Genomic DNA, 71,794 nt, shown 5'->3' with positions numbered 1-71,794 from the left:
CTGCTCTGAAGACTCCATGCCTATGGCGGAAGGAGCTCATCAACCTTCCGAACTGGACGCCTCCGCCTCCTCCTCCTCCTCCGGCGAGTCAGGGCACTCCGCCTCCTCCACCGCCTCCTCCTCCTTCGGCGAGTCAGTGCACTCTGCCTCCTCCACCGCCTCCTCCTCCGGCGAGTGACGATCAGGGCACTGGGCCTCCTTCTCCGGCGCGTGGCGTCACTCTGCCTCCTTCTCTGCCTGCGTCGGCGCGCCCGAGCAGCCAGCAGCCTCCTCCTTCTCTGCCTCGCCAGCAAGGGCGGAAGAGACCCGCCACCGCCCCGGCTGCTCCGGCGCGTCGTAGTCCTTCTCCTCCGCCTCGTAAGCAAGCATGAAAGAAGATAGATGCCACAACCGCTCCATCTGGTCCGGCGTCTAGCAGCACAACCAGAGGCGGGAGGCAATACAGATACGGTCCACCTCTCAAGCCTCTAGAGAAGTTACCGTACGAGAGGACCGAGGAGGAAAACGCGACGATCGTGCAGACCCACGTGAAGGAGTTCTTTGAAGGGGTGAAAGCAAAGAGACATCCACCTCCGGAGGAGAAGGTAGATCCGGTGAAAGCAAAGCGCACTCTCGATGCCCTGAGGAAACCGGCAAAGTCTCGGCCGAGAACCAACTATGAGCGCATTACTGAACAGACATATCTCCAAGCGGAGCGGTCGGGAAGTACTGTCAGACATCAAAGGTCAAGAGAATGAGCAGCTGCGAAAAAAAATTGACCAGCTCGGCGAACAAGCAAACCAATCATGCCCCCCGCTCAATGTGTCTAGCGGCAACATCGTCGCTAATGCTCCGGGGATGGTGGCCGGTCATGGCAATCTACAAGATTACCTGCCTGACGATCAACTTCCTGATTTCATGGAGGTGGACGAACACAAATACGAGTACGGGAAGCCTCTCGTCAAAGATGAAAAATCTCTAACAACGATGATGCGAAGATTCCATAATTGGTACATGAAAACCTGCAGAGAGTCTGGGGGGACGAATAGTTTGTATCTGAACATTAAATAGGAGCACGACCTCGTTGCAGGTGATCTATTGTGTGTTCCATTTGAGGAGTTCTTCGCGTTCTTCAATCAAAAGGCCCTCGATAAATTAACGGTCTTTTGCTACTGCTTGTAAGTACTATTTCTGTCATTAAGTCTCTATATATAGCTCGGCTCTTTCATTGCATGTATTTATAATTAATTATCCTCAATATATTATGCAGATTGAAGATCGTCGAGTGCAAAAAACAAGAAATTTATGATATTGGGTTCATTAACACAAATATCATGGATGAATTTCTGGTTAAAAAGCACGTCAAAGAGGCTGAGGACAACTTGCTACAATCGTTGATCAAAAATCAAAACAAAGATACCATACTCTTTCCTTACAACGGCGAGTGAGTGTTACTGTCGTGTGCATATTCGGTTTCCCTTATTACTCGAGCGAGGTTATAGTAATGTAATTGATGAGTTATGCATGTGTGCGCAGGTACCACTATGTTCTTCTGGAGATTAAGCTTGAGCGGGGACTAGTAACCGTCTTAGACTCGAGACGAAAAGATCCCGAAACCTTTGCGGAAATCACTGAATTGCTCAACAAGTAAGTTCAATCGATCATTGTCGCACCATATCGGCAACTTTTTGTTCGTTTGCTGATATCTCAAGTAATAATAATTATTTTCTTTGTCTTACAGGGTTTGGAAACAGTTCACCGCAGAAGCTCTGGGACTGCTGAAGGAGCTGCGATATACATACCCGAAAGTAAGTACTACTGGCTAGCTAGTTGCGCGCATCTCTCGTTAATTCTATAGCTATACTTTCATCAATGCCATTTATAATGCTTCATTATCAGTTTGTTGACCTCTATTTCTCGTAAAGTGCTTGTGGCAGGAACAAGGGAATGATTTCTGTGGATACTACATGTGCGAGTTCATCCACAACGTGACTTTGAAAAACAAGCGGGGCTACTCTAAAAGACAATTTGAAGTGCGTAAGAAATAATATTCACAATTTTATTTTATTACACCATCATTTCTGTTGAGTTTCATTCATGTATATGTATTAATTAACCTCCTTCAAATTAGACGTGGCAGATGCGGAATGAACTCCTAGAACCAGATCGCATGAAAGCAATTCAAGATCAATTGGCGGGATTCTTTCTTGACCACGTCATCAATAAAGCCGGAGAATATCATGTGCAAGTTGATTTCAATTGCTAGGGGATTGTAATTAAGAGATCTTACATATTGTACATGTATGTAGCCAGTAGCGTCAGATACATGATACGAAAACTTGTTGTTCGACCAATCTCTCGGAGAAGGAGAGGTCGATCGATCACTTCTCTCGGTATGCATGACGAACTTCTGTACTCAATGGTTCCCTTCATTTTCTTACTAGCTAGCGTGTCGAGGGCCTCTCTATGTATATAGTACGTAGCGTCGACCAAGCACGGACATAAGATAGGACACTTCTCTCTATTAATTAGCTAGCTAACACAATATATGAAACACCTAAATTAACCCCCCAAAACCTCCAACCCCCCCCCCCCCTTCAAAAAAAACAAAAACTCCAGCCACTGGAATGTTGACGCGTGGAGGCCTTTTGGTCCCGGTTGATGCCTCCAACCTGGACCAAAGGGCCCCCTGCCTAGGCTCGGCGCACCGGCCACGTGGAGGCACATTTGTGCCGGTTCTTGTTTGAACCGGGACTAAAGGGGGAGGTATTAGTAACGACCCATTAGTCCCGATTCATGAACCGGGACTAAAGGCCTTTACGAACCGGGACAAATGCTCCCTTTTCTACTAGTGCCCAATGTCACTCCAAGTCTTAGGCTGGCCATAGTGGCGGTTTGCTTTATTTATAAAGCGGGGCGAAAGCCTTTTTCGGTAGCGGTGGTATCTTAGCCAGTATCATGCACTCGGGAATAGCAAACAAGTTGATGTGGTAGAGAATTAAAAAAAGAGGGTTAAAATAACATAGGTAGATACCGTATTATATTAAATATTATGCTACTTTGTGTCTTGCATGACAATAAATAAAATCATCTGTGACAATAAATAACATAGGTAGAGAGAGAGTATGATACTATGCACTAGTATCATATGTATGATACTAGTATATGATACTCCCCACTATGAGTAGCCTTATATGTTTTGTATATTGTGTGCATGATAAATGCCTTAATCGCACATCTAGATATGCTATAGTTATTGCATATCCAAGTGACTCAATCAAACTTGAAAGAAAAAGTGAAAGGACAAAAGAAAATGCTTGCACAAGTCTTCATGTAAAATCAATGGCATTTAATTTAGATGTGCAATAATTAAGACATATCTATATGTGCTTTGTATAGCAAAACAGAATAAATAAATGCATTAATGACAGTGTGTTGCAAGGATATCTCTAAGGCAAACCAAATACAACAATAAGTAGCCAGCCAGCCAGCCAGCCAGCGCTAGTCTCATCTTCCGCAAACAGAACAGCTTTGAGGCGCTAGCTAGCTGAAAATGGCACGGGGAAGCAGCAGCAGAAAGCTGGCTGAGCACGGCCTCCTCTTGGTTTTCCTGATGCTGCTGCAGGGTGGCGTGGAGCAGGCGGCGGCGAAGCCACGGGAGTGGTACGTCGGCGACCAGAAGGGCTGGACCTTCGGCGTCGAGGGCTGGCCTAACTTGCCTACCTTCAAGCCCTTCAGGGAAGGCGACGTGCTGGGTACGTACGGCCAGGCCCTTCGACTCGTATAGTTTCTGTTGGTCCGGATGTTTTTCACTCTGTCGACTCGTATAGTACAATCGAAAACGTACGCGTGGTTCCTTCGTCCCGGCTGCAGTTTTCAAGTACGACCGTGCGGCGCAGAACGTGATGCAGGTGGACGACTTCGGGTTCGGCACCTGCACCAGGCACCCCGCCAACGCCACGGTGTACGACTCCGGCAACGACCGCATCAGGCTCTCTCGCGGCCTCATCAACTTCATCAGCGGCGTCTCGGATAACTGCTACAAGGGCGGCGTCAAGATCTCACTCACCGTCAGGCCGTGACCAACCAAGTCGATGGACTGTGTCCATGTCGTGCATCGATTGATCCCGGTGGACCGCGTACGCCCCATTTTGTCATGTTTTTTCCTCGGGAATAAAAGGAATGGAATGATTGATGCGCGTGGTCTCCCATCGCTCCATCAGCTTTTTTTTCCAGAAAAAGATCCACACATCTATTATAAAAGTTCGTCCAAAGTACAAAACACCTCAAACATAATAAAAAATACATCAAGATCTCTAGATTACATGACAACCACTACTACCGTCAGAACGAGTCGCTACCGTCATCACTCTTCTACTAGAGCCGGCTTGATCTTGTCAATGATAGTTAGAAAGTCTTTATGCACGTGCACCAAGGACAAGTGCCCTGGAGCCGCAATCGTCGTCGTTGAACCCTTGAATAGATCTGGAGCAATTGACATCAAATCTCGTCGTCGCACACGCGGGGCGAGAAACCCTTGCCTTGCCGCCCCAAAGAGACGACATGAATCTACACCGAAACACCGTTGACTACGACAAGTTAGACGAATTTGAGAAGGATCAAAACCCGGCCGGAAAACAAACCCAAAGAAGAAAAATGCCACCATCTGCCGGAGCAACGCACATGCAAGGACTAAAAAAAACTAACCTAAATTACCAGCCGTCGGAGCGAAGGCACCGGGATTCCCCTCCCCGCCATCAGCCGCCGGAGCGAAGGCATCGGGATTCCCCTTCCCGCCATCAGCCGCCGGAGCGACATGCAGAGGGATGGAGAATCCAATAAGTCATATTCTTCTTGTGAATCATCGATTCTTATATAACATCCTAACAATATGTTGTCGAAATTCTCTAGCATTGACTACTAGTAAAATTATCATTAATGCTGGGCCAAGCTAATGCTGTTATAGTTTCATCAAACATATTTCATGATTATGTCTTCTTATGGTTTTTTACAAAATTGGTAGTATGCAGAATAACAATAAAAATGCATTATTTTAGTCTTCTTAGACAACATTCGAGTATGTGGGAATGATTTTATTGTAAAATACTACTCTCTCTGATCCATTGAACTAAACCGCAACATTTATTTTGGATCGGAGGGAGTATTGTATTGGAGAGGTTTACGTGAGAAGAACATGATTGCTTCTGATCATTTCTCATTTCCGTGTGTGCTTAGGAAATTCATCTTGGACCCAGTGAATCATATTCTTATTGTGAATGCCTTGGCACCATTAATCAGGCATTCTCACTCTTCTATATAACTACCTTTGTAGCAGCTAGAAAAGTATGCAAGTGTTGCAACGACATCTTTAGTTGATTTAAGTTTTTGGACATAAACTTGAAGTCTGCGTAGACCGTAGATAGGTGTTGTGCTTCAACAATGTTAGAACAAACTAAATAAAATGGTAAGAGACAAATGTGTTTTCATTGTTAGCGCCGTCACTCCAGTATAGTAGTCAAAATAGAACTCTAGGACAATAACTTCTCATAAACCAAAACAAATGTTTGGAATCTCCTTCAAGTTTATGGGGCGCCAACTCTGACTTGCCAAGTTTGTTTCTCTGTCAAGCAGGCCTTGCGCTTGGTCTCTGGAATTAGAAAAACAATTCTCTAGTGGGTGTTGGTTGTCGCCTGTTACTTACTCCTTACGATAACAAATATAAAATATTCTAAAAAAATCTAAATCGAATGTATATAGATAAATTGTAATATGTTTGTTCACTCATTTCAGACCGTTTGTAGTCTATATTGAAATATCTAAAACATCTAATATTTGTGAACGGCGAAAGTACTACTGCTTCATTGCTTTGTGAACGGTTGTGTTTCATCTGAATTTTGTTCTTTGAAAGCATTGTGATTTGGCATTTGTCTGGAATCTAGTGGAACATCTTCAGTTGTCTGTACGAGTAGCAGACATAAGGTTCAGAACGAATGATCAATGAAGTCTGAGGAGGTGTTTGTTTCTGCGAGAAACGTCCGTCACCTGTTTACAGGGTAAACGAAAAATGTTACAGGTGTTTGGTATCTGCACGATGTAATTGGTTGCCTCCGTAAACGATTGCAGGTCAGCTTTAGATCGATACCAGCCACACCCCTCCGTACACGATTGGTTACCACATCTCTCCTCCCATAATCTGCTCCTCCTCGACCGGCGTCGCCGCCTTCCTGATAACCTTCGACTTCGGCGCTGGTGCCGGCGCCTTCCCGGTCCCCTTCCAGCCCCCTCTCCGTTTCTCCTCGATCCTCGTCGTCCAGCGCCACCGTCGCCTGGTAGACATCGCCGCCGCCCCAGCAACTCGCCCTCGTCGCCGGAGCGTTCGCTGCAAGGTACAAGCTCCGTCCTTCCTCCTCCTTTCCTCGGTCCTCCGTCCTCCTCCTTGTCTGCTCTCAAACCCATCCCTTGTCTGCTCTTCTTCTTTTCAGCCACCGTCCATGACGACGCCGAAGCACACATGCGTAACTCGATTCCTTTACAAGTATGAACCAAACAAAACAGAGTTTTTTTCATTACATCCCTGTTACCAGCGTGATCTAATTCCCTTACCATTTACGTTACCAGTCTCTAATCCAAACACCTCCCGAGTGTCATGTTGAATCTGTACATCCAGAAGTTGCAGCTCGTTTTTTTAGACAAAGTTGCAGTTCCGTGGTTGACCATTCCGCGAGCGAGCCATCTTTTTCTTTTTGAGCTTTTTTTAGCAATCTGTTCTATGGGCCTATTTCTGTAGGTTAGCTCTCGGCGTTGGGCCTTTTCCGTGACAGCCACAAGGCAGGCCTAAGGCCCCTTGCTCATCCACGATCCGACCCCGATCAGCAAACGGTGAGCACCCCTAAAAAAAAAGAGCAAACGGTGAGCATTTCGGCCGAAATCACTATTTTGACCTTATCAACAATTTTTGTCACAAACTGAACTTGACATGAAAGTATTTTATGATCTGACCTTTTCGGAAACGCCAGAGACCGTGGCGTTTCTCCTCCATATAAAAACGCCGAGCTAGCTTGCGTTGCTGCCCCACGGGTAAACGCAACGCCGAGCTAGCTCGCGTTGCTGCCCGGGCCGAGCTGGCGTCGCTCGCTGACATGGCAATCTGGAAACGCCGAGACAAGTTGCGTTTCTACCTTCTCTGGAAACGCCAGAGACAATGGCGTTTGTTGCCTTGATACTTAAAGTGGCCTCTGACGCTCCAAGAGCAGGAGCAGTGAGTACGTACGCTCCGTCTCCGCGTGCCTTGGTTGCGTGTGCGCTCGCTTAAATATGACTTGCATCTCTGCATGCCCACAACGCTGCCATATTTGTTCTGTCAAATCACTACTTGTAGGGTGGCAGCCACTGCGCTGCTGCTTCCCTCTCACGATTGCTTCCTTCACCACAGTGGCCAACATACAAACAGCCCAGCTGGCCATGCATTTGCTGTAGTGGAGTAACTCCTCTAGTAAGCTAGCTGCAGTAGTGGCCGTACGGACGCATGTCCGCTGCCTCTACCAAAACAGTGGCCAACATGCATGAACACAACATACGCGCATACATGAGTCATATCTGGGCTGTAGTACCTACCACTTGACTGGAGCATAGCAATTGCACGTATTGGCATTGGCCATTTGGTTGGGTTTGCTTTGGCGTCACCCATTGATTGGCGAGATCCAGGAAAATATGGCATCGCTGTGGGCATGCATCGATGCAGGTCATATTTAAGCGAGCCAACATCTACTGCACCCGCAATCAAGGCACGCGGAGACGAAACGTACGTACTCACTGCTCCTGCTCTCGCAGCGTCAGAGGCCACTTTAAGTCAAGGCAACAAACGCCATTGTCTCTGGCGTTTCCAGAGAAGGTAGAAACGCAACTTGGCTCGGCGTTTTCAGATTGCAATGTCAGCGAGCGACACCAGCTCGGCCTGGGCAGCAACGCGAGCTAGCTTGGCGTTTGCACGTGGGGTAGCAACGCAAGCTAGCTCGGCGTTTTTATGTGGAGGAGAAATGCCACGGTCTCTGGCGTTTTCAAAAAGGTCAGATCGTGAAATACTTTCATGTCGAGTTTAGTTTGTGATAAAGATTGTTGATAAGGTCAAAATAGTGATTTCGGCCGAGCATTTCGGGGATGGCTCCGTTCTCCCAGTGCCCCACACGGCGAGTCGGCGGCAGCCTCGGTGGATCGAGCTCGTTCCCCGCAGCGCAGGCTGCAGCCTATCCCTCGGTAAAGGTAATCATTTTTCAGATTAGCCTTACTAGTAGTCTCTAGTTATTTGAGCCTAAATTTCTGGTAGATACAGTCCCAAGCCTCAAGAAGGTTCTTGTTCAAGAAAATTTGGTAGGGCAGTTCTGAAACGGAAGTAGTACTACCACGGATGTCTGAATCTGAAGATTTCAGAGTCCGCGCGTTTGGGACGGTAATCGAGCCCACCTGTTGTAGTTTACTAGTTTCAGATTGCTTTACTTCCCTGAAGATTGAATGCGAGGCTTTGAGTCCTGGACCGAGGGTGTCTTCTCTGAAGATTCGACCACATTGCTTTACTTCTACTTCTATGAAGATTGAATGCGAGGCTTTGAGTCACTGAGCTGATTACCCCGGACCCGGAGGCCTGGGCCTGGAGTTTGTGTAATAATAGATGACGGACCCATTCTAGTTGTTTGAATTGTTCTGCTAAGATGGGTTTTGATCAATGCAATTTTTTTTGAAATTTCAAAGGACGTCAGGAGTTTTTGAAAGAACCGGTGTATCGCCGGCATTCATATATTAAGAAGAGAGATGGCGGAAAATATGTTCGTGATCGAGTGATCATGGTGGTTTACAAGACTTTGGCATATGGTACCCCCCGTGAAAACTATGAGGATTGGTGGCTCTAGCCTGGATCGCCCGGGGGGTCGCAAGGCATTTAGCTCCTGCTAGCTTCCAGCCTTCTGCATCTCTCCTAATCGCAGCGACCACATTGCATGCCGGGCTTTCCTGATGCCGGAAAGTGCGATTGTTTCTTTCCTTCCAAATGTGCCAAGCAGCTAGGAAGATCATCGTTTTGAGCTTCTCTCTGAGCCTCGACCTTGTCTGTTGGAGGATGTTTCGCAGCCGTGGGGCGGAGGCGGAGGTGTCATCTATGCTCTCTGAAATGAGCGCAAGCTTGTCACAGTCAGCCCGGGTCGCTATTCGTCTCCAAATTTCCCTGGAGACCGGGCAGTCCCAGAATAGGTGAGTTGAGGTCTCCAAGTTTCTTCTGCATAGAGAACAGAAGTAATCGTTTTCCCATCCTCTGCGTTGCAACCTGTCATTGCACCATAGGCGATCGCGGAGAAGCAACCAAAAGAAGATTTTGATGTTTCCCAGGGCCCAGGTTTTCCATATGAGCGGTTCGTCATCTGTCTTGGGGCATTCTCTGAACTGCAGCTTGTACGCTGATTTGGCGCTGTAGTTTCTGGTGTTCTGGATGTGCCAAGTGATCTTGTCCTCCACCTGAGGTTGCAGCACCGGGTTTGCTGCCCATAGCGCCCTCCAAAGGATCAGGAAACTGTGAACAAGAGCATCATTTGAGCGGAGGCTGATATCTTGAACCCAAGAGTCGGCTGTCAGAGCATCGGCCACACACTTGTTCTTCCCTTTTGAGCGCTTGAACAAGCCTGGGAACAAAGTGGCCAGGTTGGGGGAGGTGATCCTTGGAGATAGCCAGAACAGAGCTAACTTCCCGTTGCCGAGGGTGACCATGGTCGCAGTATCAAACAGTGCTCTGTCAGTTTTGTCGCATGGAAGTTCAGATCCCTTCCATGGTTTGTCCTCACTTTGCCACGATAGCCGTAGCCATCACTGTCGCAAGGCACTGGAGAACTCTGCAGATCAAGGATGCCGAGGCCTCCATTCTCCATCGGGGTGCAAACCTTCTTCCAGGCAACCTTGCATTTACCTCCACTTAGTTCCTCATCCTGAGACCACAGAAACTTTCGTCGAGCTTTGTCAATTTCCTTGAACAGAAGCTTGGGAGGTCGGAGAACGGAGAGGGCAAACGTAGGGATTGCTGAGAGAACAGAGCGGACAAGCACCCTCCTTCCAGCTATGGACATGAGCTGTCCCTTCCAACCGGCCAGGCGGGCACGGATACGGTCCAGAATGAACTGAAACAAAACCATCTTTGGTCTTTCAAGGTTTATCGGCAGACCCAGGTATTTGATCAGGAATTGAGCTATTTGGCCACCAAAGTTGTGAAGAACTTCCTGGAGGTTGATCTGCTCACATCTTATGGGCGTGACCGAGCATTTGTTGATGTTGAGGTGCAGGCCAGATGCGTTGCCGAAGTGGGATATGATCTGAAACAGCTTGTCCAGTTCTGCCCGGTTAGGGTTGGCGAAAATGACAGCGTCGTCCGCATACAGGCTAGTGCGCAGCTTCAGCTCTCTTCCTGGTAAAGGTGCTAGGATACCATCCTCAGCCGCTTTTGCAATCAGGCGGTGGAGGACATCCATTGCGAGGATGAACAGCAGGGGCGACAGGGGATCGCCTTGCCGCAGACCTCGACGGTGGATCAGGGGAGGACCCGGGTCACCATTGAGCAGGAAGGAGGACGATGAGGAACGAAGCAACAGAGTGATCCAGTACCTCTAGCGGGAGCTAAAACCCAATTGCTGGAGCAGCTCAAGAATGAATTCCCATGACACGGAATCAAACGCTCGAGCAATATCCAATTTGATGAGCAGCGCCGGTTTCTTCTTGTGGTGCAGAGAGCGAACTGAATTTCTAACATATAAGTAGTTGTCTTGTAGGCATCTGGATTTTATGAACGCACTCTGGGCAGGTGAGATTATTTCAGATATCTTGTCAGCTAATCAGAGTGACAGCACCTTGGTTATCAGCTTGGCAAGGGAGTTGATGAGGCTGATTGGCCTGAAGTCGCCTACTGTATCCGCTCCGTCCTTTTTTGGAAGTAGTGCCACAAAAGTAGAATTGATCTTGGCAAAATTAGCTCCTGATAAGGCGTGGAATTGGTTGAAGACAGGCAGCACCTCGTCTTTTATGATATCCCAGCAAGTTCTGAAAACTGTCCGTTAAAGCCATCCGGACCCGGAGCCTTCTCCGCAGGCGACGCCAGAATTGCAGCCCAGATTTCAGCTTCAGAGACAAGGGCGTCCAGGCCATCGGTTTGAATGGTAGGCAACTGAATCTCTGCCCAATTGATGGTGCAACTTCTAGTCTCTGTGGATCCCATGATTTTGCTGAAATGCTCGTATATGGTGTTGGCCTTGTCATCATGCTCGATCGCCACCTGACCGTCGACACGCAAGGAGTGTATGAATTTTTTTCTCTTTCTAGAGCAGATCTTAGCATTGAAGAACGCAGTTTTGGCGTCTCCAGCTTTCAGCCAGGTAATTTGAGAGGCCTGACGCCGCCGAGCGCGCTCCACCGCAGCCAGCCTGACCACTCTCTGCTTGAGAAGTTTTCTGAAACTGAATTCAGCCGGGGTTAGCTGCCCCTTCTCCATTGCCATATCAAATCTCAGAATGATTTCTGATGCGATATGGAATTGCAGCTTGAAGTCACTGAACAGATTTCCACTCCAAATCTTGAGGTCTCTGGCCACCCTATCAAGCCTCGTTCTGATCCTGCTGAAAGCACAAGATTGGGTGACAGGGCGTTGCCAAGCCCTCTGCACCGTCTCACTGAAGTGAGGGAACTTGACACAGAAGCTCTCGAAGCGAAAACGCGCTCGTCGAGGAGGAGCGGTGGTGTTGGCCAGGATCAAAGGGCAGTGATCAGAGCATGATGTGGAGGCAGCTACGAGCATGAAGGAAGGGAAGAGGTCCTCCCACTCAAGGTTGACAAAGAATTTGTCGATGCTAACTAGCGTTGGCGATTCCCTCTCGTTGCTCCAGGTAAATCTTCTGTTCTTACACTTGATTTCTTTCAGCGCCGCCGAGTCTAGTGCAGCTCCAAATCTACTCATCATTCTTCTGTTTAGATTGAGGTTATTCTTATCTCTAGCTTCGTATATGACATTGAAGTCTCTGTTTATGAGCCATGGAATTCCTAAGGGCGGGGCTGATCGAGCTAATTCGGCGAAGAAAGCCTCCTTGTTTGTGCTGTCTGATGGGCCATAGACCGTGGTTAGCACAAAACTTGTTGTCGAGCTCACAAGAGAGACGACAACCGTGATCGAAAACTGGCCTACGACTTGTGAAGAGATGGATACAATATCTCTGTTCTAGAAGATCGCAATGCCACCTCTAGATCCTATCGCCAGGAGAACTACGGTGTTTTTCATCCAACTGCCTCCTATGTCATTAACCATGGCTTGAGACCAAATATCTATTTTTGTTTCTTGCAAGCATAGAATGGCTAGTCTCTGTGCCGCGCTTACTTCTCTAACAGTTTCTCGTTTTGCCGCCGAATTGAGGCCTCTAACGTTCCAAGACATGATAGCACAGTTGATGTCATTCATGGGGACACAAGAGGTTTCTCCAGAGACTAATACTATTTTGAAGGAAAGACGCATCAACTACAACCGTGGCATGTTGACGGCCACCAATAGGCCCCAACTTCCATCGACATGGAAGCTTCTCCTCTAACCAAATACTAAACATTTGCCCTAACTCAAGCCAGTCGGAGACTGACCGCCTCTGGAGATTACATCTAAGTTGCAGCAACATAACTAAGCTTCCTCCCCGAGGGGAGCTCCATCCGGGCTGGCAAGGCCGGCGACAACGCGAAGGGCAGCTGGATCTTGGCGTGTGAGCTTCGCCAAGTCGATGATGTCGCCCTCCGTGAGTGGCTCGTCGAACTTCTTGATCAGGGCTTTGGCCGCCTGAGGTGTCATCTTGTCTTTTGGTCCCAGTAGCCCGAGGTCGCGGATGATGCGGAGAGTAGCATGGTACGCCACCGGCACCTCCGTGCAGTTGCTTGCCTGGCGTGCGCTCTGTCGCACCGGAGCTGAAGCAGTCCTCGTCTTCTTTGGTGCTGACGGGCGTGGAGGTGGAAGCAGGGCGGGCGGAACGTCAGCGAAGAGACGACATGGCATAGCTGCAGCGTCTTGGTCCTGGATGCCGAGCTGCTGCACTCTCTGTGTGACTGCGCCCAGCTGCAGCCCTACCGAGATGGCTGGAGCGGGAGCACAACAGGTTTGAGCTGAGAGAGCAGCAGCTGGCAAGTTGTTGCTGCTGGATGCGTTGTCGGGGAAGCAAAGCGGCTCCGCCTTCGCCGCCTCGGCTTCCAGGTCGATGTCGTTTGCCGCAGTGGGAGGGGGCGGTGGAGGGGCCAGGGCCGTGGCGCCGTCGAAGAAATCAGCCACAGGGTCAGAGGCAGGGTACTTCTGGGCAGGGGAACGAGCTGACTGCGCCTGCTTGCCCTTGGAGGAGTTGCGACGATGCTGATGCTCGCGACGGCTGGAGGGCGTGCGGCTGCGCTGACGCTGCTGGGGTTGCTCCGTTGTCGCAGTGTCACGGGAGGAGCGCCCGCGCCCCAGAAGGGTGTCCTTCCACGAGCGTCGGCCTCCTCCATCGTCACCGTCGTGGTTGCACCTGGAGACTCCAAAAGGCATGCCGTGGTAGCCTGTGCTCACCACGACCGGCCTGGAGCGCTGAGCCCGGCCTTGGTCACCAGGGGCTTGGCCATCTTCAATCTTGATCTGCCAGGTGCCGGGGTAGACTGCTGGGAACGGCCTGGTGTCGGCCTCGGACTCGGAGGAAGGGAGGCCGCTCTGAGGGGAGGAGGAGCGCGGGGACAGCGGCGTCCAGTCCTCGATGCGGTCGACGTGGATGAGCAGGTCACGACGCCGAACCCATGGAGGAGGGGCCACATCGCGGCTTGGCGGGGAGAAGTCGTACATCTCTTTGGTCCTGTCGGCCCGCGCTTGATGAACTAGAGGGCGCGCTTGGTCGGGATGTGGGAAACGTCCCACACCCAGACCCACACCCCGAAAGTCTTCGTGTGATCTTGCTCGTAGGTTCTGGAGTCAAGCCGATCCACCCTGCACCGGTCGCCGAGGGCCTCCTCGGCACCCTCGAGTGACCAGAGCTGCATCGGCAGGTCTTTGATGACCAGCCGCACGTGAAGCTTGAAGTTGTCGTGAGTCATGTGGTCATCTTCGTGCCAGGGCCTGATCCGGAGCGCGCGTCCGTCGACAATCACCGTGCCCTGGCGGACGGCCAGGTCGTGGTGCGCAGGGAGGTTGAAACGAACGAGGAAGTCCTCCGGGTGGTGGTATGTGACCCTCAACAGGTGCGGGGGGATGCGCAGCTGCGCCTCAAGCGCCTTGCCGATGGCCATGGGGTTTGTGGGGCGCGACTTGTCGACGGCAGACAGCAGCACAGCGTGGTGGCGCAGGATGGATTCCTAACGCTCCATGGCTTGGGTGGAGGTGATGGTCTTGTGGCTCTCATGGGGCGGCGCAACGGGTCAGTGTGGAAGTGACGGCTAGTTGACATGGCGGCTGGCGGGGCAGGAGGGTGGGGCGGCGGAGGGAAATGGAGACGCTGGTGCACCGGCACCTTGGGGGGCGCCGGGCCGCCGACGGGGCGGTTGCGGCTACACTCTCTACCAAGATGGCCGGTTTTATTATAGTAGATGCAGCGGAGAGGGTCTCTACAATCGATCCGGCGGTGCTCTGTGATGAGATAGCGGAAGCAGAGACCATTGAAACGCCTTAAGAAGGCAGCTCGACCAGCGGAAGCATTGAAGACGGGGCACTGGGGCGGCGCCGGCGCGCTGGGGGCGGTGGGGATTGAAGGGCACGCCGGGATTTCCACGAGCAATACATGCTCCATCCCTCCTCGTCTCCCGAAGAGGAATGGTCGGCGGCCGGCGATGGGACAACCACAATGGATCTAAGCTGGGGTCGCCCAGAGAGGGGATGCGCAGCAATATCCACTTGCGAAACGGGAGGGGCGGCGTGGGAGCACTCACCCCGGAGAAGTAGGCGCGGCGGATCCGGTGATGGGATGCGCGGCGACAGCTGCGAATCTGGAACCTCGGACGGACCGGAGGGCGCAGGGGTGACATCCCCAGATCCAGGAGACGGCCATGCCGAATGGTCCGATGGCGGGCCGACACGCGTTGAAGGCAGCGGAGGGGACGGGGCCATGGCTGTTGAGGAGGCACAGCTGCCCACGCGGGCAGCCACAGAGGCTGGTGGCCGCCGCGGCCGGAGTGGCCCGCGGCGTGGAGGCGAAGCGGAGGAGCGGAGGAGCGGAGCTCAGCTCAGTTGTGAAATGTTGTTTGTGTTGTCAGTGTTGGGGAACATAGTAATTTCAAAATTTTCCTACGCACACGCAAGATCATGGTGATGCATAGCAACGAGAGGGGAGAGTGTTGTCCACGTACCCTCATAGACCGTAAGCGGAAGCGTTACGACAACGCAGTTGATGTAGTCGTACGTCTTCACGATCCGACCGATCCAAGCACCGAACATACGGTACCTACGAGTTCAGCACACGTTCAGCTCGATGACGATCCCCGAACTCCGATCCAGCAAAGTGTCGGGGATGAGTTCCGTCAGCACGACGGCGTGGTGACGATGATGATGTTCTACCGACGCAGGGCTTCGCCTAAGCACCGCAACGATATGACCGAGGTGGAATATGGTGGAGGGGGCACCGCACACGGCTAAGGAACGATCACGAAGATCAACTTGTGTGTCTATGGGGTGCTCCCTGCCCCCGTATATAAAGGAGTGGAGGAGGGGGAGTGAGGGAGTCCTGGATTAGGGGGTGTCCGGATAGCCGGACTACCATCATCAGCCGGACTGTCATCGGCCGGACTATCATCATCGACCGGACTCCAAGACTATGAAGATACAAGATTGAAGACTTCGCCCCGTGTCCGGATGGGACTTTCCTTGGCGTGGAAGGCAAGCTTGGCGATACGGATGTGTAGATCTCCTACCATTGTAACCGACTCTATGTAACCCTAGCCCTCTCCGGTGTCTATATAAACCGGATGGCTCTAGTCCGTAGGACACAACAACAACCATTACAATCATACCATAGGCTAGCTTCTAGGGTTTAGCCTCCTTGATCTCGTGGTAGATCCACTCTTGTAAACATCCACAATATCAATATCAATCAAGCAGGACGTAGGGTTTTACCTCCATCAAGAGGGCCCGAACCTGGGTAAAACATCGTGTCCCTTGTCTCCTGTTACCATCCGCCTAGACGCACAGTTCGGGACCCCCTACCCGAGATCCGCCGGTTTTGACACCGACATTGGTGCTTTCATTGAGAGTTCCTCTGTGTCGTCACCGATAGGCTTGATGGCCTCTTCAATCGACAACGACGCAGTCCTGGGTGAGACTTTTCTCCCCGGACAGATCTTCGTATTCGGCGGCTTCGCACTGCGGGCCAACTCACTTGGCCATCTGGAGCAGATCGAAAGCTACGCCCCTGGCCGTCAGGTCAGGTTTGGAAGCCTAAACTTCACGGCCGATATCCGCGGGGACTTGATCTTCGATGGATCTGAGCCACAGCCGAGCGTGCCGCGCTGTCACGATGGGCACGACCTAACTCTGCCGCCGGACAGCACCTTGGAGGCCGCACACGAATCCGCTCCGACCCATAGTCCGGAGCCGATCGCTCAGATCGAGGACGGATGGCTGGACACCGCCTCGGGAGCTGCAACTTCTACGGCGATGGAGCCGAACACTTACCTTGTCCCGCATAAAGCTCATGACTCCGAGGTGCCGGACTCTCTGCCGGACTCCGAACCTCCTGCGCCCCTGCCAGTCGAATCCGACTGGGCGCCGATCATGGAATTCACCGCTGCGGACATCTTTCAGCACTCACCCTTCGGCGATATCTTAAATTCGCTGAAGCATCTCTCGCTATCCGGAGAGCCCTGGCCGAACTACGGCCAGGATGGTTGGGACGCGGACGACGAAGAAATTCAGAGCCCACCCACCACCCACTTCGTAGCCACCGTCGACGATCTAACCGACGTACTCGACTACGACTCCGAAGACATCGACGGTATGGACGACGATGCCGGAGACTATCAAGAACCAGTGCCTACAGGACACTGGAAGACCACCTCGTCATACGACATATACATGGTGGACACCCCAAAAGATGGGGACGGCGAAGAAGCAACGGAGGCCGATTCCTTAAAGAAACAGCCCAAGCGCCGACGTCAGCGGCGCCGCTCTAAATCCCGCCACAGCAAGAATGGAGATTCCGGCACAGGAGATAATAACACCCCAGAAAGTGCCGAAGACAACCCCCTCCAGCACGATCCAGCGCAGGAGGAGGCAGAAGCAAGCCCTCACGAGAGGGCGGCAGACGAAGAGGTCGAGGATGATAATTACTTACCTCCCTCCGGAGACGAGGCAAGCCTCGACGACGACGAATTCGTCGTGCCTGAGGATCCCGTCGAACAAGAGCGTTTCAGACGCAGGCTAATGGCCACGGCAAACAGCCTAAAGAAAAAGCAGCAACAGCTTCAAGCTGATCAAGACCTACTGGCCGACAGATGGACCGAGGTCCTCGCGGCCGAAGAGTATGAACTCGAACGCCCCTCCAAAAGTTACCCAAAACGCAAGTTGCTCCCCCGACTAGAGGAGGAAGCGTACAAACCTGCATCACCAGCGCACAATACGGCAGACCGACCACCTCGTGGCCGCGACAGAGAGGCATGCAAGCCCTCCACCAAAACCGTACCCCGGCATCGCTCAAAAAGCATGAAGCCACGGGGGAACGCGCCGGACTTGCGGGATATATTGGAGGACAAGGCAAGACAATCCAGATCTATCTATGGATCACGTGGGCGCCCCAAGACCCACGACGAATACCGTCGCGCCGGATACAACTACTCCGGCCGGGCCGAACACAGCAGACAACGCTCTCTCGAGCTACGTCGCGATATTGCTCAATACAGAGGCGCCGCACACCCACTATGCTTCACTGACGAAGTAATGGATCATCAAATCCCTGAAGGGTTTAAACCCGTTAATATCGAATCCTACGATGGCACAACAGACCCCGCGGTTTGGATTGAGGATTATCTCCTCCATATACATATGGCCCGCGGCGACGATCTTCACGCCATCAAATATCTCCCGCTCAAGCTTAAAGGACCAGCTCGGCATTGGCTTAACAGCCTGCCCGCAGAGTCAATTGGATGCTGGGAAGACCTGGAAGCCGCATTCCTCGACAACTTCCAGGGCACGTATGTGCGACCACCGGACGCAGATGACCTAAGCCACATAATCCAGCAGCCAGACGAATCGGCCAGGCAATTCTGGACACGGTTCTTAACAAAGAAAAATCAAATCGTCGACTGTCCGGATGCAGAGGCCCTCGCTGCCTTCAAACATAACATCCGCGACGAGTGGCTGGCCCGGCACCTAGGACAGGAAAAGCCGAAATCCATGGCAGCCCTCACATCACTCATGACCCGCTTCTGTGCGGGAGAGGATAGCTGGCTAGCTCGCAGCAACAACCTCAGCAAAAACGCTGGCAGTCCGGATACCAAGGACCGCAATGGCAGGTCGCGTCGAAACAAAAACAAACGCCGCATTAACGGCGACAGCAATGAGGATACGGCAGTCAACGCCGGATTCCGAGGCTCCAAGCCCGGTCAACGGAAGAAGCCATTCAAAAGAACCACTCCGGGCCCGTCCAATTTGGACCGAATACTCGACCGCTCCTGTCAAATACATGGAACCCCCGAAAAGCCAGCTAACCACACCAACAGAGATTGTTGGGTATTCAAGCAGGCAGGCAAATTAATCGCCGAAAACAATGACAAGGGGCTACACAGCGATGACGAGGAAGAGACCCGGCCGCCGAACAACAGAGGACAAAAGGGATTCCCCCCTCAAGTTCGGACGGTAAACATGATATACGCAACGCATATACCCAAGAGGGAGCGGAAGCGTGCACTAAGGGACGTATACGCGATGGAGCCAGTCGCCCCAAAATTCAACCCATGGTCCTCTTGCCCGATCACTTTCGATCGAAGAGACCATCCGACCAGTATCCGCCATGGCGGATTCGCCGCATTGGTTTTAGACCCAATCGTCGATGGATTTCACCTCACGAGAGTCCTGATGGACGGCGGCAGTAGCCTGAACCTGCTTTATCAGGATACAGTGCGCAAGATGGGCATAGACCCTTCAAGGATTAAACCTACAAAGACAACCTTCAAAGGCGTCATACCAGGTGTCGAGGCCAGTTGTACAGGCTCAGTCACACTGGAAGTGGTCTTCGGATCCCCGGATAATTTCCGAAGCGAGGAGTTAATCTTCGACATAGTCCCGTTCCGCAGTGGCTATCACGCTCTGCTCGGACGAACCGCGTTCGCAAAATTCAACGCGGTGCCGCATTATGCATACCTTAAGCTCAAGATGCCAGGCCCTCGTGGAGTCATCACGGTCAATGGAAACACGGAACGCTCCCTCCGAACGGAGGAACATACAGCGGCTCTCGCGGCAGAAGTACAGAGCAGCCTTTTAAGGCAATTTTCGAGTCCGGCCGTTAAACGACCGGACACGGCCAAACGCGCCCGGAGCAACATCAACCAAGACCACCTGGCACGTTCCGAGCACGCGTAGCAATGCGGCCTCAACCCCAGCCCTCGCACAATTGTAAGACAAACTCTCCGCGTACATAATTACGCCCTGGAGATACCATGGGCATAGGGGGAGAGGCACAACCACAACAGACCCAGAGTGCGGTTCGACCACACCAGGGGCTCCCAAGTGTGTCGCTCTTTTTATCTTTTATTTCTCTCTTTTTTATACAGAACTCTGTCCGGCGGCGAACCTGCCGAACTCATGATGCAACAGCCAGGGAGGGACAAAGGCCGCGACGAACACTCAGGTGGTCTCCATTACGAGCATTAAATTTGTTAAATACACCATTCCGCGGCCTACCCCTGGAGGGAGACGCCTTTAATTCGTCCAATCCCTTGCTTTCCGCACTATTTGTATCATTCCGCACTCATAGCAGATCTTCTCGAATAAAATGCAGCACTTTTTGCCCATAATTGCATTACCTTATATATATATGTTCATTTACGACATGTTGCATCCGTACATTTTGGTACGGCCAAATACACCAGGGGCTTATGTTCCCCGCATTATGGTGTGATAAAGTCCGAACACTTTCACAAGTGCGGCACCCCGAACTTATAGCATTATATGAATCGGCTCCGAATCATGTCTTGGGTCAATAGTTGGGTTTGCCCGGCTCCCATGTTTGGCACCTTACGTTCCGTTCTATCGGCTAAGGTAGCACTGGGAGAACCACTGCGATTGCGCCCCGGTTGAGCCGGGTTAACGCCTCAGTGGAGAAAGCTAAAACTGACTGTCATGATAAGGCGAGAGACTGGTCGCTGTTCGAGAGGTCCTTTTCGGGTCCTTAAAGACCTACGCCGCTTCGAGCGAAGTTCCGGATAATGTCCGACGAAGGCGTGGATAGCGCCCCTAATTCGGTCTTCCGAATACTAGGGGCTTCGCCGAAATTTAAAATTATAGAATTCTATGGCTAAGTGAGAGTGTTCAAGCACTATAAGTCCGGTTGCCTTGTTCGTTGTGTTGAGCGCCTCCCTAGATGGACCCAAAAATGGGAACAAGAGTGCTCAAGTTTATCCCGAACACCCCAGCACTCGTGGCATGGGGGCTGAAGCCGACGACTTGCCATCTCTCAGATTTAATAAACGGCCGCACAGAAGGTAATATTTTAAATTAACAAGCGTTGCTTAGCGCATATGAACAAAGTTTTCAGCGCACAGGATAACACATTGCGAATTTACTCAATAATTACATCCCTGGGGCACTCATCCGCAATCTTGCGGGCACCCTTCAGGACAGTCTTATAGTACATTTCGGGCGTACGATATTCCTTGCCCGCTGGTGGCGCGTCAGTGATTAGCTTCTCCGCATCCAGCTTGCCCCAATGCACCTTTGCGCGGGCAAGGGCCCGACGAGCACCTTCAATACAGGCGGAGCGCTTGATAACCTCCACCCAGGGGCACGCATCCACCAACCGTCGCACGAGGCCGAAGTAGCTCCCAGGCATGGCCTCTCCAGGCCACAGCCGGACTATGAGGCCCTTCATGGCCTGCTCGGCCACCTTGTGGAGCTCGACCAGCTGCTTCAGCTGGTCGCTAGGGGGCACCGGATGGCCGGCCTCAGCATACTGAGACCAGAAGACCTTCTCCGTTGAGCTCCCCTCCTCGGCTCGGTAGAATGCGGCGGCATCAGACACGCTGCGAGGCAGATCTGCAAACGCCCCTGGAGAGCTCCGAATTCGGGTAAGTAACACGTAATTTACATTCACATGCTTGCTTTGCATGAAAAATGCCTTACCCGCCGCTATCTTCCTCACCAACTCAATCTCCTGAAGGGACTTATGGGCATCGGCCTTGGCAGTCTTGGCACTTTCGAGAGCCGAGGCAAGCTCGGACTCTCGAGTCTTTGAGTCACGCTCCAAACTCTCATGCTTTTCCATGAGAGCCTGGAGCTCTTGCTGAACCACCGCCACCCGCGCCTCCTGCTTTTCTCGCTCTGCCCGTTCCGCGGCCGCATTGCGTTCGGCCGCAGACACGGCCTCCTTCAGGGTCGCCACCTCGTTCGTGGCCCCTGCAGTACCCATGTTATCCTTGTTATTTTTTGTTGCAACCTAAATCCTTTTCTGTAAGGTACAAGTTCAAAGTGGTGTTACTCACCTTCTTTGTCCTGGAGCTGCTTCTTGGCGCGGCCGAGCTCTTGCTCGGACCGCTCGAGCTCCTGCTTCAAAGCACCGACCTCCGCAGTCAGTGCGGCAGAGGTCAGCAGCGCAGCCTGCAACCCATATTGACATAATTTTTTAGCAACCCTGCGTATATCTTCTTTTTTTCAGATCCTCAGTCCGGCTTTTCTTTCCGAACACCGAACCGAGCATCAGGGGCTACTGTCTATGCGGTATTACATTGCATATTTTTAACTTCTTACCTCAAAGCCTGATAGAAGGCTACTGCAGGCTTCGGTCAGCCCGCTCTTGGCAAGCTGTACCTTCTGAATCACCGCACTCATAATAGTGCGGTGTTCTTCCTCGATGGAAGCGCTCTGGCAGCGCCTCCAACAAATTGTCCGGCGCCTCCGGTTGGACGGAAGCCGCCGGCGTCACGGTCTTGCCCTTCGTGCGAAGGGGCCGCCGGCCGGACTCCGGAACCACTGCGGGTTCTGATATGGAGTCCGGCGCAAAGTCCGGGAGGCCGCCTTGTGGCGCCTCCGGAGCCTCCCCCTGATGGGTCCCTTCTTGGGATCCCACCTCGGCGTCCTCGGTGTCGCGAGGGGTGGAGGCGGTCGGGATGGAGTCTACATCCGACGGAGCCAACGACCCGCTCGATGAAGCGGGGAGATCATCATTGGCCGGACTACAGGCAGCATGCGGCATCAGAATGACACTATGTGACACAGAAAAAGAAATTATAAATCATTCAGGAATCCGGATACTTACGATCTCGCTGGAGGCCTGGCCCTTGAAGGCCATTCTTCCTCGCCAACGTTGATGTTGGCGGAGCTGTCCGGGGGAATAGTCCTTCCCCTCTTGGACCCTTCGGCCTCCCCTGTTGGGGAAGCCTTCCTCTTCCTCTCTCCCTCCTCTGGGAGAGAGTCCTCTTTCTCCTCCTCGTTTTCGGGGGAGGAGTCCGCCCCGGAGTCGTCGGACACCTGAAAACGGGAACTCTTTCGAGCACCCGTGGCCTCCTTCTTGGCCTTCTTCTCCGGCACCACGTGCGGTGCCGGAACCAGCAGCCTCGCTAGACGGGCGTCTACTGGGTTTTCTGGCATAGGAGCCGGGCAGATAATCTGCTCCGCCTTCCTCATCCAGTCCTGTCAAAGGAAAAGGGGAAATTAAAACCCGCATAGAGTCAAACTATGAAAAGCAAGTGTCCCGTAAAGGGGTAGAATCACTTACCTCGTCGGCTTGGCGCTGCGAGCGAAATCCGCGATCTTCAGTCGCGGATGCGGGGGCTTCGGCGCCCTTAAACAGCACCCTCCAGGCGCCTTCGTACGTCGTGTCGAAGAGCCCGCTCAGCGCCTGGTGCTGTTCCGGATTGAACTCCCACAGATTGAATGCCCGCTCTTGGCATGGGAGAATCCGGCGGACGAGCATGACTTGGACCACGTTAACCAGCCTGAGCTTCTTCACCAGCTTCTGGATACAGGCTTGGAGTCCCGTCAGCTCCTCCGAACTACCCCACAGCAAGCCCTTCTCTTTCCAGGAGGTGAGCTGCGTGGGGATACCAGATCTGAACTCGGGGGCCGCCGCCCACTTAGGGTCGCGCGGCTCGGTGATATAGAACCACCCCGATTGCCACCCCTTGACGGATTCCACGAAGGCCCCTTCGAACCAAAGGACATTGGGCATCTTGCCCAACATGGCGCCTCCGCACTCCGCTTGAGTGCCCTTCACTACCTTCGGCTTGACATTGAAGGTCTTGAGCCACAAGCCGAAGTGGGGCTGGATGCAGAGGAAGGCCTCGCACACGACGATAAACGCCGAGATGTTGAGGATGAAGTTCGGCGCCAGATCATGGAAATCCAGGCCGTAGTAGAACATGAGCCCCCGGACAAAGGGGTGAAGTGGAAAGCCCAGTCCGCGGAGGAAGTGGGGAAGAAAAACGACCCTCTCATGGGGCCTGGGGGTGGGGATGAGCTGCCCCTCGTCGGGCAGCCGGTGCGCGATGTCGCCGGACAGGTAGCCGGCGCTGCGCAGTCTTTCGATGTGCTCCTCCGTAACGGAGGAGGTCATCCACTTGCCTCCCGCTCCGGACATAACTGGGGAAGGTTGAGACGAGATGTGCGGGCTTGGGCGCTGGAGCTCGAGTGCGCGGAGATGGATAAGCAAAGGAGGAAGAAGGCGTAGGTGAAAAGGTGAATCCTTATCCCTTATATGGGCGGGCGAAGTCTACGCGTCCCCCACCGGCCTGGTAAAACTCGCTTATCCCCCAAGCGTCACCATCAATGGCGCGGTTGGGTTACCCACGTCCGTATTGATGAGAATCCCGGATTAAGGGGGAACACGATCTCTGCTTCGACAAGACGTGCCAAGGAAACCGCTTCGCTAAATGCGCTGAGGTGGTAGAGTAAAAAACGATTCAAGTAATGGCTTGCTAGTGGCGTGACGTCATGCCGCAAAAAAGTCAGCAGATTGAACTTGTGTATATATTATTCTCTCTACGGTGGAATGTGGAATTTATTTTGCAGAGCCGGACACTATCCTTGTGTTCACAATCTTCTATCATTCGGAGGAGGAACCCGCCTTGCAATGCCAAGCAATATACACGCCGGACTTATCGTCATTGAAGCCTGGTTCAGGGGCTACTGAGGGAGTCCTGGATTAGGGGGTGTCCGGATAGCCGGACTACCATCATCAGCCGGACTGTCATCGGCCAGACTATCATCATCGACCGGACTCCAAGACTATGAAGATACAAGATTGAAGACTTCGCCCCGTGTCCGGATGGGACTTTCCTTGGCGTGAAAGGTAAGCTTGGTGATACGGATATGTAGATCTCCTACCATTGTAACCGACTCTATGGAACCCTAGCCCTCTCCGGTGTCTATATAAACCGGATGGCTCTAGTCCGTAGGACACAACAACAACCATTACAATCATACCATAGGCTAGCTTCTAGGGTTTAGCCTCCTTGATCTCGTGGTAGATCCACTCTTGTAAACATCCACAATATCAATATCAATCAAGCAGGACGTAGGGTTTTACCTCCATCAAGAGGGCCCGAACCAGGGTAAAACATCGTGTCCCTTGTCTCCTGTTACCATCCACCTAGACGCACAGTTCGGGACCCCCTACCCGAGATCCGCCGGTTTTAACACCGACAGGGAGGCCGGCCAAGGAGGGCGCGCCAAGGGGAGTCCTACTCCCACCGGGAGTAGGACTCCTTCTTTCCTAGTCAAACTAGGAGAAGGGGGGAAAGAAGGGAAGTGGAGAAGGAAGGGAAAGGGGGGCCATGCCCCAAACCCTTTGTCCAATTCGGACTGGGGTTGGGAGGGGCGCGCGCCACCTCCTAGCTCCTTCCCACTAAGGCCCATTAAGGCCAAATACTCTTCCCCGTATTCCCGTAACTCCCCGGTACTCCAAAAATACCCGAATCACTCGGAACCTTTCCGATGTCCGAATATAGTCATCCAATATATCGATCTTTACGTCTCGACCATTTCGAGACCCCTCGTCATGTCCCCGATCTCATCCGGGACTCCGAACTCCTTCGGTACATCAAAACTCATAAACTCATAATAAAGCTGTCATCGAAACCTTAAGCGTGCGGACCCTACGGGTTCGAGAACTATGTAGACATGACCGAGACACGTTTCCGGTCAATAACCAATAGCGGAACCTGGATGCTCATATTGGCTCCTACATATTCTACGAAGATCTTTATCGGTCAAACCGCATAACAACATACGTTGTTCCCTTTGTCATCGGTATGTTACTTGTCCGAGATTCGATCGTCGGTATCTCAATACCTAGTTCAATCTCGTTACCGGCAAGTCTCTTTACTCGTTCCGTAATACATCATCTCACAACTAACTCATTAGTTGCAATGCTTGCAAGGCTTAAGTGATGTGCATTACCGTGAGGGCCCACAGATACCTCTCCGACAATCGAAGTGACAAATCCTAATCTCGAAATACGCCAACCCAACATGTACCTTTGGAGACACCTGTAGAGCTCCTTTATAATCAACCAGTTACGTTGTGACGTTTGGTAGCACACAAAGTGTTCCTCCGGTAAACGGGAGTTGCATAATCTCATAGTCATAAGAATATGTATAAGTCATGAAGAAAGCAATAGCAACATACTAAACGATCAAGTGCTAAGCTAACAGAATGGGTCAAGTCAATCACATCATTCTCCTAATGATGTGATCCCTTTAATCAAATGACAACTCTTTGTCCATGGCTAGGAAACATAACCATCTTTGAAAAACGAGTTAGTCAAGTAGAGGCATACTAGTGACACTTAGTTTGTCTATGTATTCACACATGTATCATGTTTCCGGTTAATACAATTCTAGCATGAATAATAAACATTCATCATGATATAAGGAAATAAATAATAACTTTATTATTGCCTCTAGGGCATATTTCCTTCAGTCTCCCACTTGCACTAGAGTCAATAAACTAGTTCACATCGCCATGTGATTTAACACCAATATTCACATCTGTATGTGATTAATACCCGAAGGGTTTACTAGAGTCAATAGTCTAGCTCACATCGCTATGTGATTAACACCCAAAGAGTACAAAGGTATGATCATGTTTTGTTCGTGAGAGAAATTTAGTCAACGGGTCTGTCACATACATAGCCGTATGTATTTTGCAAATATTCTATGTCTTCAATGCTCTGCATGGACCTACTCTAGCTAATTGCTCCCACTTTCAATATGTATCCAGATTGAGACTTAGAGTCATCTGGTTCACTGTAAAAGTTTGCACCGATGTAACTTTTACAATGAACTCTTTTATCACCTCCATAATCGAGAAACATCTCCTTAGTCCTCACTAAGGATATTCTTGACCGTTGTCCAGTGATCTACTATTAGATCAAAATTGTATTCCTTTGTCAAACTCAGAACAAGGTATACAATAGGTCTGGTTCACAGCATAGCACACTTGATAGAACCTATGACTGAGGCATAGGGAATGACTTTTCATTCTCTTTCTATTTTCTGCCATGGTCAGGGTTTTTGAGTCTTACTCAACTTCACACCTTGCAACACAGGCAAGAACTCCTTCTTTGACTGTTCCATTTTGAACTACTTAAAAATCTTATCAAGGTATGTACTCATTGAAAAATCTTATCAAGTGTCTTGATCTATCTCTATAGATCTTGATGCTTAATGTGTAAGCAGCTTCACTGAGGTCTTTCTTTGAAAAACTCCTTTCAAACACTCCTTTATGCTTTCCAAAAAATTCTACATCATTTCCGATCAATAATATGTCATTCACATATACTTATAAGAAAGGTTGTAGTGCTCCCACTCACTTTTTTGTAAATACAGGCCTTTCCAAAAGTCTGTATAAAACCATATGCTTTGATCAACTCATCAAAGCATATATTCCAACTCCGAGATGCTTGCACCAGTCCATTGATGGATCGTTGGAGCTTGCACATTTTGTTAGCACATTTAGGATTGACAAAACCTTCTGGTTGCATCATATACAACTCTTCTTTAATAAATCATTAAGGAATGTTGTTTTGACATCCATTTGCCAGATTTCATAAAATGTGGCAATTGCTAACATGATTCAGACAGACTTAAGCATCGATACGAGTGAGAAAATCTCATCGTATTCAACACCTTGAACTTGTCGAAAACCTTTCGCAACAAGTCGAGCTTAGTAGATAGTAACACTACTATCAGTGTTCGTCTTCCTCTTGAAGATACATTTATTTAACATGGCTTGCTGATCATCGAGAAAGTCAATCAAAGTCCATACTTTGTTCTCATACATGGATCATATCTCAGATTTTATGGCCTCAAGCCATTTTGCGGAATCTGGGCTCATCATCACTTCCTCATAGTTAGTAGGTTCATCATGGTCTAGTAACATGACTTCCAGAACATGATTATCGTACCACTCTGGTGCGGATCTTATTCTGGTTGACCTACGAGGTTCGGTAGTAACTTGATCTGAAGTTTCATGATCAATTTCATTAGCTTCTTCACTAATTGGTGTAGTGGTCACTAGAACTGATTTCTATGATGAACTACTTTCCAATTTGGGAGAAGGTACAATTACCTTATCAAGCTCTACTTTCCTCCCACTCACCTCTTTCGAGAGAAACTCCTTCTCTAGAAAGGATCCATCTTAGCAACGAATATCTTGCTTTCGGATCTGTGATAGAAGGTGTACCCAATAGTTTCCTTTGGGTATTCTATGAAGACGCACTTCTCCGATTTGGGTTCGAGCTTATCAGGTTGAAACTTTTTCACATAAGCATCGCAGTCCCAAACTTCAAGAAACGACAACTTTGGTTTCTTGCCAAACCACAGTTCATAAGGCGTCGTCTCAAACGGATTTTGATGGTGCCCTATTTAAAGTGAATGCAGCTGTCTCTAATGCATAACCCCAAAACGATAGTGGTAAATCGGTAAGAGACATCATAGATTGCACTATATCCAATAAAGTACTGTTATGATGTTCGGACACACCATTAAGCTGTGGTGTTCCAGGTGGCATGAGTTTGTGAAACTATTCCACATTGTTTTAATTGAAGACCAAACTCGTAACTCAAATATTTGTCTCCGCGATCAAATTGCAGAAACTTTATTTTCTTGTTACGATGATTCTCCACTTCACTCTAAAATTCTTTGAACTTTTCAAATGTTTCAGACTTGTGCTTCATTAAGTAGATATACTCATATCTGCTCAATTTATCTTGTGAAGGTCAGAAAATAACAATACCCGCCACGAGCATCAACACTCATTGGACTGCATACATCGGTATGTATTATTTCCAATAAGTCACTAGCTCGTTCCATTATTCCGGAGAATGGAGTTTCAGTCATCTTGCCCAAAAGGCACGGTTCGCAAGCATCAAATGATTCATAACCAAGAGATTCCAAAAATCCATCTTTATGGGGTTTCTTCATGCGCTTTACACCGATATGACCCAAACGGCAGTGCCACAAATAAGTTGCACTATCATTATCAACTTTGCATCTTTTGGCATCAATATTATGAATATGTGTATCACTACGATCGAGATCCAACAAACTATTTTCATTGGGTGTATGACCATCGAAGGCTTTATTCATGTAAACAGAATAACAATTATTCTCTGACTTTATCAAATCATATTCATGCTCAACGCAAACGCCAAATAACATTTATTTAGGTTCAACACTAATCTCGAAAGTGTAGGGATAGTGTGATGATGATCATATCAATCTTGGAACTACTTCCAACACACATCGTCACTTCACCCTCAACTAGTCTCTGTTTATTCTGTAACTCCTGTTTCGAGTTACTAGTCTTAGCAACCGAACAAGTATCAAATACTCAGGGGCTACTATAAACACTAGTAAGGCACACATCAATAACCTGTATATCAAATATACCCTTGTTTACTTTGCCATCCTTCTTATCCACCAAATATTCAGGGTATTTCCGTTTCCAGTGACCATTTCCTTTGCAGTGTAAGCACTCAGTTTCAGGCTTTGGTTCAGCTTTGGGCTTCTTCGTGGGAGTGACAACTTGCTTGTCATTCTAGTTGAAGTTCCCTTTCTTTCCCTTTGCCCTTTTCTTGAAACTAGTGATCTTGTCAACCATCAACACTTGATGCTCTTTCTTGATTTCTACCTTCGTCGATTTCAACATCACGAAGAGCTTGGGAATCGTTTTCGTCATCCCTTGCATACTATAGTTCATTATAAAGTTCTAGTAACTTGGTGATGGTGACTAGAGAATTCTGTCAATCACTATCTTATCTGGAAGATTAACTCCCACTTGATTCAAGCGATTGTAGTACCCAGACAATCTGAGTATTTGCTCACTAGTTGAGCGATTCTCCTCCATCTTTTAGCCATAGAACTTGTTGGAGACTTCATATCTCTCAACTCGGGTATTTGCTTGAAATATTAACTTCAACTCCTGGAACATCTCATATGGTCCATGACGTTCAAAACGTTTTTGAAGTCCCGATTTTAAGCCATAAAGCATGGTGCACAAAACTATCAAGTAGTCATCATATTGAGCTAGCCAAACGTTCATAACGTCTGCATCTGCTCCTGCAATAGGTCTGTCACCTAGCGGTGCATTAAGGACATAATTCTTCTGTGCAGCAATGAGGATAAACCTCAGATCACAGATCCAATCCGCATCATTGCTACTAACATCTTTCAACATAATTTGCAAAATACTACCTGGACTAAGTTCATGATAAATTTAAGTTCAATTAATCATATTACTAAAGAACTCCCACTTAGAAAAACATCTCTCTAATCCTCTAAGTGATTATGTGATCCATATCAACTACACCATGTCCGATCATCACGTGAGATGGAGTAGTTTCAACAGTGAACATCAATATGTTGATCATATCTACTATATGATTCACGCTCGACCTTTCGGTCTCCGTGTTCCGAGGCCATATCTGTTATATGCTAGGCTCGTCAAGTTTAACCTGAGTATTCCGCGTGTGCAACTGTTTTGCACCCGTTGTATTTGAACGTAGAGCCTATCACACCCGATCATCACGTGGTGTCTCAGCACGAAGAACTTTCGCAACGGTGCATACTCAGGGAGAACACTTCTTAATAATTAGTGAGAGATCATCTTATAATGCTACCGTCAAACAAAACAGAATAAGATGTATAACAGATAAACATTATATGCAATCAAAATATGTGACATGATATGGCCATGATCATCTTGTGCCTTTGATCTCCATCTCCAAAGTACTGTCATGATCTCTATCGTTACCGGCACGACACCATGATCTTCATCATCTTGATCTATATCAATGTGTTGTCACATGGTCGTCTCGCCAACTATTGCTCTTGCAACTATTGCTATCGCATAGCGATAAACTAAAGCAATTATTTGGCACTTGCATCTTATGCAACAAAGAGACAACCATAGGGCTTCTGCCAGTTGCCGATAACTTCAACAAAACATGATCATCTCATACAACAACTTATATCTCATCACGTCTTGACCATATCACATCACAACATGCCCTGCAAAAACAAGTTAGACGTTCTCTACTTTGTTGTTGCAAATTTTACGTGGCTGCTACGGGCTGAGCAAGAACCGTTCTTACCTACGCATCAAAACCATAATGATAGTTCGTCAAGTTAGTGATGTTTTAACCTTCGCAAGGACCGGGCGTAGTCACACTCGGTTCAACTAAAGTTGGAGAAACAGACACCCGCTAGTCACCTGTGTGCAAAGCACGACGGTAAAACCAGTCTCGCGTAAGTGTACGCGTAATGTCTGTCCGGGCCGCTTCATCCAACAATTCCGCCGAACCAAAGTATGACATGCTGGTAAGCAGTATGACTTGTATCGCCCACAACTCACTTGTGTTCTACTCGTGCATATAACATCAACGCATAAAACCAGGCTCGGATGCCACTGTTGGGGAACGTAGTAATTTCAAAATTTTCCTACGCACACACAAGATCATGGTGATGCATAGCAACGAGAGGGGAGAGTGTTGTCCACGTATCCTCGTAGACCGTAAGCGGAAGCGTTATGACAACGCGGTTGATGTAGTCGTACGTCTTCACGATCCGACCGATCCAAGCACCGAATGTACGGTACCTCCAAGTTCAGCACACGTTCAGCTCGATGACGATCCCCGGACTCCGATCCAGCAAAGTGTCGGGGATGAGTTCCATCAGCACGACGGCGTGGTGACGATGATGATGTTCTACCGACGCAAGGCTTCGCCTAAGCACCGCAACGATATAACTGAGGTGGAATATGGTGGAGGGGGGCACCGCACACGGCTAAGGAACGATCACGAAGATCAACTTGTGTGTCTATGGGGTGCCCCCTGCCCCCGTATATAAAGGAGTGGAGGAGGGGGAGGCCGGCCAAGGAGGGCGCGCCAAGGGGAGTCCTACTCCCACCGGGAGTAGGACTCCTTTCCTAGTCCAACTAGGAGAACGGGGAAAGAAGGGGAGTGGAGAAGGAAGGGAGAGGGGGGTGGTGCCCCAAACCCTTTGTCCAATTCGGACTGGGCTTGGGAGGGGCGCGCGCCACCTCCTAGCTCCTTCCCACTAAGGCCCATTAAGGCCCAATACTCTTCCCCGTATTCCCGTAACTCCCCGGTACTCCGAAAAATACCCAAATCACTCGGAACCTTTCCGATGTCCGAATATAGTCATCCAATATATCGATCTTTACGTCTCGACCATTTCGAGACTCCTCGTCATGTCCCCGATCTCATCCGGGACTCTGAACTCCTTCGATACATCAAAACTCATAAACTCATAATAAAATTGTCATCGAAACCTTAAGCGTGCGGACCCTACGGGTTCGAGAACTATGTAGATATGACCGAGACACGTTTCCGGTCAATAACCAATAGTGGAACCTGGATGCTTATATTGGCTCCTACATATTCTACGAAGATCTTTATCGGTCAAACCGCATGACAACATACGTTGTTCCCTTTGTCATCGGTATGTTACTTGTCTGAGATTCGATCATCGGTATCTCAATACCTAGTTCAATCTCGTTACCGACAAGTCTCTTTACTCGTTCCGTAATACATCATCTCACAACTAACTCATTAGTTGCAATGCTTGCAAGGCTTAAGTGATGTGCATTACCAAGAGGGCCCAGAGATACCTCTCCGACAATCGGAGTGACAAATCCTAATCTCGAAATACGCCAACCCAACATGTACCTTTGGAGACACCTGTAGAGCTCCTTTATAATCACCCACTTACGTTGTGACGTTTGGTAGCACACAAAGTGTTCCTCCGGTAAACGGGAGTTGCATAATCTCATAGTCATAGGAACATGTATAAGTCATGAAGAAAGCAATAGCAACATACTAAACGATCAAGTGCTAAGCTAACGGAATGGGTCAAGTCAATCACATCATTCTCCTAATGATGTGATCCCGTTAATCAAATGACAACTCTTTGTCCATGGCTAGGAAACATAACCATCTTTGAAAAACGAGCTAGTCAAGTAGAGGCATACTAGTGACACTTAGTTTGTCGATGTATTCACACATTTATCATGTTTCCGGTTAATACAATTCTAGCATGAATAATAAACATCCATCATGATATAAGGAAATAAATAATAACTTTATTATTGCCTCTAGGGCATATTTCCTTCAGTCAGGACGTCAAGAGTTATGCCCTATGAATATAAGATACTACTAATAAGTTGAGGAAAATGCATGTTGTGCCAGCATGGAGAGGGCAATGCATTCTGGTGTCAAGATAGTTGGCATCGCGAAATCTGAAGCTCCACCAATGATGTAATTCCTTGAGTACCAGGCAGTATAGTGCCAGTGATATTTACTAGTTACCGCTAGCAAAGGCTGAAGGTAATTTGATGTGAGCCGAAAATTGTAGTACTTGATGTAGAGGTCCGAGGGTCCAAAGACTAGTGGCAGGTCTTAGGTGGTGTTTGGTTCTCTAGTCCTATGACTTTTTCTAGTCCCTAGGACTTTTTGAAAAAGACTCTCAAGGAGGTGCTTCTAAGGACTTTTAGCAAAAAGCCCCAAAAAAGTCCCCCTCGTTTGGTTTGTTAGGGACTTTTTTAGTCCCAACACAAAAAAGTCCTTGTAACCAAACACCCCCTTATGTTTGGTAGCTGTTGTTCAGGTTGTTGTGTTTCCTTGATGTTGATAGAACCTGACCACTTTATGGTCGTTTGCTGGCAGGTGATCAGTCAAGGTCTTATAGTCATTGTCAGGATGTTTCACCTGGAAGTTTTGTGGTTACCATTTCAGTTGTGCCCCAACGGCAAGGGTACCTGTCGCATTCTCCATTTTCCACCATGTCTAATTTTGTCTTGTGTTGTACTATGTTTTCCTTGCTTCCTAGTGGCTAAATTTCGTGTTTTGACCCTTTTGTCAAACAAAATCGAGATCTGACCCCAGTTTGAAAGTTTTTCAAGATCCGACCCTTTTGCTACCGCCAGGCATTTAGGCGGTAGGGTTGCACAGTCTACGGCCGCAGGTTCTGGCGATAGGTGTGGCTGACGGCCGTTAAACTGTTAACGGCTGCTTACGGACCTACCGCCATAAGCCACGGCGGTAGCCAGCACAAACCTACCACCGAGAGCCCTGGCGGTAGGGTGGGAGCATGTGTTAAGTTTCTGTGACCAAGAAATCCAACAGCTCAGCGGTAGGATTGTACATCCTACCGCCGAGGTGCTCGGCGGTAGCATCCTACTGCCAAGAGCACTGGCGATAGGATGTACAACCCTACCGCTGTGCTGCTCGATTCTCTGCTCACAAAAGGGGGGCGTGGGGGGAGGCACCCTACCGCCGGGTCTGATGGCGGTAGGTTGTGGTATCCTACCGCCTTAGTCTGTGGTGGTAGGGTGGCCCAGTGTGCATTTTTTGCACTTTCTAACTTCTTTTGTCTTCAAGTTTTTGGCGGATAACATTTAAACAGAATATGTATGACATAAGAAGCACACAATGTATGATATATGATGCACACACCACAAATCTATAAATAAAGTAGGTTCGATACATAGCAAATAGACATCCATAAATGTTTTCACCAAGTTATACATAGCAAATTAACAAAACAGTTTCACGAGCAAATCCATATGGTTCACGAAGCAAATATGCAAGTTTTAGGTTCAATGACACGGCGGCAATTTCAGTCCTTCCTTCCCCTCTTCGACTTTCGGTCCTCGTTATCCTTGGATCACTTCTCAACTGTCGTCTTCTTGCATGCCGCGGGACGTGCTTTCTGAAAGGGGGATGGACTCTTCCAATCCTTCTTCGGCACATTCCTCTTCTCACGCTAGGTTGGCTGAGTTGCTGGAGGTCCGTCGTCATTATCGTACTCCTCCTCCTCCTCATCGTCCTCTTCCTCTTCCTCACCATGTTCTTCTTCTACGCCCTCTTCTTCATCTTCCTCTGCATCATCATCATCGTCGCTCTCCTCCTCGTCATCTTGAACCGCCCTAGACGACAAGGCTGCATGGCTCAATGAAGCGAGGCTACACATTGGTGCAGGAGGAAAAACATCCTCGGTGTTTGTAGCGCACCCAAGCAGGCCCACAAGCCGGCGTGCTTTATTGACGTATTTCTGCAATGATAACGAAACAATATGAACTTCTTGAATGTCCAATGATAACAAAAATGAACTCCGTATTACCTTCACCGTTTCCCTCAACTTGTTCTCACTAGCTCGAGTCCCAGGGACAACACTAAGCGCATCAGAGGCATGAAAAATGCTTTTGTTCAGCTCCAAAGACTGCAAAGTAATAAAATGAGTCAATAGCACGAAAAGCTGTTTTCATCCAACCGTCGGTTCAAAAGAGGTAAAAACAACATACCATTATGTTCATGAGGGGTCCGTACTCCCTAAACCCGCCTTGAAGCTGTCTGATGCTCTCGTTGTAGGCTTCATTCTCTGAGGCGTCATCGAACAGGTCTTCGGCATCTGCTGTCGTCCATTGGGGCCTCAGACGCAGACGATGCTTGATGCCATCGTCGTACCACAGCATGTGATCCTCGTAGTCATCCCGGTCAATCACTCTCCTCTCCGTGTCTTTGCGTCCTTTCCACTCGTTCCATTCCTGCACATATTTCGCATGTTCGGCTTCCCAATCCATGATTGATTGATTCTTCTGCCTGCTCATCATGTAATGCATAAGAAAGAATGTAAAACATCCTTCTTGTATGAATGTAAAACATCAAAACAAGAACTTAGAATCGATGAAGATGGCTTGTGGTACTCACTGGTGTAGGTCGTAGCCAACGGTATCGTGGCCGGCTGGTGGTGTGTGTTGCGCCTTACCAAATTGTGCGGCAACGCGCTGTGGCAAGTGGTACTCCACGGCATAGGCACAAATCATGGGCACGATGCGCCGGAAGAGAAGCTGGTCCTGCTTGCACATGTTGTTCAGCTCGAACCCCCACTCTCAATCATCACTATACGACCACCAAGTAACCTATAACCAAACAATGTTAGGATCAAGTGAAAGTGTTATCGAAACAATGGTAAGCTCAAGTGAAAATGTAGTTCTTATACCTGGAAAGGCGTGAGAGCATCAAGCTCGTTGCTGAATACCTTGTACAAGGCCTTCGATTCGCCCGTGTAGACACGCACCACGTCCCAAGCGTATGCGACGGTCGGGTTCCGATCATCTTCGTCATCTCTGCCATAGTCCATCCATGCACGTGAGCGCAGCTTCTCCGGACGGCCCACCGGGATTCGCTCCCACATCCAAATGGAGAGGCCCCATACACATCCACACATACCGGAGGTGACTTCCGCTCTCTGGGTCGTGTCGTCAAGCTACAAACCATGTTCAGATGATAAGATGTCAAAATTTAAAGCAGCACATGTCTGATATTTGAAAGAAAGTGATATTCACTTACCGAACGGTATAGGTAGGCGAGTCCGGCGGCCCCCCAGCTATACCCCGCATCCCAGTCCTTTAGGAAGTCGAGATACATCCATAGGGCAGAATTCCCGGAGCAGTTCGGAAACACTACCTCCGTGAGAATGTACCACAGGTAGGCCCTGGCGTACTGGTCCACCACCCGGGGCTCGGCATCTTCCGGGCACTTGCTCCGGTGCTCGAGGAGCCATGACAGCGGTATGCCGGAAGTCCGGTTGCTCTTACCGGGGGGGCAGTTGCCGATGAGGCTGACAACCCTCTCGTGCCAGTTCGCCCTCTCCACTCTTCCTGTGAGAGCACGACCCTCGAGCGGTAGTGCCGTAATCATCGCTCAATCCTCGAGGGTCACGGTCATCTCCCCACATGGAAGATGAAAGTTGTGCGTCTCTGGCCGCCATCGGTCGATCAAAGCCGTGAGAGCTGAGTGGACGAGCGTCGGTGGCTTACGCTTGAACTGCAGGACGAAACCCAATAGTCGGGCTCTCCCGAAGAACGGTGCGTACCGCTCGTCGCACTCCATCTTAACCGTCATCTTGTGAGCCCTCATCCACAGTGATGGCAACATCTGTGAAAATCAATAACCAAAGCATAATTAGCATGGACATAATAGTTAGCAACTTGTTTTCATCAATTCGAAAGATTTGGTTTAAAATGGTAATTACCGCTCCATTGTCAATGAAACAGGCACGGTGACGCTTGTCGAACCTAGGGTCAAGCATTGTGTACTTCGTACCGATGTCGTCTGCAAGAGGTGGCCTCCTAAAAGAATTGCATAAGCATATCAAAAGATTTTTCAACATGAACTAGGGTTCAACATTAACTACGAAACATATCGATGCATAACAAAAATTAATCACATCCAACAGAACCTATGAGTTCAATCTTTGAATAATCATATATCAAGATTATTATGAACATGAACTAATACAATACATATATCAAGAACTAAATAAAATACTTTTATGAAGATGCAATCACTATGGTTCAAATGCATCATAACACATATTTCTCCAACAACATCCAACATGCATAATCTCATTTTTGTTAAAAAAAACAAAAAAATGAACTAGGGTTCATCTTGAGGATTCATACACTACATATAACAAATATATCAAATATTCATCTCCAATATTCATCATACACAACATCCAACACTTGCATCATAGCGTAGGAACATCCATCATCCATCATATAAAAAAACCATTCAAATCAATTATGAACTAGGTTTCATCTTAACACAACCATACCAACTATTCAATATAGTTCATATCTAACACAATATAACATCTAGAATCAACCTAAATCAATCCTAGGGTTAAAAAAATTCAAATAGGAGAGATTTGAATCGAATAATGCGACGAATCGAAAGGTGTTTGATTAAAACTTATTGGAGGGATTGAAAGAGCTTACTTTTCTTTCTTTGGGGCCATCTCGATCTGCAAAATCCATCAAGAAACGAAGAAGATCGGAGGGGGGAGTGGAGGGGATGAGAGAGGGCGAGTTGGAGCAACTGCTCTGTTCTTCGTGGTGGGTGCGGCTGGGTGGGGGGAGAAGGGGGTGGGGGCGGCCGGCCTGCGGTTTATATATGCCCACACCCTACCGCCAGAGACTCCGGCGGTAGGTTCAGACATCCTACCGCCGGGTGGAGCGGCGGTAGGGGGTGACGGAGGGGGCATGGAGGCCGTTATCGTTGCTGACGTGGACAAGTTTGCTACCGCCGGAGGTCTCGTCGGTAGGCTGTATGATCCTACCGCCGTGCCTCGTGGCGGTAGGGAAAAGGGTCAGATCTCGAAAAGGTTTCAAACTGGGGTCAGATCTCGATTTTGTTTCAAAAAAAGGTCAAAACACAAAATTTAGCCCTTCGTCGTAATACTTAAGCAGTACTCATGGCAGCTTGTTTCCCCATCTGCCCAACTTCAATATGTTTCTTCACCTGTTACTTCTTGGACTTGTTTTTACCCTACATATTCCTGCATCCTCTGCTGCCATTGACTCCATTGCACCTGGCCAAGGACTTGTTTTCGGTGTCGTGACAAGCTTGTCTCCCTAGATGGCAAGTTTGCGCTTGGCTTTTTCCAACCAGGTAGTAAGTCCCACAACACCTTGAACTGGTACCTAGGCATTTGGTTCAATAAAGTCCCCAAGATAACTCCGGTGTGGGTCGCAAACCGTGATTATCCAATCAAACAACCCGGTTTAGTTAGATTCACAATTTCCCAAGATGGCAATCTTGTCATCTTAGATCAAGCCACCAATTCCATAATCTGGTCTAGCGGAGTTAGTATCAGAACCAACACCACCATTTCCATACTCATGAACAATGGAAACTTTGTCCTACAAAATGCCTTAAACTCATCCAACATTTTATGGCAGAGTTTTGACCACCCAACAAATACTTTGCTTCCTGGTGCAAAGATCGGACGAGACAAGGTCACTGGTTTGACTCACCGTCTTGTTTCCAACAAGAACTTGATTGACCCAGCTCATGGTCATTACTGTTATGAGTTAGTTCCTAACAAGTTGATCCTTGCGCCTTTGAACTCATCCATAGCATACTGGTCTAGCGGGGAATGGAATGGACAGTATTTTAGCTCCATTCCGGAGATGTTAAGCCGCGACTTGATAGACTTCAAGTTTGTCAACAACACAAATGAGGAGTACTTCACATTCACCTTACTGAACGACACGATGATCATGCATCATCTACTTGATGTTTCTGGTCAAATGAAGACTTTAATATGGGTTGAGGTCTCTCAGGATTGGTCACATTCCTACATCAACCCCAATGCTCAGTGTGGTGTCTATGCTTTCTGTGGACCATTCACTGTGTAAGATGACAACTCAACTCCATATTGTAGCTGTATGAAGGGCTTCTCCATAAGATCCCCGGAGGATTGGGAGCAAAATGATAGGAATGGTGGATGCGTTTAGAAATACTCCTTTAAATTGTGGTGCTAACAGGAGTACTGCAGGAATGACTGATAAATTCTACTCCTTGTCCAATGTGAAATTGCCTCAGAATGCTGACAACATACGCTCTACTACCAGTGCTAGAGAATGTGCAGAAGTTTGCCCAAGAAATTGCTCTTGCACTGCATATTCTTGCACCAAAAGTCGATGCTCTATTTGGCATGAGGAACTCCTCAATGTAAAACAACAACATGCTGACACTACCGACACAAATGATGGTGCAGTTCTTTATCTTTGCCTTGCTGCAAAAGAGATGCAAACTCAGAAACCTGGCAGAAGAGTGACCACTCGGATTTTGGCAGTTACCATTGTCGCTGCCCTGGGGTTACTGGTACTCATAGTGCTAGTTCTTATATTGATGATTCGGAAGAACAATAGGAGTTGGTCTGGTGGTATACTGATAAATCCTCAAGACGGTGGAATTATTGCATTTAGATACACTGATTTGCTGTGGGCAACAAGAAATTTCTCGGAGGAGCTAGGTGCCGGCGGCTTTGGTTCTGTGTTCAAGGCATATCTGACTGACTCGGTTACAATGGCAGTGAAAAGGCTTGATGGTGCTTGCCAAGGAGAAAAACAATTCAGGGCCGAGGTGACTTCAATGAGGGTTATACACCATATCAATTTAGTTAGACTGATCGGTTTCTGCTGCGAGGGTGAACGAAGGTTGCTTGCATATGAGTACATGCCAAATTGCTCTCTTGACATCCATCTATTTCAAAACAACAGCACGGTTTTAAACTGGGGTACCAGGTTTAAAATAGCTCTGGGAGTTGCTAGGGGGCTGGCTTACCTGCATGAGAGCTGCCAAGACTTGATCATACACTGTGATATCAAACCAAAAAATATACTCCTCGATGAGTCGTTCATTGCTAAAATTGCTGACTTTGGTATGGCCAAGTTAATAGGGAGGGACTTTAGCCGGGTTCTGACTACAGCAAGAGGAACCGTAGGATAACTTGCACCTGAATGGATAAGCGGGGTTGCTATCACAACAAAAGTTGATGTTTATGGCTATGGGATGGTGCTAATGGAAATCGTATCAGGAAGACCGAATTCGCTTGAACTATACACTGCAGGTGGTGATTGTGATGTTTTCTTCCCTGTGCATGCTGCGCATATGCTTCTCGAGGGAGATGTTTTTGGAACGAAGACGCTAGAAGCGTCCGGCTTTAAATTAATAAAGCCCGAAAGGCATCCAGGTTTAACGGTTACACAATAAAGGTTCAGCAACACACCCCTCAGGGCAGCAAAAGCAAGGTTCATCGCTACAAAATCACCATGACGGACCAGCAAGAGCAATGACCTAAACGACTAAACACCGCGGAAGGCTCCAAAAGCATCATCAACTCGTCATGTTTTGTCTTGCCCTCGTCTGAATTGACTTGATACGCTCCATGGCTTCTGTCATGCGCTCAGCATCGCGCTCCTTCCCCAGCGGTGTCCACATCTGCAAAAATAGGTGGCATTTGAAGATCATGTCTGCAGGGTGGTTAGGAAATTTCTTTTCAATCGTAATTTTGTTTCGCGTCGTCCAAAGTGCCCATAGTAACGCCCCTACGCAACGCCAGGCGATTCTGCTAGAGGTCCCTTTAGTGGATTTTAGAATCGAGACCAATTGTGTCCCCGAAACGGGGTTCCAGTCTGTGTGAAAGGCCTCCCGAACTGCACTCCACATAAACCTGGCCAGGTGGCACCGGAAGAAAACATGATTCGCGTCTTCCCCTTGCCCACAGATCACGCATGAGCCGTCGGTCGGACCGTTCCGTTTAGCTATGTTGTCCGAAGTAGGCAGCCTATTCCTGAGCATTTGCCACATAAAGATCTTGATCTTCAAGGGCAGGCCTGCCTTCCACAGACCCTTTGCTATGTCAAGCACTGGCCCTCCAGTTAGCTTGTTATATAAGGACTTCACTGTAAATTTCCCGGACGCTGTCAAACTCCACTTGACAGTGTCAGCCCCCGCCCGAAGGCGATGGGAGCCTAATTGCTGGGACAGCCCGTCCCAAGAAATGCGCTCTTCGTTTGTTAGGGCCCTCATAAAGTGGATCGCCGGCGGGTCTACATGTAACGCCTCCCCAACTAGGATGTTAGTATCTGTGGCGATCCTGAATAAGGAGGGATGGCTTTGCCAAAGGGGGGAATCGCCCAGCCAATGATCAAGCCAAAACCTAGTGGATAGTCCGTTGTTGGTCTGGAAATTGGCCCCTAAATCGAAAGCAGGCCGCACCGCTTGGATCCCTCTCCAAAACTCGGATCCGTTGGCCGAGGCTGTGAATGGGTTCCCATGCGGGAAGTACTTGGCTTTAAGCAACTTTGCCCAGAGCCCCGACTCATCTTGGGTCAGCCGCCACCACCATTTGGCTAGAAGGGCAACATTCATAAGTTTGGAATTTAGGATTCCCAATCCCCCAAATTTCTTAGGCCTACAAACCGCCGCCCACTTGACGAGGTGGTACTTCCTTTTGATGCCAGTTCCTTCCCAAAAGAACCTGGATCTAGGAGTGTCTAGCTTGGCATGTACCCCATCGGCAAGCAAAAACATCCCCATAGTGAAGAGGGGAAGGGAAGAGAGGCTCGAGTTTGTGAGAATGAGCCTTGCAGCGGAGGACATGAAACGCCCTCGCCACGGGCTTACCCTATTGGCCACTTTCCCGTACAGGGGCTCCCATTCTAGTATCGAAAGTTTGCGGTTGGAGATTGGAAGCCCTAGGTACTTAATTGGGAAGCTCCCTAGCTTGCAATTAAGGAGGTTTGCGGTACGTAAGCTTTGCTGGTCGTCCATCCCCATGGTTATGACCTCGCTCTTGTTAAAGTTGATTTTGAGTCCGGAGAGGAGCTCGAAGGCTAGTAGCAAAAGTTTAGTCGAAGCAATACTGTGATCATCTGGCTTAAACAACAGCAGGGTGTCGTCTGCGTATTGTAAGTGAGTCACTCCACCCGGGATGAGGTGTGAGACTAGCCCCTTGATGTGACCGGCCTCCCTGGCCTTGGTCAGCATGGCTGCCATGGCATCAGCCACAAAATTAAAGACAAGTGGGGATATGGGATCGCCCTGTCTTAGCCCTTTCCTGTTACGGAAGTATTTCCCCATCTCGCCATTGACAATGACCGAGGTGTTGCCACTCGAGATCAGACTCATGATCCGGTGAACAAACCCTGCCTCAAAACCCTTTTTGAGGAAGACCTCGCGAATAAACTCCCAATTTACGCGGTCATAAGCTTTTTCGAAATCTAACTTAATGATAACACCCTGCTCCTGTGATCGTTTTAACTCGTGGACAATCTCCGTAAGAGCAATGGGCCCTTCCAGGATGTTCCTACCCTTAAGGAAAGCAGTTTGGCTCGAACTAATGACTTGTTGGGCGACCGTCGCTAGCCTAGAAGCATAAGCTTTGGCGCACAATTTAAAGGGTACATTGATGAGCGTAATCGGCCGAAACTGTTTGATAGATTCTGCCCCTTTGACCTTGGGGATTAGGCAGATGGCCCCGTAATTTAGACGAGACAGGTCAACCGTACCTAGGGCGAAGCCGTTTATGATCGCTTGGAATAAGTCCCTAAGCAGCGGCCAAAAGCGCTTGAAAAACTCCACCGGCCAGCCGTCAGGCCCTGGGGCCGTGTCGTTCTTCATACCCGCAAGCGCGCAATCAATCTCCTGGGCCGAAAAGGACACCATAAGGGCGTCGTTTTCCTGCTGCGAGACTCGTTCGTGCATGCCCCAGAAGTCTGCCCTAAGACTTAGGTTTTTCACCTCAGCTGTTCCCAACAGCTCAACGAAGAAGTTATAGATGTATTTCGCTATTTCGTTCTGAGATATCAGCGTCCCACGTTCTGATTGGAGCCTAAGGATAGTGCTCTTCCGTTTGCGACCGTTAGCGTAAGCGTGAAAGTATCCTGTGTTAGCATCGCCTTTCACTACCCACTTGACACCACCCCTACGGCGCCAGTATTCCTCCTCCGCCCTGAGAATAGCCAGGACCTGATGTTCAAGAGAGTATCTTAGCTCCCATTCGTCACCAGAGAAGGTTCTAATATCGGCCTGCGAGTCGAGGAGGGCTATATCTGCCGTAATGCGCTCCCTCTCCCTTTTGGACTCGCTACCATGGTTAGCCCCCCAGCCCCTAAGGAAAGCACGCAAAGCCGCAGCCGCTGAGGACCAGAACTCAACTGGTCCTCGTTGACGCCCCAACTGGTTGCCGATCTGGGACCAGCGATTTGTGACTAGCTGGCTGAAACCCTCATGTTCGAACCAAGCTGTCTCAAAGAAGAATCTATGGCTACGGCGCACGTTGTCCTCCCCTGAGGACAAAATCAACGGGACGTGATCAGATCCTATGCGCGTTTCCGCCACTAAAGTACAGAGAGGAAACAGCGCCTCCCAGTCACTAGAGCAAAAAACACGGTCAAGGACACATCTGATTGGCTCACGTTGCTTGTTAGTCCAAGTGTATCTGGCCCCAGTACGCGCGATCTCCCGAAGGGCAGCGGACGCAATGGCATTATTGAACATGGACACCCTAGCCCAGTCAATATTGTTGTTGCTTTTGTCCGCCCCCGAGCGGATCAAGTTGAAATCACCTCCTACCACCACTGGTAGGTTGGACGATTGTTTGGCCCCCACCATAGCTGTGATTTCATCTAAGAAAATAGCGGACCTCGCGTGATCCGCCGGCCCATAAACACTCGCGATCACCCAAGAAGCTTGGGAGACCCGGTGCCGGATAGTGGCAGCTATATAGAACGTGCCGCCCTCCCACGATATAACCTCACACACATCCTTGTTGCAACCCATCAGTTGACCCCCAGAGAGGCCGACGGACGGAATCCAGAACCAATCAAAGCGCTGGAGCGGATCGTACGCCAAAAGGTCTCTAAAGGAGAAGTCGGCCTTAATTGTCTCCTGGAGCGCTACAAAGTCAATGTGTTCTTTGGACATGTACTCGCGGAGCTGCGTGCGACGCCCTCCGTGCCCGCATCCGCGGATATTCCAGAAGAAATAACGCATTAGATAATCCTGTTACGCAAGCGGACTCCACGGGAGGAGACCACCTTGGCCACACGCTTCCTAGCCGGCTTTCGACTGGAAGAAGGCAAGACCGAGGCCGCCACGGCCTCAGCTCCCTCAATGGGCATGTCGACAGCATCAGCCCCTACTGATGCTGCGTCCGTGGCTTCGACCGCCTGGGCAGCCGCACACCTGGCGGCTGCTTCCGCGAGGGCAGCCTGGGCCTCTTCGCGCGCACGCAATAAAGAAATCAAATCCAGAGACGAGGAGTCTAGCGCTACGCCACTATCATGCAGAATCTCGGCGAGATGCTCATCAGAGAAAGCGCTCAGAATCTTAAAGGAGGGGAGAGGGTTACCTGTCGTGTCCATGTTCTTGTCAGCAGCACGAAGCTTTGCACTTTCCAGAGAGGTCATGTCTCCGAGCTTGGCCTTGGCGCGAGCGCTAGGAGCCCGAGACGACACCGGAGTTGCCCTAGTACGCTTGGCCTTGACTGCCGGCCCTGACGCCACCAGAGCCGCACCCAAATCGCCTCCCAGCGCCGAAACCGCCCCCGCAGCCTCCGAGACCACCGTCTTGCTCCCCGCCTTCCTCCCCGCAGTCTTCTTGGCCTGTCGGCCAGAGCCACTCGACAGGCGCCTGTCTGAGGCCGGAGTTGGGTCCGAGTCCATGAGGACGCAGTCCAGCCCCGAGCCCTCCCCCCCCTCGGGGTGGGGAGCCCGGCATGGCCCCGTACCCCCTTGCCACCAGAGGGAGAGGCGCACACAGAGCTGTCAGGCTGGAGCCGAGGACCTCGAAAGACGGATCCAGAGAGCGGGCGAGGGGGGGAAGGCTGACAGCCGTGTCTTGAGTCGCGATCACACCCAGTTTTTCCCATGTCTCGGTGTCGATAGAAGTGTCTTGGATGCTGTCTTCGGGGTCGTCCGCCCTCTCGCCCATCACCACATCTTGGCCCCCCACCTTCGCGCCGGAGCCGGCTGCCTCCTTCTGAGACGCCCCCGTCCCAGATTTGGGCGCCCCAATGGCAGCTGCCTTGGGGGCGTTGCCCGCGGAAGGCCCTTGCTTGCTAGGGTCGCCCTTTCCCTGCTGGCTGTCTGGCGGGGGAGCGGATGGGCCCACCCCCGAGGCTCCACCACCATCACCCAACCTTCTGGGCATCCGTTCTAGCTCCACCTTGATCTGATATCCTTCGTGATTAAACCAGACCTCCACCGTGCCATTCAGCTTGGCCGGCGACTTGCAAGCCAATTTCATCCTCACCGGACCCAACTTAATGAGGGAAAGTTCATCAACCAGAATCGGTCGGCCCAGCATCTTAAAGGCCTCCTTGATGCGCTCAATCTTGCGATGCTTCTCAGGAATCCCATGGAGCCGCACCCAAGCTTCTGGCATCACCATTGGTGGAAGCACCTCATGGACCACATCCCGCACCCTAGCAGTGATGTCGTTAATGGAGAGGAAGAGTTTGCCACTGGTCCGGGCCATGTGAAGAAGGTCCGCGGAGGGAAACACCACCATGAAATCGTCTTCTCCTACTTGCGTGACTTGCCAGTCCCAGTCCCCCGTGACCATGTGTTTGAGCTCCTGAATGAGAACCCGCAGGTTAAGGCTGCCTGGCTCCGCGGAAAGGATTGCCGCGTTTCCCACCGAGGGGAGCCGAGGGCCCTCCAGCTCTTCCTCCTCTTCAAACTGCAAACAGAAGAAACCCTCCCCTGAAATTGCACTGCCCATAATCTGCAGGCTAGGCTGCCGACCCCTCGTCGGGCAATGAGCGGAAGCATGTCCCTCCTCCTTGCAGAGCACGCACAAAGGCTGGAATTTGCATTTGGACTGGAAATGGCCAAGTCTCCCGCACTTGAAACATTCCACTTCCATAGCCTCCGACCCGTCCTCCACCGGAATGGGCTCGCCCACGGTGCCCTTCGCGCCAGGGGGGAGGGACACAGCCAAGGGGTCGGACGACGCCCGGGCCTTCTTGGCCAGCGGATCTCCGTGGCCACCACCATATCTGGGGAGATCCGCGGGCTTGCGTTCCAGCTCCCGACGCCGAGCCATCTCCTTCTTCTTCTTTCTTCTTTCCTGCTGCTGGATCCACCATGGGGGAGGGGGACCCCACTCCCCCTCGCGCCCCTCCGGCTCATAGCTCCTCTCAGATCTGCCACCATTTCTTGCTCGCTGCTCCTTCTTCGCCTTTTCCCGCAGCTCGCGCTCCCGGCGCCGCTCCCCATCTGAGATCGGGGGCTCCATAGGCCTCTTCTCCGCGCGCCGCCCATTCATCACCGCCGCCGCAAAAGAAATGGAGAGAGGGGGAGGTGGGGAAATGGGTTGGATGGATCTGGCACGGCGAGCCCAGCGCCGCACCTCCGATCTAGATGCGGGAAACCCTAGCGAGGGGTCAAGGCAGCCGCGGCGCACCCATAAATAGGAGCCGGGGTTGGGCCAAGGCCGAGGCAGGCCCGCCATGGGCTGGACGGAACCCACCGGCCCACTGATCGCCAGGCCTCCCTTCCCCCGGGACTCGCTGTCTCCTCCAGAGCGCGGGCCTTCACCGCCTGCCGAACCTGACTCATGGGCCGGCCCACGACCCCGCTGGCCCACCTCGGCCCCGGGACCGACGCTGCCAACCCTAGGCCTCGGAGACGCCGCGCCACCCTCCGCAGCCTGCGGCGCCGCCGCCTCCTCCTCCGCCGCCCGGCCGGCCCCCGCCGACGACGTAAGGCACGGCCACTCCACCTCCGAGTCCACCGGAGCGAGAAGCGTCGCCGCCGTCCTAGCACGGATGTCCCTCGCGGCACCCCCAGAGGACGGCGAGCCCCTGCCCGCCGGCGTGGAGGGTCGCCAAGCTCTGACCTCGACCGCGCGCGAACCCCGGCCTCCCGGAGCGAAGCGGCGACGCGCTCCCACGACTCCAGGCCCCGACGTTAGCGCACAGGCCACAAAGTCGCCGAGTGACGGCCTCGTCGGCGCCAGGAACCCCTCCCTAGACGCCGGATCCAAGTCCTCCTCGACCTCCGACTCGTCCGCAGCCAGCGCCCAAAACCGACCGCCCACCGGAACCAGCACCGCGCCAGCCCTCACGGTCTGCCCCGTCCCCACCGGAGAGGGCCATGCGCCGCGCCTGACCACCTCCCAGCCCCCTGAGGCCGAGGCCGGAGGCGACCGAGGCGGGGAGCCCAGTCCGTCGCCTTGGGAAGCGCCCAACGGTCCGCTCATTTCAAAACCTTCCTCTCTTAGTAGCCGCATTTTTGGTCCTCGAGGGAGATGTGGCAAGCTTGGTGGATGACAAATTATCTAGTGATGTGAATCTAGAGGAGGCTAAACGACTATGCAAGGTTGCTTGTTGGTGCATTCAGGATGATGAGTTTGATCGGCCGACAATGGGAGAAGTTGTTCGTGAAAGTCCTGAACGCCTCCTCCTGATGGATCCCCCTGGCGGCGCTCCTGGCGACGCTCGTGGCGACGCGCCCCCGCCCGCGGCGGCCGTCGCCCTCACCGGCTCTCCCGTCGCCTGCGCCGTCTTGGCTCCCGCCGCCCCGTCCTCTCCACCGGCACCGGCGGCTTCGGTCCTTTGCCCGCCCCCCGAGGCCGCCCCCCCCCCCTCCCCGCCTCCCGGCTGCGCTGGGCGGACCTCGCCGACGAACCCCCGTTCCCCTCCCCTGATGCCCCCTCCTCCCCTGTCGTTGTCACCCCTCGCCGCACCGCGCTGACCAGCCGGGCCAGTGGCTCAGCCCCCCAGGAGCGGGGTTCTGCCACCGGCTCGCGGCCGCCGCGGTGGCCGGCGCAGCCCTCGAGCTCGTCTCGGGCTGGTTGGGGCCAAGGCACGGACTTGCGGCACGGGGCTGCTCGTCGCCGGTGAGTGCGGGCATGGGGTGTGGCTGGCCACTCCGAAAGGGGCACCGCCCGCTTCTTCTGGTGCCGCCCGGTGACCGGTGCTGGCCCAGTGGCTCCTCCGATGCCGCTCGCGGCTCGTAGCGGCCCCGTGCCCTCACCTCCGGTGCTGCGGATGTCTCCCTTCCGGCCGTTCATTGCCGCCATTTGTTCCTCCGCCCTGCGTTTCCGGTTATCTCGACCTGGCTTGTTCCCTGCGCCTGCTCGCTCCGGTGCCTCGTCGGCGGTGGCAGCGGCGCCATGCGCGTCCGGGGAAACCCTACGCGGGCACAAGCCGCCCCGCCTGCTGGGTTGGGCTCCTTCCGTGCTAGGTATGCTGGCCCCCGGCCCGGCCCATCCTCATCGCCCGCCTACTGGGCCTCCTCCCCCTCGGCTGGGCCGGCCCGCGGGAGTTGGGCCTCTTAGTTGCCCTAGGCCTAGCTCCTGGCGACGCTCGATTTGGCTCCCCTGCGGCCTCCTGTTGGCCCCTGCTCTCTCTCCCACCGACAACTCCCTCCCCTCGAGCGCCCCTGTCCCCGCGAGCTCCCCTGTCCCCGTGCTGGTCGCCCCCCTCCCCTCCCTCCTGGCCGGCTGCTGGTGCATCGTCCTTCCCGCCTCCCCCGCCCCCCTCCCTCGCCGCGGCCACCGATGCCTCGGGAGTGGGACGACGGCGGAGCACGACACAAGCGCCGCGTCGACGACCGGCGCGACCCTCCCTGGCCGTCGTCGGACTCGCTCCGGCGCGAGGAGGAGCTCCGCCACGAGTTGAGGGATCTCCACGAGGGCCGCCGCGATGACCGTCGTTCCCCGAGCCGCCGTGACGCGCGGGGACGCTCCTGCTCACCCCGTCCGGCTGCTTCGGGTGAATGGCGAGCCCGGCGCCGCTCTCCTTCCCCTGCTACCCGTCGCGCCCGTTCTCCCACTCCGCCCCGGTCCTCACGCCCGGCCTCTTCGCGCGGCCCTACCCCGCCTCCGGCTCCTCCCACACAGAGGTACGTGCCGCCTCGTGCGGCTGCCTCCGCGACGCCGGCTGCGGCTGCTGTCCCGGGCGGGGGACCTGCCCGCGGGCGTTCCGGCCCTGCCAAGAAGAAGAAGCGCCGTGGCGCGGGGCGTGGCACCCAGCCCGCCCCTCCCCCACTAACTCTGGGTTCTTCTTCCGCTCCGGGTCCCGTCTCCAGCCTTCCCCGTGAAAGGACCACGATGTCGCCTAGAGGGGGGGTGAATAGGCGTTTTAAAATCTTTTATGGATTTGGCTATATCCTAATGCGGAAATAAACTAAGCGGATACTTTTCAAGCACAAATCCTAAATATACTAGGCTCACTAAGTGCACCAACAACTTAGCATAAACAAGATGAGAACAACAGGATATGAGTAAGCACAAGTAAGTCACACAAACTTACTCAGTGTATATCACGAGGTATGGAAATGAATAATACACACAACCACAAGTAAGCAATACAAGCTTACACAAATTGTATCACAATATATGGAATTTAATGATACAAGCAAACTCAAGTAAGTTACACAAACTTACTTGAGCAATATCACAATATATGGAAGTTTATAACACAAGTTAGCAATTCACACTAATCACAATGTATATCAATAATAGCAAGTATGAATTGCGGAATATGAAGTGTAGGCCTAAATAATCTCTACAAGGAAATGGCCAACACAATATAATCAACCACCACAATATAATGAGGACAACAAGATATAGTGAATGCACGGTCAAATGACCAAAGTCAACCACAAGTAAGGAGTTAGGGTTAGGGATAACCAAAGTCACGGAGACGAGGATGTATCCCGATGTTCACTTCCTTGGAGGGAAGCTAGTCACCGTTAGAGAGGTGGATTTTACCACGAAGGCACACCAACGCCACGAAGGCTCACCCTATTCTCCTTGAGATATCACCACGAAGGCAATTCTCAACCACTAGTGGTAGACCTTGAGGCGGCCTCCAAACCTTCACAAACTTTCCGGGGGACAAATCACAAGTTGATTCCTCACCGGAGCACTCCTACCACCTAGGAGTCTCCAACCTCCAAGAGTAACAAGATCAAGGGGGAAATGCTCAAGACTTGCTCAAATCACGAATTGCTTTGGTCACAAGAGGGAGAGGGAGAGGATCTATCTTTTGATTGGAACAACTCTCAAGAACACTCACTAATCTCTCCGGGATCTAAGATTTGGTGTAGGAGAAGTGAGAGGGAGCCACTTGTGTTCTTGGGACGATTTGGAATGAAGTGCTCAACCCTCCCCCGGAGTGGGAGAGGGATATTTATACCCCCAAAGAAAATAGAGTCGTTTCCCGCAGTTGCTGACCTGCCCGGATGATCTGGACGCATACCCGGATGATCCGGGCAATGCCCGGATGATCCGGGAAGGTCAATATACAATGTGGTGAAGTAGATACCCGGATGTCCGGGGACATAGCCGGATGATCTGGGCAATTCCCGGATGATCCGGGTGGGTAGCCGGATGATCCGGCTAGCGGAATAAGCTTCTGTGATGAATTTTACGAATAACCCGGATGATCCGGGCAGGAACCCGGATGATCCGGCAAAGCCCGGATGATATGGGAGAGGACCCGGATGATCCGGCCAAACCAAACTGCTGCAGCCTAGAAACTGAAATAGGCACAACTTTTACATCCGGACTCCGATTTTGATGATCTTGGGCTCGTTTTGAAGCTATGAAAAAAAACCCAGGTCCTCACATAGAGAACCACCCAATATGAACCAAAATGGAGGATGCAAAATATGCAAAGGTTTTATCATGTATTTGGGTAACCTATTTGGCTTTGGATTTTCTTTGGTATATAGGATATGAGTGGAATTGTGTAGAGAAGATGTTGACTTGAGCAAATGTATCACGAACCCCTTTGATCCCCTCTTAATAGTGCGGGATCCCTATAACTCAAGAATCATAAAAGGTCTACACTACATAGCTATCAATAATCCATTCTTGAGTGTATGTGTTCCTTCGGTGTTCATCACTCCACAACACTAACGTCGAAGGAACTAATACCTTTGACTCGAGCCTTTCACTTGAGCTTGAAGTTGAAGTTTCTTCTTGGATCAAGTTGAATGGCAAGACATTGGTGAAGTCTTCAAGTAGCTCCCCCATACACAATGTGGGAAGCTTTGCTTTGTATTCATCTTCATGTGTCCATCATGTGATCATCCACAAGCTTCAAGCATGTAATCCTTCGGGATAGTTATCTTGAACTTGCCCTTGTCAACCATGATCATCAACACTTGATGTCATCCTCTCATAGACACTTGAAATATCTCTCTCGATGCGAGCCCATGAGAATCTCCTCTCAAAAACATAGGCAACACATAGTATGGGTTAGTACACAAAGCGCAATTGACAAATTCTTACCATACCACAAGATCTCACGTGGCACATGATTTGCGCTTGTGTGTTGACCATCTTTGAATTCAATCTTCGATCTTCATCTTGGTCAACCTTAATCTTTGCTCCATGATTAATCTTGATGCACAACTACATGTATATGGCATTCATTCTGAATCCATTCAATATCCTTCTTGCATCACCCATGGAACAAACCTTCCTATATAACTTGATGTCATTGTTTCTTCATAGGAATTGTCATTCATTATCAAGTCTCAATGCATATATAGATGTTGATGGATTTCATCCACCAATTCATCCAATATTCTTCATGCATTGCAAATGGAAGTTTCCTTCAAATGTATATCTCAGTGCAGACATTAGTCCATTAGGATTGTCATTTAATTACCAAAATCACACATGGGGACTACATGTACTTTCACCCCGCCCCCTGTGCTTCAACTGCGGGGTGGCGGGCCACTCTCAAGTCGAATGGGTCAATCCCCAGTGTTGTTACCTCTGCAAAGACCTTGGGCACCCCGCCCTCCTGTGCTCGGATCGTCCGGTGGTGTCCGAGCTCATGATGAACGGCCACGGCATCGAGGGGCTGGGCTTCTTTCACCTCGAGGTCCTTGACGTGACGCCCCCCTCCCGCTCCCTCCAGGCGGTCGTCATGGTTGTCGATGGGGTGGCCTCCCCGGAGATGATTGAGACTGAGCTCAACCACCTCTACCGGCACCAGTGGGACTGGGTGGTCACCCTACCGCTGGCCACATCTTCACCGTCGTCTTCCCCGACTCCATCAGCTACGGTTACGCCACCCGCAGTGGCCGGATCACTCTCGCCCTCAACCAGCTCATCGTTGACATCTCTGAGCCGATCCTTGACGCCCAGGCCGTGGCCGTCCTGGACACCGCCTAGATTCTCGTGGCCGGCCTCCCCGACATTGCCCGGTCTGAGCTCGTCATCCGCCAGATGTTCCGGATTCTGGGCAAGGTGGTGGTAATTGACGAGCTTTCTCTCCTCAAGGAGGAGGAGGTCCGGGTCAAGGTCAAGTGCCTCGACTCTTCCAAGCTTCGTGCAACCATTCGAGTGTTCTTCAATGACCAGGGCTTCGACCTTAGGATCTCCCCCGAGCCCCCCAACCACGTCGGCCGCTCCCGCTCTTTCGACGTTGGTCTTTGTGGCGGCAACGCGGGGGCCGACGGGGACTACCGTGGTCGTCACCGCGCTCGCTCCCACTGTTCGGAGGAGGATGGGGGTTCGGAGGACTCCCACTCCCGCTCCCCGTCCCCCTCCCCCTCCTCCTGCCGCTGGCGGGCAGGGTCGGCAGGCCGCACCCGGCTTGCTTCTCGACGGCCCGTCAGAGTCGATGGCTACGTCATCTGAGGCGAGTGACATCTCCAGTGTTGGCCTGGTCATCTGCCCGGCCTCCTCCCTGCGCTTTCCTGCCCCGCCAGCACCTGTCGCGCTGGCCCTGGAGTCGGGTCTCCCCCCAGCGTCAGCACCGGACTCCGACCCGCTCTTGTCGGCCCTGGTGCCTGACCCCGAGGATGTCGTGCCGTCCGAGCCGGTCTCCTCTCCTCCGCCTCCTCCCACTGCGGCCGTGTTGCCTTCCCCGACCGTGCTCTCTCCCCTCCGCTGCCGCCTCGGGTGGCCCCGGCCTCACTCGTCGCCGCCCCTGCTCTGCCCCTGTTGTGCTCGTCTCCGACTTCGGCTCCGACCCCGTTGCTCCTCGTCTGTGTTGGGCTTGCCTCTCGGGTCCCGCCTGCGTCTGACCTCGCTGCGGATGGGGAGCCCGGGTGACCACCCCCATGGCCACCCAGCCCCCCCCCCTCCGTGCTCCGCGGCCTGCGCTCGCCACGGGTGGTCGGCCTCCTCCCCGGTGACCGCGTCTCGTCGGAGCGCTCGGCTGGACGCTGCACACCCCGAGGACAGTCCGGCTCTGCCCGTCCCCGCACGAACAGAGCTCCGTGCTGCTGCTCGGAACCTGGATCCAGGTACGCCTGCCGTCCCCCCCCCCCTCTGCTTCATCTTGTTCCTTCTCTGCTCTCTAGTCGGTTCCCCTCGGCAACCTCGCGAAGGTCGCTTCGGACTCCGTCATCATCTTTAGGGGGGCTGGTCCCCCCTTAGTCTAGATCGAGGCCATTAGGGCCTGCGAGATTCTGGACGGGGGACTTGCGGAGGCCCGTGTTGCCTTCCTTTTGCCCCACGTCCCCTCCCCCCCTCCCGTGTCTGAGGAGGTCCCCTCCCCGGCGCCGTCGTGGCGGACCGGTGGCCTTCTCCCGCTTGATGGTGCGGATGTCCGCGACCACACCCGCTCCCCCACCGCGGCCCTCCGTGCCCAAAGTGCCTCCTGTGTCTTGGGGTCAAGCAGCCCCCCAATGGTGCCTTAATGCGAGCCCTCTTCTGGAACATCCGCGACCTCGGCCATGATGGACGACGCCGCCAACTAGTGGAGTACATGCGTGATGAGCACATTGACATTGTCGCCATCCAGGAAACTATGCGCTCTGAATTCTCCCTTCCTGAGATTGACCGTCTGAGCTCCCACCTCTTTGCGTGGCATTGGCTCCCTTCTAGTGGGAGCGCCGGCCACTCGGGGGCATCCTTCTAGGCGTTAAAGATGCCACCTTTGAGGTGGGCAGCATGGATCGGGGGGAATTTTTTCTGAGCATGGAGTTGTTCGAGCGGGCCCTCAACTTCAAGTGGGAGGTCATCATAGTCTACGGGTCGGCTGACCATAGCAGGTCTGCCGCCTTCCTCGAGGAGCTCCATCGGAAGATTTCTGTGGCCTCCCTCCCGATGGTGGTGGGAGGTGATTTTAACCTCCTCCGTGTTGTGGAGGACAAGAGCAATGCTAATGTCAACTTTGCCCGTATGCAAATGTTCAATGACTTTATTGCCGATCTCGGTCTCCGCGAGATTGATAGGATTGGTGCCAGGTTCACCTGGACCAATCGGCAGGCTTCCCCGACCCAGTCCGTCCTGGACAGGGTCCTAGTTTCCCCGGATTGGGACCTTCGTTGTCCCCTCGCTTCCCTTCGCACCATCACCCGGATTGGCTCTGACCATGTCCCGCTCCTTCTTTCCTCCGTCGATGAGTGCCCGCCGTTCACCCTGAGATTCCGGTTTGAGACCTTCTGGCTTTCCCAATCTGGGTTCGTGGAGGCCGTCAGCGCACGCTGGGTGCAGGCCTGCGCTCACCCTCACCCCCATTCCCCCTCGGCCATTGATTCGTGGCACTTCTGTGCCAAGCGTGGCCGGCAGTTCATGAAGGGATGGGGCGCGAACTTGGGTCGAGACCTCGGCGATCGTAAGAAGGCCCTGTTAGCCGCCATTCAGGCGCTCGACCTGCATGTGAATGCAGTGGGGCTATCTCCCGATGAGTGGCTTTCCTGCTATGACTTAGAAGATCAGCTCTCTGTTATCTACACGGATGAAGAGGCCTACTGGCGCATCTGTGGTGCCCAGAAGTGGGTTTTGAAGGGCGACGCGAACACGCCTTACTTTTAGGCGATCGCGAATGGCCGCCGTCGTCGCAACACCATCCCCCTCTTGTGGGACGATGCCACCCTCCTTCAAGACCCGCACGACATCCAAACCCACGTTGATGGGTTCTATAGGTCTTTGTTCTCTGCCGCTCCTAGGAGTGGCCTCTCCCTGGCTCCTGACTGCTGGACTGGCCCTCAGATGGTCTCTGACGCGGAGAACGCGGCCCTTATGACCCCTTCTCCGAAAGCGAGGTTTGGGCTGCCATTAGGGGCATGAACCCCACCTCGGCGTCGGGTCCTGATGGCCTCCCGGTTAAGTTCTTCCAGACCTTCTGGAACGTGATTAAACCTAAGGTCATGGCCATCTTTGAAGAGTTCTATGTTGGGTCCATTGACCTCGGTCGGCTTAACTTTGGGATAATCTCCCTCATTCCCAAGGTGCCTGGCGCGTCTGACATTCGCCAGTTTCACCCGATCACGGTCATCAACGTGATCTTCCGAATTCTTGCAAAAGGATACGCCAATAGGGCGACCCTTCTTGCAGATCGCATTACTCACCCCAACCAGTCCGCCTTCATCCGGGGCCGGTATATACTGGATGGGGTCCTTGTCCTCCATGAAGTCCTCCATGAGGTCCGCGCCAAACACCTGAAGGCGGTCTTCTTGAAGATTGATTTCCATAAGGCCTATGATACTGTTAGTTGGTCCTTCCTTCGGGAAGTGTTACTCCGGAAGGGCTTCAACGACCGCTGGATCACCAGAGTTATGCAGATGGTCTCCTGCGGTCGCACGGATGTTAACATTAACGGCGAGATCGGCCCTTTCTTCCCCACCTTATGTGGGGTTAGACAAGGCGACCCCTTCTCCCCGTTCATGTTCAACATGGTCGTCGACGCCCTTGCCTCCATCCTGGATAAGGCGAAGGCGGCTGGCCATATTCGTGGGATCACCCCCGCATCTCGCCGGAGGGTCCCGGATTTCACTCCTTCGGTATGCCGACGACACCATCATCGTGGTGGAAGGCTCGGAGGTGGACATCTCCAACCTCAAGTTCCTCCTCCTTTGCTTCCAACAAATGTCTGGCCTCGAGATTAATTTCGACAAGAGTGATGTTATGGTGATGGGCTACCCTCCCGAGGAATGCCTGGCCATTGCCAACCGGCTTAACTGCTGCCTGGGCTCCTTTCCCACGACCTACTTGGGTACGCCCATTAGTGACTCCCGGCTCATCGTCACGGACTTGCGCCCGACCGTGGCCAAGCTCCAAACGCGCATTGAGCCTTGGCAGGGGAGGTGGTTATCTAAGGCAGCCCGGACTATTCTCATCAACTCTTCCCTCTCCAGCCTCCTCTTGTTTCTTATGAGCTTCTACAGCCTCCACGAGACCCTGCACCATGAGATTGCCAAAGTCCAGTCTCGCTTCTACTGGGCTGGCGAGAATGACAAGCAGAAGTATAATATGGTCAGTTGGCCGGACATTTGCAAACCCAGGGAGCAGGGCGGCTTGGGCATTATGTGTTCTAAGCGTATGAATATCGCCCTTCTCTCTCGATGGCTTTGGTGCATCTCGCAAGGCATGGGCGGTCTTTGGCTCGACATCATCCGGAACAAATATCTGCGCGGGCAGCCCCTCGCCTTCTGCCAGAGAACTGGCGGCTCCTAGTTCTAGCAGTCGGTCGTCCAGCTCCTTCCGGTTCTTCGCACCGGGACTTCCATCTCGGTTGGCTCCGAAGCATCGACTTTGTTCTGGTTCGATCGTTGGGCTAGTGACACTCCCTTCGCGGCGCGCTTTCCCGGACTTTTCTCCATCGCTGTTGACCCTGTGATCTCTGTCGAGAGGGCCCTTATTGACTTAGGGTGTCTCGCCTTCCGGAGGCCATTTGGGCCTCCGGAATCTGCTGCTTGGCGCGAGTTGTTGGACTATGTTGCCCTTCACGAGCCTAGGGTGGACGGTGGTCCTGACCAGGTGCGTTGGCGCCTGGAGCCCTCTGGCATGTTCTCCACCAAGTCTCTCTACCTGGCCATCGCCCCCTCCTCCGCCCCCCTCCCCCTCTCGATAGTGTGGTCCATTCGCCTACCTCTGAAAATCCGGATCTTCATGTGGCAATGGATTTGCGGTCGGGTTCCGTCCGGGTTGAGGTCCACAAACGGAATGGCCCGGGCTCGGGCATCTACCCCCTCTGGGGTGTCCCCGAAGACTCGAATCACAGCTTCTTCTCCTGCGTGTCCGCTCAGTTCGTTTGGAGCTGCTTTCGCGAAGTGGTTGGTGGAGATTGGTGCCACACCAACTTCCCCGACTTATTTGCCGAACTCCAGAACTCCCCCTTGTCGTCTCGCCGCATTAGGTGGCTTGAGATTGGGGTCCTGGCCTGGACCCTCTGGACGATCCGCAATAAGCTTGTGATCCAGCGCACCCCTCTTCAACGAGCTACTGACGCAATCTTCAAACTCTCTAGTTTCTTGCAGCTTTGGCGGCCGCTTAGCCGCCCCCAGGACTGCGACACCATCTCCGCCTTCATCACCGACCTCCGATCGATGGCCGTCCGCCTGTCGCCGCCGCCCCTGTCGCGTCTGCCAGAGCCAGATTAGCCGCCTTCCTCGCCCTTAGGCGGCTGCCTTGTTTCCTTTTTTTATGGGCTTGTTGAGTTGTGCCCTCAGCAGAACCTATGTACTTTTGTGTGAGACTTGGGTGTGTGCGTGTGGACTAGTCCGTGTATGTGCGCTCTCTAGCGGTTTGCTTTATTTATAAAGCGGGGCGAAAGACTTTTTCAATAAGTTGTTCATGCTCTAGAGGGTCTATCTGATCTTGACATGCCTCCCATTCCAAGACTACTTTAGGTTATTACAAGGAGGAGCTTACACCCGACACCCACCTACTCCTACCTCTGTAATGAATCGAGATAATGAAGATGCAGCATGGCATACATAAGAAGCAAACATCTATATATATGTGAAACATAGTAAGAAAGTCTGAGAGGGAACAAGAAGAATGATACTCAATAGCTGTGTAATTTAAGCTTTATACTCTATACCAGGTGCGTAAATCATCAGTCTAGTCATTCTAATCTTCCACAGGTATGAAATAAAAAATTTCAGAAGTTCAGTGCAACCTCTTGCAGGATTGATTTTATCAATGCAAAGGAATATTTTTTTGTTCTGGTTGCTCTTTTTGGTTTGCTTCATGGTGGCGTCTTTCGCTTCTTCACTGGAATATATGTGTGCATCATTTCATGACCTGCTGCCTTGCCCTATTTAATCTGACAGTTACATGATCTTGTTGGATAAATGAGCAACTAGCTTTACTAAGGGCCAAAGGCCAGTACATATACAGATGTGGTAAAGTGCAGAAAAACCCCTTATACAATGGGGATGTACACAAGAAACTATACACATCTAACACCCCCCCCTCAAACTCATGGTGGATCAACAACACTGAGTTTGGAGAGAAAAAAGCCATGATGCGCTCGAGTCTGTGCCTTCGTGAAGTACTCAGCCAACTGTAACTCAGAGGGCACATAGTGAAGAGCGAGAGTCTGATCCTGCACAGTAGCACGCACAAAGTGGGAATCCACGCCGATGTGCTTGGTGATCTCATGCTTCACCGGGTCACACGCAATACTGATAGCACCGATACTGTCTGACAGTAGGGGAGACGAGGTAGTAGCAGACACACCAAAATCCTCAAGTAACCACCGTCACCAGATCACCTCAGCCGTCAACATAGCCATGGCTCGCAACTCAGCCTCTGTACTCGAGCGAGAAACTGCAGTCTGTTTCTTTGTCTTCCAGGCAATGAGAGAGCCACCAAGAATGACACAGTAAGCAGACAATGAGCATCAATCAAAGGGATCACTAGCCCAGGTAGGATCAGAGTAGGCCTGGAGCTCAAGAGAGCTGGAGCGGGGAAAGAAAAGGCGCTGAGAGATCGTGCCACAAAGATATCGTAGAACACAGAGGAGGCGACTATAGTGGACAGAGGTGGGGGCTGAAACAAACTGACTCAGGATGTGGAGAGGATAGGAGATGTCAGGGAGCATAACAGCAAGATAGACAAGGCTACCAACGAGGTGGTGATAGCGAGTGGGATTAGGAAGAGGGTCACCATCAGAGGCACGAAGCTGAATGTTGAGCTCCATAGGAGTCACAACGGTGCGCTCATCACCGACAGCAGCGTGAGCAAGAATATCCTGAATATATTTTTCTTGGAAGATGTAGAAGCCATCAGAGGTCGAGGAGATATCAATCACAAGAAAATATCGTAGAGGACCAAGATCAGTCATGAGGAACTGGTCTCAAAGGCGAGCCTTAACAAAGGCAATGTATTCAGAGTCGTCACCAGTGATGATCATGTCATCAACATAGAGAAGGAGAAGAGTCCGACCACGAGGAGACGTGTGGACAAACAACGCGGGATCATGATCCCTGGGCAAGAAACCAGCAGCAGTCACAACAAAGGCAAAGCGCTCGAACCAGGCGCGAGGGGCCTGTTTAAGACCATAGAGAGAGCGACGAAGTCTACAGACCATGCCATCAGGAGCATAGTACCCCGGTGGTGGCTGCATATAAACCTCCTCACGTAACTCGCCATTGAGAAAAGCATTCTGGACATCAAGTTGAGAGATAGACCAATGACGAACAGAAGCTACAGCAAGGAGAGTGCGGACAGTGGTCATGTGGCCCACATGAGCGAATGTCTCATCATAATCACGTCCCTGCTCCTGCTGAAAACCACGAGCCACAAGACGAGCTTTGTAACACTCAAGAGAACCATCGGAGTGAGTCTTGACCTTGTAGACCCACTTGCAGGTGATGGGACGAAGACCAGAAGGGAGGGAAACCAGATCACATGTGCCAGAGCGCTCAAGAGCCGCAAGCTCTTCGGCCATCGCAAATTGCCATTCAGGCTGAGTCATGGCAGTCCGATAGGAGGTGGGCTCAGCAAGAACAGAGAGATCGTACTGATCAGGAGAGTAGCGATCAGGCGGAGGGCGAGGCCGAGCACGGAGGTTGTGAACCGGGGTAGGCGTGAACATAGGTTCACCAGAGGTGGAAGGCGCGTCAGACACGTCAGGGGAAGCATCCTTAGTACAAGGACGACGAGTATAGTGGAGAGGAAACGGTGATAGAGGGCGATGGACTGGAGATGATGGTGGAGAGGTGGAGGAGGAGGAGGGGGAAGATGGGATCGGTGGTGAAGGAGAAGGAAGGAAAGGTGCAGGAGGAGGAGGTGAAACATGAGGCACATAGCAGGGTGTATCGGGAAGAAGAAGAAAAGAAATATCATCCACAGATAAGCTCGAGGAAGAAGGACGTGGGTAGTAAGATCGGGACTCGTCAAAGGTCACATCATGCGAGATGCGCAAGCGGCGACCAACAGGGTACCAACAGCGATAGCCCTTGTGCTCATCACTGTAGCCAAGGAAAACGCACTCAACCGACTGAGCAGTCAGTTTGGTGCATTCTCGCGGGGCAAGAAGGACATAGCACACACATCCAAACATACGGAGAGTTGAGTGGTCAGGAGATCGACCAATGAGACACTCCATAGGAATACCACCCTATAGAGCAGTCAATGGCTGAATGTTGATGAGATAGGTGGATGCAGAAACAGCCTCAGCCCAAAAATGGGGTGGAAGAGAAGCGGCAATCATCAGCGCACGAGCTGTCTCAAGCAGATGACGATGCTTACGTTCGGCAACTCCATTCTGAGCATGAGCACCAGGACATGAGACTAGGTAAGAGTACCCTGTTCTGCGAGAAAACCATGCAATAGCTGGGAGATATACTCTCCAGCAGAGTCAGCACGAAAGGTACGAATGGGCGTGGAAAACTGGGTGTGAACCATGGCAGCAAATCGTTTGTATATAGAGAGAACCTCGCTAAGAGATTTCATGAAGTAGAGCCAAGTGTAACGAGAGAAATCATCAATAAACAAAACATAGTAGCGATGACCACCTTTTGAATCAAAGGGAGCAGGGCCCCAGACATCAGAATGAACTAAGTCAAAAGGACGCCGAGATATAGACTCGCTAGTAGGATAAGGTAACTGGATCTGTTTGCCAAGTCTGCAACCATTACAATGTAAGGAAATATCTCCAGATACATACCCTAAGAGGCCCTGACGAACTAAAGAAGACAAGCGAGAGCCACAGATGTGACCAAGGCGATGATGCCACTGCTGGAAGGACATAGACGAAGAAGCAGCAAGAGCATGGGAGCTGGCAGAAGTGGTGCCAACGGAAGGAACACAAAGCCAGTCAACCTCCCAAAGTCCCTCTGACTCACGGTGCCGGGGGCCAGCACCAACCAAAATCTTGGTGCGACGATCCTGAATGGAGCAAAAGTCGGTATCAAGAATGACACGACAACCAGAATCGCTAAGTTGGGCAGCGGAAAAAAGATTCATGGTAAGGCGAGGAACATGTGAAACACTAGGAACAGAAAAAGATGGAGTGGAAAGAAGACCACGACTAGTAACAGGAAGAGGTGTGCCATCGGCAGTAAGAACATTAATAGGCGAATTGAGAGGCCGAAGGGAAGACAGCACAGAGGAATCAGAAGATATATGAAAGAAGGCTCCAGAATCCAGAACCCACGAAGATGTACCTAACTGTGTAGATGCCTACGGTGGTGGAGAAGTGGATGCAGTCACAGCAGCAGCGGAACAGATCGACGAAGAGCCTGAGGAAGCCAAGAGACGCTTGAACCTCACAATATCCTAGTCGGTGAGTGACGGAGTCGAGGAAGATCCAGGAGTCCCAATGGAAGAGAAGCGCCTCTGGTCTTGCTTCTTCTCACGGCAATCAGACTCTAGATGACCTGGCCGAGAGCAGTCGCCATAGAAGGTGTCATGGCGTGACTATCCCCTCCCAGTATAAGTAGGGCAACCCCCCCTAAAGGTGTGGGTAGGAGCGGTGGAGCAGTGAGCCGAGCAGATGACACAGGAGCCCGAGCAGCCAACACAGATGGGACCACCAGCAAACCGGCAGAGCAAAGGCGGGTCTCCTCAGCACAAAGCTCGGCAAGCACCTCCAAGATAGGAACACGACCACGAGCAAGCAAGTGAGCACGTCTGGGCTCAAACTCAGAGCGGAGACGAGATAAGAACTCATGGACCCACTAAAACTCCAAGTCAGACCGCGTAGTCTGATAGCAACGGCAAGTTCCACAAACAACTGTCCTCAGTGAGTCAAGCTGGCGCCAGATGGCAGAACACTGTGAGTAGAACTCATCAACAGACGAGTCACCTTGCTAGAGAGCATGCTCCTGACGCACCGCAGAGAGGTATAGAGCATCACCAGAGGGCTGATAGCGCTGACAAAGATAGGACCATGTCGCTACAACAGTGCCGAGGCCCATGAACCTTGAAGCAAACTGAGGGAGGACACTCGCAGTGAGAACAGCAGCAGCTCGAGCATCATCATTGCACCACTAAGTGTAAGCAGACAGATCATCCCGGTAGACAGAAAGAGCATCAAAATATGCAGATACATGATGATCATAAGTATCAACTGCAGCGTCATCAAGGGCCTTGGCTGCATCCGACCAGCCTAAGAAGCATCAGCAGCAAGCGCCGACGGAACAGGAGCCACTGGAGCAACGGGGCAGGGCGGACAAACTACCATTCTAGAGAGCACGCCCCACAACAGAAGACCGCGCATATGGATACACATGAAGCCCACAAACTCAGCACAGTCTGTGCCATCAAAGATCACCGAGCAGCGAGGAACAGCACATAGCCCGAAGATGACATACTGAGATAGGTCTTTTTTTGTGGTCAATGGATCTGGATCGGGGATGAGGCTCACGCGCTCGAGTCAGGATCCCGATTCTGGATCAAGGAGACGCTCGCTCGCCCGAGGCAAGAGCCACGAGCAGGAACCAGGAGGGGCGGCGGCAGGGGGCTTCGTCAGCCAGGCCTGGGGCCTGCCAGGTAGCAGGACGGGCCAGCGACGGCAGGGGGCGCCCGCAAGCAGAGGCGCCAGCCAAGCAGACGGACGGGTCGGGGAAGGCCAGGCCGGGAGGCGGCGACAGCTGGACGAACGGGCTGGGGATGGCGAGGCCGGGTGGCGACAGCAGCCGAACGGGCTGGGGATGGCGAGGGTCGGAACGGACCCGGGGCAGCGGCACCCTGATGAAGAGAGAGCAGGCAGGCCGGGAGCAACGGCGACGGACAAAGAGATGGCCGGCGGCGAGAGTTGACAGGGCAGACTAGGTACGAGCACGGAGTTGCATCGTGCGAGGGAGAAAGGCTAGCCTAGCATCTGATACCATGTTGGATAAATGAGCAACTAGCTTTATTGAGGGCCAAAGGCCAGTACATATATAGATGTGGTAAAGTGTAGAAAAGCCCCTTATACAATGGGGATGTACACAAGAAACTATACACATCTAACAGATCTGACCAGTTTTAACTGTGCAAAGTGTTGCTAATGATTTGGATGGAACCATACCTTAAATTTAATTTGAGGGCGGTCGTTCCTCAGGATTCGTGCTAACTGCTTCATATTCTGATGGTCATTTTGAATTTGGAACAAGTTGGAATTTTTTCTGTTTAAGACTTTTCTGTTCTGTTCTATGACCATTACCTAATTTTTAGCATTGTGCTTGCAGCTGAAACATTTTGTAGTAAGAAATTGTTGGCTCAACTATGAGAAGTGAGAACCTTTTGCTGGCTGGGGCCTGGAAAAAAACTTTCCCCTCCCCGACGTCGCCCTTCGTGATGACTGGGGGGTCCAAACCCTAGGGCCGCCAGCCAGCGAAGACCAGTAGCTCTAGTGACGGTGGTGGTGGGGTGGGTGGTCTTGGTGCGTGAGTGTCGTCGTTGGGTGGCACGTTGTGGCCTGGTGGGCTGGTGCGGGTTGGCGTAGTGGCACGCGTGCGTGGCTCTTGGGAAGCTGGGCGCCGTGCATGTTGCCCGTTTCTGTGCGCGAGGCACCCTTGGCACGAACCTGGAGGTGGGTGATGTTGGGGTAACGGGAAAGGGGGTATCTCAAGCACACCAAACGGCCAGTGATACCAGCCCTCACATGCTCCCATGATACCAACTTAAAAAAATTAAATTTAAACATTCTGAAAAAAATCATGGATGCTCACAACACATAAGTAAATATCCTCTAAAAATTCAAATCAAAAATTTGAAATACACATGAAGAAACAAAAATGACAAAAACAGACGTGAATAGTGTCATTTTTGCTTTCGTCTTCTTTTGACAATATTCATGGAAGATTTGTCCTTTTTGTTCTCGGTATATGTTTCGAATTGGGATCTGAATTTTTTAGGGTTGTCTGCATATATGTTGTGAAATTTTTGGAATTTTTTAAAACGTCTAAATTTGAATTTTTTAAGTTGGTAGCATGGGAGCATTTATGGGTTGGTATAACCTGATACTTGCCCCACACCACACCTACCAGCCCAAGGATCACGTAGATCTCCAATTGCCAAATAAAATGTGCTAAAATGACTACAACATCAAGAAGGAGTCTACTCTCCAGTGTGCCGCCCATCAGCACACAGATCTTTGTCAAAGATCCAACTCCGCGGGAGGGGAACGTCGCCCATGACGTCAGGAGAAGGGTGCTCGCTTCCTGAGCAAGGCATGTACAAGCACGATCACTGCTCGTGCCACGCGCCAAGGACAGCAAGTATAGCCATGCTTGTGACCCAACTTTAAATGCGGTCCAGGCTACTGGTAGTAGGCCACCACATGCCTATGGGCTCTAGGCGGTGAAAATATGACGTGGCGCTGATGATAAGATATGAAGCCTATCAAGATAACACTCAAGTACCTGACATGCCTGCAAATAACAGGCGGTAAGATGCTTGGTAGTGGTTCGCTTAGTCAAAGACGTCATACGGGTTCCAAGCCCACCCATTTTTGTGTGTGTTCACACGAGTAAGGACGACCACTGTGGTGCCCCCCAGCCCTATGTAAGGGGAGGACCGAGACCATCCAAGGGGACGAACTCCTCTCACACTTAGAAATCACACAAGACTTCGAGGAGTTGGAGAAAAGGGCATGCTCGGGACGATAGGTCTAGCCACATATTGAGCCCCAAGCATTGCCAAAGCTCTTGCGAGCATTCCCAGAGCTCACTCGAGGATATGTAAACACCCCAAATCACCCACGTACATCAACCAACAACAAACAGGAGTAGGGTATTATGCCATAGTGCGGTTTGAACCTGTATAAACTTATGTGTTTGATGGTCATTTGTAGCTAGAGGAAAACTGAGTATTCTAGCCCTTGTCCGAACATAAATACAAGGTATCCTTGATCCCTGATGTCTTGAATTCTGATATGCGCCCTTTTCCGTGCTATAGTGGCATGTTCTATATTCCCCTGCTCCAATCCCTTGTTGGGCTAGCGTGAGTCGCTGCTGGAGGGTTAGACGTCTCCCCCTGATCTGTCCATCGCTTGGGAATGTGGTTTTGCAGTCAGGAGGGCCGCTCATGCATCCTCTCCTCCCGTTCGATGCATGTGCGTTGTCGAGGTCCCCTCCCTCTGCCCAGGTTGGGCAGGGCTGGAGCACTGGTGTTGGTGGGTGCCCCGTCTAGATATTTCCACTACAGTGAGCGGGGGCTAGATCTGGGTCTTGATGGTTGTTCCCGCAGGTGGTGGCGGGCGTCCATCGGGTGGGGGTTCCCCAATGCCCAGATTTGCATGTGCTCATGGGTGGACTTGTGGCAAGGGGCAATCTAGGGATGTGGAATGAGTGGTATTCTCGTCTGTCCCATCGGTGGTGGGTGGTTGTAGGCTTGGGGCGTGTTTGGTTGCCCGCATAAGGTCCAACCATGCCCGCGCGGGAAGGATTCGGCCTGTTTGGTAGCCCGCATACACTATTGGGCCTGCATCGCATGCTTCTTAAAGCACCTCTGGGCCTGGCTCACTGGGAATGCACGAATTGGCAGTTTCTCCAAGGCCAGGCCCGAGCGATGCATGTGGGCGGGCGCGGCTGCACACGCGCGGCCATGCTCGAGAAGGCGTTGCTTCCTGAAGCACCGGCAGTTATTAGCCTCACTACCCCTCACCGCTCCCTCTCCCTACTCTTCCCCACTCTCCCAACTCTCACCGGCGGCGGCGGATCGGAGCAGAGGAAGAAGACCACCGGACTCCCTCACTGGCGATGGCGGATTGGAGCAGAGTAAGAAGACCACCGGACTCCATCAATGGCGGTAAGCACTTCTCTTTGTTCGACATGCACACTAGATTCGATCCACGACGATAGATTCGATCCACGGCGGAGGGGAATGGGGAATAGAGGTAGATAAGCATAGGGGTAGTTTATACTAGTTCATAGCAGTTCATACGAGTTCATACATGCAAGATCGGAATGCATAAGGTAGATTTCAGGATTGGGGGATAGGGGAATAGGGGGAAAGGGGGTACACAACAGACACCGGCTGACCGCGGTGGCCGTTACCGGCATGCGGAGCGGCTGGTCGAGCCGCTAGCCTTCATTTTCTTTTTCATCGTTGTGCGGGCCGGCGGGTCGTCCTCGTCGTCCTCGGCGGAGTCGAGGTCGATATGCCAGGTAGGACGAACTGGCTCCGGCGCCCTAGTTGGCATGTGCACCGCCTCTTCTTCCTCCTCCTTAGGCTCCTCGCCGATGACCGCCGGCGGCGCGATACCCGTCTCCCAGTACACTGTGGCACGGCGGTCATTAGGATCCCAGTAGGTCTTGTACCTGCACCACTTCTTCCTCTGTTTAGCGTCGTTGGAGATGCCTGATTGATGGCCCAGCGAATGATATCAACTACCATCGCGCCCTTTGCTGGGTCAGGAATCAGCGTCTTCAGCTCTTCTTTAGTGGCCTTCATGAGCACGGCATTTGATTCGTTCTGCATGTCCGGCATGGATCCGAAGTTCGAGCACACCTCCATGGTGTTCTCGAACTTGGTCTGGTCACCAGCCGTTCACCCGAGGAAGAAGGCCCTCCAGCCAATACCCCAAGGGAAGGGGTTGCCGTTGGAGCTGGAGCTAGAGCTCATGGCGATGGGGAGGAGGAAGGTTGACAGTGAGAGAAGGGGGTGGGTAAATAGTGGTGGGCAGGGTGAGTAAATATAGCGGGGATGGAGAGGAGGAGAAGAGTGACAGTCATGTCGTTTTAACTACAAGCTCTTCAATTCGCCATGAACTCGGTGCAGTGCCTGACTCCATGACTTGTGTGCAGATCAAGGATAACAATGAGATGGGCATGGAGGTGCTCTCGGCCGTTGACAGCAAGGGCAAGCAGCCCCTTCACCCAATGCCCGACGAGGTTGAGCTGCCGCCCACCGCCGAGGAAGACCCGAAGACGCCTGAGGGTGGCGACAACGAGGGCATGGAGGAGCCCCCCAGCAATAAGCGCTGCAACTACGGCCACTACCATCAGGAGGATGGCCCAACTCACTTTTGCAAGGTCATCCTTGCACCGAAGCTTGAGTGCATCCCCATGCCCCTGGACTTCACCAAGCACTTCGTCGCGGTGCTGACAGAGTTCAAGCTCAGGAACAACACCGGCTGCTCCTGGAAGGTGACGGTCAAGATGATGAACGGCAGGGTGACCCTGGATCAAGGTTGGACCACCTAGGCAGCCATTCATCAGATCAAGATTGGCTACATGGTGACGTTCAAGCTCCTCACTCCCGACACCCTCAAGGTCATCATCTTCGACGACGATGACATTGAGGTCGTCAACAAGTGCGGGAAGCACGACGAAGCCTTCACCGCCAAGGAGTAGGGCCGGGGCCTCCCTAAGTACTATCGAGTCTGCTATGGTTTATTCGTAGAAATGTTATGAACTGTGGTACTGTTTATATCTGAATTATGCTAGTTGATGCTCTGTTTATACTCTGTTGTGCTTATGATGTGTGCTGCCGAAGTGTAGTGGTAACCTCACCAACTAGCCAAAGAGGTTACCACACATCAGGCCTTACATACAACCAAACACCATGCCTTGGGTTTGTGCACTAACATGCAGGCAACCAAACACCAGGAAGTGTGGTTCAGCCCATGCAGGTAAGAGGGCATGCAGGCGACCAAACAACATGCATATGGTGCATTTGAGGTTGCATTTGCATAGCCAGGTTGGGTGGAGAAGTGTATGCAATGCGGGTACTATAGTGCACGGCAACCAAACACGCCCTTGGTGTAGGGACAGAATCGGGTGCTCGAAGGTGGACGAAGGCGTGTCAACGGGCGTGTGATGTTGGGTCTGGGTGCTGCGGACGGATATTGTGGTGGCAGTGTGATGTCGCGCCCGGCGAGCTCAAGCGGGCTACTCCAACGTCGTAGAGTGTGGTATTCCTCAAGTGACGTGAGGCGTCATGGTGCCTCTCTGCCATCATACGGATCGGCACCAGTGTCCACGAGCGTGGTGTCATGTGAGCTCGCCTAGGCCAAAGCCAGTTGGCTATGGTCGGAGCTTCCTCGCCAGCGGTTGTCGACAGTCACTGGGTAGTGCCTCCTCCGGTCCATCGAGATATGGTGGAGACGTGGGCATGGATGCTTCTTACCATGGAGGCTTGGACGCCGACTTGTTGGCTGATGCTGGGCTAGGAGTGGAGGGAAGTGTTTTTTGTTCTTCCTACTATGGTTGTTGTGCTAGGATGTGGATGTTGGCGAATGATAGATCTTAAAGGTATCTATAATTTTCATATGATTCATGATATATTGCTATCAATCAGATACACTTTGGGCATGCTTTTTTATCAACTTTTATTAGACAACCATATAGATCAAGTGCCTAGCATCAGTTCCTTTCTTTTGCGATTTTAGGAAAATCCCTAGAAAATATCCAAGAAAAAATGGGAAAGAAATAGTTTGGAAAGTTTCACGTGAGAATAAGAGACCCAAGAGCCAAAGCCCAGCATCAGGGTGTCTGCATGGGGTGTCTATGGTCTGGAGGCACCCCCCCCCCCCCGATGGCTCTAGTGCTTGTTGGCCTTTATATACCCTCATTTGCATACCCTAAGTATCGAGCATTTTTTTCTCCATCGGCACAACGTGTTCCCACTGGGTGGACCTATGCCTGATTGGACTGCCGTGTTCAAGCCTTAAAGGCAGGTGCCAGCGGGAAAGTGCACATCTGCACCGGGCATTTTAAAAGCTGAAAGAGAATGGAGAATCTTTCAGGTGTCCTAGGAATATACATATAGACAAAAGGAGAAATTTTGAGGCACGCATTGAGTAGCATCACTCTACAATGGATTTGAGTTAGAAAATATAGACTGCACCAATAGGTAACACAGATCAGATGACTAAATGGTGCTTTTGGTGAAAACATAGAAAAACAATGGTCGAGAAGTCCGGCACCAGCAACCCCAACAATGGCTCCCCGGCCCATCCCCGCTTTTTCACCATAGAAAAACAACGGTTAAGAAGTCCGGCACCAGCAACCCCAACAATGGCTCCCCGGCCCATCCCTGCTTGGCTTCATGGCAGGTGTTACAAATGCCTCGTTCCTAGGCATCGTGCAGCTATCTGCAGAGATCCCCTTTGGTGCTCTTGCTGTTTCGAAAAAGGTCGTGCGCACGAGTGTCGTAATCCATGGCGTCCACTCAACTTGTTGGCATGTCTTGTGGTGCCATCTGTGTCCCGCCTTAGCATCGAGCATTGTCCAGCTCCAGCTTCATGTGAGGGTTCGATAATGTCCGTGCTCCCCTCTGAAGCGCTTCACCATAGTTCTTGGGCATCTGTCGTCTTTGCTACCACTGGCTCGGCAACCCCGTCTGATATGGTGTTTCAGTCCGCTCTAGCATATCAGACCGAGCTATTGCGAGGTTGGCTAGCACGGGTTAGGAGCTTTATGAAGCGGTGGAGGCTGAGCAGGCTCTCCCTTGTGCTGGCTATGTTGCAGACTACTACGACGTCGCGTCCTCCTGGTGTGTCTAGTGTTGGCTCCACATAAGACGGGAGGCAAAGTTATATGGTTGTTTTGTCTCCACGTGTTGGGGATAATTCAATGTCGTCGTCTGCCTTGTCCCATGTGTTGTCTGCCTCTGAGGGCGAGTTCATCTCCGTGCTCGGGGCTTTGGTGCTATAGATCATGTTTAACTTTGGGAGCTATGCATGCGCCCTACTTCGCCTCTGCTAGTGGAGCACATGAAGGTTGACTCGCTGATGACCTCGTGCGAGGAACATGATTAGCCTCTGTCAAGTGCACAACTGGAGACGCCTGAGCCCATTGTGTCGGTAGTATCTGAGGTTGATGAATCTGCGGTGACCAATATGTTGGCACCTACTCCTGGGAGCCGTTTGGTTGATGACAACTACACCAAAAAGGTGGGCTAGTTTGTGCCCTCAGACATGACTTGGGCGCCCACTTCACCTTTTCTAGAACCTAGCCAGGCGGTCGCTGATGAGGAGGGTGCTACTCTTGATTGCTGCGACACACTCTCGAGTCCATCATGCAAATAGTTCACGTGGGTGATGATGTTCATGTGGGTGATATGTTGTTGTGGCTAAAGTGCCGGTGCGTAACCTCATTGACATGTTCTCCATCTGATTTGTCGTATACCTAACTAACTTGGATGCTAAATCTAAAAAAATGAATGGATGTCTCTTGAAGCAGAAGGCATCCACGCATCCACGGGCAAATGCAAAAAGTACGGCGCTCACCCTAAATCTAAACTCCGAAGAAGATATTTAGCAAGTGCAATGGCAAGAAGGGTGACGATAATGGGAAAACGCAGGTGCTTCCATGATACAGTTGTCTAGACTGCAATCGCGAGCTGAGATGTGGTTGTTGTCTTTGTCGTTAGATTCTTCTAAAGTTATAGTGGGGTGTTGGGGTCTCATTTGTGATGTTGTGACCCAAGTGTATGGATGATTCTATATTGGGTGTGTTTGTTGGATGATCCTGTAATTCATAGTCCGGGAGTAGTTCGCATGAGTGGATAAATTTGTGAAGGTTTTCGCCTGTTTTTTATTAATTAATCGAGCAACTCTCTTTTTAAATAGTGGACAATTAGTGGACGAGGCAAAACTTTTGCCTCCATTTAGAAATAAAGAAAATCTTGACTGGCAAAGTGTACGCATGATCTTATTTTCCTTTGATTATGCTTCACCGTTAGGCTGTGGAAGGGACCCCTGGCCCAACTCGTCGTCTTGATCAACAAGTTTCGGCGCATCGGCTTCTTGTTCATCTTCCTCTCTGGCCTTGCCCCACAGCACCATGTACAGCCCCGCCACGATCAGCACGGCACCAAGCACGCTGCACGCACAACCACCCGTTAGAAACTCAAGCAGACACCACCATGCATGTTGTCGAGGCATGTGAGTTAAACAGGGGATCACATTCCGATGTGCAGGGCCTCGTCAAGGACGATGGAGCTCATGACCGCGACGAAGACAACGATGAGAGGTCCGAACATGGCGACGTAGAGGGGCCCTTTCTTCCGCAGGCACCACGACATGAGCGGGAAGGCGGAGCCGGACGCCACGATACCCTGGACGTACCATACAGATCAACAACATGAGAAACGTGGCACGGGCGTGAAGGAAGCAGTGGCCGATCGATCAGCCGCCTGATTACCGCGTAGGCCGACGAGTAGAGCCTGATGTTGAGCCCGAGCCTCCACTGCTCGGCGTCCCTGTGGATGCAGAGCGCGAGCAGCGTGGACTGGACCGCGCCGAAGAGGCACACCAGCGCGGCGATCGAGTAGTGGCACGGGTAGACCTGGCCGACCTTGGCCTGGATGGTGAGCCAGATCGCGTAGCTGAAGCAGCTGGTGATGGCGAGGAACGAGCCGAGGATCCGCGGGCCCGCGGCCGGCTGCGGCCGGAGCTGGCGGTCGCCGGTGGCGTGGCTGAGCCCGGTGTGCGCCATGCGGCGGAGGAACATCATCTCCGGGCCCTTGTAGAACGTGAGCAGCATCGCGCCGCCCAGCCCGACCAGGGTGCCCCCCAGCTTCGCTTGGCCGCTGGGCTTTCTGAGCTCCAGAGTCTCCATCCTGTATGTTGTTCCATTTTCCAAGTGGGAAGACTAGTACGTAGTATCCAGAAAGAAAATGAGATTTACAGAAATCTGTGA

At 51.6% G+C, this 71,794-nt stretch overlaps 2 protein-coding genes and 1 pseudogene across 2 annotated transcripts in view; 2 read left to right on the top strand and 1 right to left on the bottom strand.

Moving 5' to 3' along the window:
- The first annotated feature begins 3,508 nt into the window (after nt 1-3,508).
- Nucleotides 3,509-4,196, top strand: LOC123041395 (chemocyanin-like). Its single transcript, XM_044464015.1, has 2 exons — nt 3,509-3,734; nt 3,853-4,196. The coding sequence occupies exons 1-2, from the start codon at nt 3,533-3,535 to the stop codon at nt 4,059-4,061; spliced, it is 411 nt and encodes a 136-aa protein (XP_044319950.1). The 5' UTR covers nt 3,509-3,532; the 3' UTR covers nt 4,062-4,196.
- Nucleotides 4,197-32,904: 28,708 nt separating this feature from the next.
- On the top strand, nt 32,905-57,682 carry LOC123039251 (G-type lectin S-receptor-like serine/threonine-protein kinase At2g19130; annotated as a pseudogene).
- A 13,136-nt stretch (nt 57,683-70,818) lies between these two features.
- The window catches only part of LOC123041394 (WAT1-related protein At1g68170-like), a 1,691-nt gene continuing 715 nt past the window's right edge, over nt 70,819-71,794 (bottom strand). Inside the window, exons 4-6 of the mRNA XM_044464014.1 lie at nt 71,297-71,714; nt 71,059-71,210; nt 70,819-70,975 (exon numbers count right to left, since the gene is read on the bottom strand). Of these exons, the coding sequence (XP_044319949.1) occupies nt 70,819-70,975; nt 71,059-71,210; nt 71,297-71,714 (727 nt within the window). The remainder of the gene's footprint in view (nt 70,976-71,058; nt 71,211-71,296; nt 71,715-71,794) is intronic.

The sequence above is a fragment of the Triticum aestivum genome, chromosome 2B (genome assembly GCF_018294505.1).
Source record: "Triticum aestivum cultivar Chinese Spring chromosome 2B, IWGSC CS RefSeq v2.1, whole genome shotgun sequence".
Classification (NCBI taxonomy): Eukaryota; Viridiplantae; Streptophyta; class Magnoliopsida; order Poales; family Poaceae; genus Triticum; species Triticum aestivum.
This window is presented reverse-complemented; position numbering and strand designations above follow the sequence as displayed.

Coding starts and splice junctions, on each gene's coding strand:
- LOC123041395 (XM_044464015.1), top strand. CDS start 3,533: ATGGCACGGGGAAGCAGCAGCAGAAAGCTGGCTGAGCACGGCCTCCTC. Junction 3,735..3,852: donor CAGGGAAGGCGACGTGCTGG/GTACGTACGGCC, acceptor TCCCGGCTGCAG/TTTTCAAGTACGACCGTGCG.